Raw genomic sequence first — 72,089 nt, forward strand, 5'->3', positions numbered from 1 at the left:
TTCAAGAAAAACATTTTGTTTTCTTGGTGACTCGTTGCCCAATAGGGATGAGATTCTTAGGGTCCGGGGACCAAGGTACGGTGTGGGAAGGTGTTAGGCACCCCACACACGCCTGGTTGAACTGGCCTCTACTTCACCAATGATCTAAGAAAACTTTCATAATTTTTGGACTTAGAAATAAAACACGCACTAAACAAGCAATTGAAAGGAATAACAATTCTATCTACCCATTTTATTAACTAAGAAAAGGAGTATGTACTATCAAAATGATAACAACACTAAAGAGAATGGTCGCATGTTATTTATCGTGAATACATAAAAAAAAAGAAAAAAAAAACTAAAGAGATTGCATGATGAATATCCTATAGATCAAAACTCTAAAATAGAATTCCATAAAAAGCATGAAGATTAATCTAATAATGGAGATGTAAAATATTGACCTACCATGATGACCCAACTTCCTATTAATAGTTTCTAGTAGAATGCAATCTATTAAATGGAGATGTAAAACTAAATCAAATAGGCAAATAAGTGAATGACATGAACTAAAAAAACTGCTACGTAAACTAAGTAAAATAATGACTCCTATTATATACTAATGGGAAAAGATAGTGAATGATACTAGGATAAAGCAAACTGGAAGATACGAGAGCATAAAGTTAAATGGTTGTAAGACTAAAGACAATAAAAATATAGAAAATGACTAGTTAATGGATTGCTTATGAGACTAATAAAAAAGAAAGATTTTTAAAAGTGTATGACAGTAAAAGGTTGTGATGAATTTAATTGACTAGAGAATGCCAAATGCAATCAAGAAAAAGTTACTATGTGACATGATCAGATCCAACGATTCTAACTATTCTACCAATTATAAGGCTGAAATTAAAATCTAAATGTAAGAAGCAGTGCCAATTAAGCAAGTGAGATGAGAAATGAGATGATGCTAATAAGAGTAGAAAAAAGATGACGGCTTACTTATTTAAGACAACAAAGAAATTCTATCAATGTCTTTGATTAGGCGGAATGTCAATCCTAACTATTTGGGCAGAAACTAAGAAACATGAAAACAGCAAGCCTACAACATGAAAAGGAATAAAAAAAGGGAACATCAAACCTTATGGGTCATGAAGTAGGAGTCACCTCTCGTCAGTCTTTCTATCATCAACATGACCTTTATAGTTGCGCTTTCTATGCCTCTTCACGAGGTCTTTGAAATTCTTGTGAAACTCATTGGGTTGGAGATGAATTTCCAGTCATTTGGGAGGTCAAATACATCGGTTATGTAGCCCAAGATGTGTGGAAACATTGTTGGATCGAGTATCATTTCTGTTGCACAATTGGTACCCAAGCTCTTAGACTGAAACACTGATATGGGGAGACTCTAGGGACATAAGAGATGGTGGAGAAAGAGTGTAGGACATGGGTTAGGGAAGCTTGGGGCTGCTCGGGACGTGAAGGGGGGTATTCTCTATACTAGTGAGTATAGAATAATTGCTCTAGGCTTTCTTGTGTCTCTAGGATGTGAGAAAGGGGTGGTATTTATAGATTTTTTGAGAGGGGAATGGAGGGCTGAGATGGGAGACAAGGGAATCAATGGCTAAAGTTTAAATGGTTTTTGAAGGGAGATTGATTGAGAGAATGGGCTGTCAAGACAGCTTTGTGAGAGATTATCTCAATCAATTAAGACAATGAGTGAAAGATTTCACCAATTTACCTAAATTGAACATTCCAAGTTTAGGTAATTGGTTTGATTGATTGGAAACTATAGCTGGTCAAATCTTAGATTTTTAAGATGTTTCTAGAGGCTAAAAAGAAGTTTTGGTCATGAAATGCCCTATGTTTGAAATTATTATGAACAGGATTCTAAACGGAGGGCCCATATCGATTCTAGCTTCGAGTCTCAAGATGGAGGGGTTAACGGTGTTGGAATTGGTTTTGATGGGAAATAAGTTTTATGATCAAAATGACTCGATCGGACGATTAGAATCAGTTCCGACTTCGGGTCTTAGGATGATGGGGTAAATGGTGTCGGACTCGGGTGATATTGGTGTCATTGAGTTTGGTTTTTCGGGCTCTACGTACCTATGGTTTTGGATTTCTGATTTGGTGTGAAATAGTGTTTAGGGCCAAAATGACTCTCGATCGGAATCGGTTCTAGCTTCGGTCTAAAGATGAAAGGGTAAACAGTGTTGGATTTGGGTGATATTAGTGTCATTGGGTTTGGTTTTTCGGGCTCTACGTACCTATTGTTTTGGATCCTTGAGACCCCAACTTTTGTAAAATTCCAAAAATACCCCCAGGTCAACCACGAGGTTAAATGAAGTATGCTTGAAGCTTAAAATGCTGTAGAAAGACTAAGGAGCGCAAAAATGGGGTGTCTACAGATTGCCCCTCTTTGTTAGAGAATGATAATCCGAACAATAAAGCTTCAGGAGATAACCCATTTTTGCACAGAAATGCGATCGAATGACTATCTTATTCAAAAGAATGCTACTCGAAAATTTTTTTTTCATGACAAAAGTGTTGATGATTGAAAGAAGATAATTGTTTTTGATTGAAAATGATGCTCCTGGAATCTCCTCCTATGGTCTGCTCCCATAGCTATCTAGCACTCGTTCGGCTGTTGACAGAAGGATTGTTGTACGCAGGCCAATCCCTGAATCTTCTCGAAGGGGTTTTTGAAATGAAATCTCTCACCCACAACGTTTGTGTGGCTGTGTAGGACTACAGTCGCCCTTGCAACAGAGGAATTTTGGATTCTCTTGCTAGCCAATTCCCTGAGATTTTTCGGGATGCATGATTTGATAAATAGATGATGAAAAAGGAAAGAAGACCTTTGTCACTAAGAAAACCTTTTTTACAGAAAACCGTTAAGAGTGGGAAAGTCATACCAATGTATTTCCTTGTTAAGCATAAATGAAAGACATCCAGTAGGTTCTCACACCTGAGCCATGCATGTTTGACATGGGCAAGTCAATATACATGGCTCTTCGGGCATTTGGCTTTGAAGTCCAAAATATGCTTTGATGTAGGGAGTTGGATCAGCCACCTAATATGAAGACTAGGGGCGTATGGAACTCAAGGCTCCCATAATGGATGCAATGCAATGATAATAATGATGTTGATGTGAGGATGAAGCTTGAATTGCAACGAAAGAGATGAGGAAGTTGATGATTGTGTACTTAGTGCTTACCTGTGCTAAAATTTGATGGTTGATGTTGGTGCAAATATCCACTATCCCTCGATGAGATGACAAAGAGCACTAATGAAGAATGATTTTTTTCTTTTTTTTGTTTTTTTTTGAATGATGCATGCATGTCATGTTGAAAGCACTTTTTTTTTTAAATATGAAGGAAAAGCAACATTGGTGATTTTATGGCCTTAGATTTGTCTAAGTGGATGAATTCTTTTTCTTTTGTGATGGATGTCCTAGACTTATCATCAACGACCATCACCAAAGAATTTATTTGAAAACTTTTTGAAAACAAAATCTTTCTTTTAGAGTTTTTAAAAATTCTTTTGAAAACAACCGGCTAAACTAGGAAGACATGATTTGTGCTACTAACTTTTACCGAGTTTGATCCATCAGAGGTGTGTGAAAATGGTTGAGTTGACTTCAAGACTGGGAGGTGGAACTATGGAATTCTCTTTCGATGGTCCACTTAGATATTTCCCCTGAAATTCAGTAGAGAAGGCAGATGATTGATCTCTAGTGCTATTCTGTTGTTCTTCCAAAGTTGTGAGATACCAAGTGCTTCTAGGAACTCTCTTTTTCTTTATTTTTTCTTTATTTTTTTAACTTTTTTATCTCTTTTTTTTTGCCCTGACTTTTGCCTGAATCGCCCTTTTGGGTTTTCAATTCAGTGAGCTAAGAGAATGCCCTTCCATTAAATCAATAGCCTTGAATTCTAGTTATAGGAGATACGTAACCTCACAAAGTCCAAGAGAGCTTCTTATTAGGACGAAATGTGGCTTAGGACTTGGATAGGTGAGAAGAAAAAAAAATAGGCATATATGGACGGCTTTTTGAAAGATTGTGAGGTTGCAAGATCCAAAGGTTAAGTTTTTTTCTAAAAGCTAGGTAGGGTTCCTTAGAGTGGACCCATCTATCTCCTTTAACTCAAGGTTTTTGTTGCCTTGGGGTTAAGGGAGGACTTTTCTTAGGATGAAACATGGCTTAGGACTTGGGTGAAGAATGAACGGATAAAAGGCTCAAACTAAATGTAGCATCTAGGGGCCTATTGAGGGGTTTTGAGTGCACTATAACACCTCACTTGAGTAACTAGATAGTTGGGGACATAATGGATTGTATCTTTGACTTAACTTGTCCTAGGATTTTCTCTTCTCTTTCTTTGATTTTTTTTTTTTTTGCTTTCTTCATGGAATTTTTGTCAAAACTAAATTTTTGTTCTCATGACCATGTTGCCCCAATTTTGGATAGAGGTGGGCGAATATTCCTCAAAATGATCCTAGGGAAGCTGAAAGGGTGTAAAAAGGGAAATATTTTTGGGTTTTTCCTTTTCTTTTTTTTTAAGTTGAGGTTTTAGAAAGGAAAGACTAGGTCCAAAGTGGCTTGCAAAGGATTAAGATGTGATCATGGGTGGCTCAAGGTAAGTGTTGGGCCAAAGATGGCCTCCTCTTTTCTGGATCCCTTAGGGCTTTCGTTGCCCCTTGCATAAGATATATGAGGTTAACTCAAAGAACCCTTGTCTCACTTGAATTTTTTTCTTTTTTTTTCATGTTACTTAAAGAGATTGAGAATGTGAACTATCCACTTTAGGAAAGGGTTTAGGGGTCAGATTTCATGGTTCAAGAAAGAAGGACTTAGGTCCGTTCATGGGTCACAAGTGGTGAATGTTTGAACATTGGTGGTTTAGTGGGGTGACAATCGGCCAAATGTGGTCTCTCTTTTGGTGAACCTTAATCAGCTACTTTATCCCTAGTCTCTGAAGGGTTGGGAAGGAATGGAAATGACATCTTCCATTTTTTCTTTTTTCCTTCTTTTTTTTTCATTTTTTCTAGGCACTTTGAGCTTAGAAAGTCCATTCATACCTGAATTGATGACACGCTTGGCACTTGTTGGATATGACTATCTTGATATGTCAAGCTGAGGAGTTGCACTAAGAGTTGATAGGCTGACTTGTCACATTGAGGATCTCACAATGTTGATCTATCATTCTAATCAAATGTCTTGACATGATGCGGATCATGATGCCTTTTCAAGCAAGTGACTTGCCATGTTGTGGTCTAGACTGATGATTAATGATATACCGAGTGTTGATCAGATGATGAGTGTGCTAATGGTGATCGATGATGATACACCTTTGTTCTTGTCATGATTCCAATACTTGACCAACTTTCCATGGTAGAGAGTCATAGAATTCAACATTTCTTGGATCCATTTGATCTTGAGTATGCAAATTGGATGGCAGAACCATTCAAACCGGACGGTCGAACCGTTGATCCAAAAACTGGTAGCTAAAATGGTTCAATTTTTGAGTCATAAGAGTCATACGCTCGAATGACATAACACGTATGATACCGCTTAATGGACCTCACACACTCAACTTTTTGCCTATAATTTTTGTTGTCAGAACGGGTCATCCATTCGAAACGAACGGTCGAACCATCGACCAAAAAACCGGTGGCCAGAATGGTTCCACAATTTTTTGCTTGTAAATTTTTGTTGTTAAAATGGGTCATCCGTTCGAACCGGACGGTCGAGCTATCGACCCAAAAATCGGTGGCCAGAACAGTTCCGTTTTTGGGTCATATGAGTCACACGCTCAAATGACATTACACGTATGATACTGCTTAATGGACCTCACACACTCAATTTTTTGCATGTAATTTCTGTTGTCAGAACGGGTCGTCCTTTCGAACTGGACAATCAAACCATCAACACGAAAACTCGTGGCTAAAACGGTTCCATAATTTATTGCTTGTAATTTTTATTGTCAGAAAGGGCCATCCGTTCGAACCAGACGATCGAACTATCGACCAAAAACCAAATGGTCGACTTTTATGTTTCAATGAAGAAGCTTTTATATATATATACACTAAAGGGAAATACTGCCATTTAGCAAAAGGGGAGACCACCCCTTTCCCTTTAATATATATATATATATATATATAAGATTCCCATCCTATAATACTTCATACAATTTTGATGTATTATCAATGTTATTGTTGGACACAAAACTACTAAAATCTATGATGACCAAGAGTGTTGAGATGGAGTTTAAACTTCATGGGTATGTGATTAATTCATTACACAACTTTCACATGCCTGCATTCTTTAGTTTTGTAAAATTTGTGTTGTGCAATTTAAAAATTTGTCCATTAAAGATCATGTTTTCTCCTTTTTCTCTTTTACACTATTCCTCATGAGAAACTTACAAAACTTCCCTTAAACTTATTAATGGGACCTTGCTTTTTTAAACACGTAGAAGAATGGCTCATAATATCGATACAGGCAGATACACAGCTTGGGGCGTATCAGCCTGTACCTTTGCTTGCTTTTTTTTTTATTTTTCCTTTGAAATTGGTTCAGAGGGGTTGGTTTACCTCTTGAACTAGCCCAAACCATGAAACACCCCCTACAAGTGCATATCAGAAAGTCCCCGATACAATATGTATTGGCTGATTTGCCCTGATATGTTGTGATATATTGATCCTTGCCTATGATATATAGAACGGAGACATGCACATGTGTGCATGTTTGTACCACAATGAAATGCTTTAGAGACAAACACTTTGCTTGATTTAGATCATTCATGTTTAATTTTTTAATCTAAAAGATAAGAGTTAATTATGTGTGATCAAAGGATTTATAACCTTTTTAATTAACACTCATTAACGGGTAACTGATAAATTACAATTGTCACTTGAATTCAAAATTTTGATTATGTAAGTTGCCTTTTCTCAGAAAATTTTCAAAGTAATTCTTTAGAATCTATGAAGTGGTGCAAGTCAAAATGTTTTCATATACAGTTTTTTTCCATTTGTCTCTCTAAATCTGAATTAATATACTATCTCGTAGAAGATTTCTTTGGAGATTCATTGACTTCACTAATTGCAGTTTCTCATCGAGCATTTGTATTTTGACAACAAATTTGCTTTATGAGATCATGGTTTCTTGGAAAATCACATATATTTTGTGTGAGATTAAAAGAATGAGATCCAATTTCTAGATAAAATTCTCACATGTTCTTCAAGAGGCAAACCAATCTGCTAACCTCTCGGCTAACAGAGATACTAATTAGAAAAATTTCCTTATTTACAGCTCATGTAGAACATTCTACATGATCTAGTCAATTTGCTTAAAAAAGACTACCAGAGTCTTCTTGTTTTTTAGACAGGGTAGTGGTCTTTTGATTTTCGTTCTATTCTGGCACTTTACATTTCTTTTTGTTGGTTTTCTGACTATGTTTAGATAGTGTGGTCACTTGCTTTGTATTTGGGTTTTGGGGTCATACAAACTAAATTCTCCCTTATTTCTATCCACCTCCCTTTTTATAATGGTTAATTAATAAAATTTAAGGTGGTCATCCTTCCACCTGGAACAAACTTAGGGGCCATTTAAGAACACACTATTCTAACAAACTATATAATATAGGGTAAATTGGTGAATCCTCGCCAGAGTTTCTAGTTGTTGTTGAAACCTCCCTTGAAGTTTTGTAATTGCAATCACCTCCCCTGAATCTATTGATATAGTTGCAAGTAAATCCCCTCTAGTAGAACCTTCTAAAGAGAAGTGTGAAAATGTCCAAAATACATATCCAGTTACTTTTAACAAAAATGTTTATTTTCCAAATTTTCTCTTCATATGAATCACTATCCCAAAACCCTTTATATGAATCTCAAACCTTCTACAACTTTAAATTCTCTATGTTTTTGTTGCTTAGAAAGTTTTTATTGTTTTTTTCAAAGAAACCAGTCTCAATAGTAACTGCATGGGTATTTGGGAGATTTTCATGCCTCTTTTCAGAAGATTCTATCAGAGGGAGTCTACTTGCATCTAGATCAGAGGGAGTCTATTTAGAGAACGCAAATGCATATAGATTAGGGGTATATATATACTTCAAACAACTAAGAATTAAATTGTGTTTTCTATATATTTGGAGACATACATTTAGGGATGAGCAAACAGTTTATTCCGTCAAAAACCGAATCGAATAAACTGAAATTTTAAATGGAAAACTGAATTACTGAAAACTAGAATAACCAAAACCAAAATTTTCGGTTCAAATTTCGGTTATTTCGGTTAAAACCGAATTTCTATAATATATAAATTTTAATATATACTATAGATATTATATATGTATTATATGTTAATATAATACATATTATATAGATAATAAAGTTTGATTGATTCAGATTTTTTATTAACCAAATTTTCAATTCTGAAAACCGAAACCAAACCCAAAATTATATAAAACCAAAATAACCAAAAATCGAAAAAACTAACCCTAATTTTCAGTTCGGGTTTTGGTTTTGACCAAATAATGCTCACCCCTAGATATATTGATAAGATAGTCTATTATCACTACCATGACTTAAATATATAATTATTATAATGTATTGATTCATTAATATTAATCTAGACTAGATCGTGAACCCTAAAAATCAAATTTCTGAATCAAGACTCGATGTCCAAAAACAAAAACATTTATTCCAATTGGGTAAAAGACTTAAACATATCCTTGAGTTTTGGTTAATTAACTTAACATACCCTGAATTTTGCAAATTGACTATACATACCATATGGATTGACACCAGTAGACTTAAATATACTCTCTATTTCAAAAATGTGAGTAACAGTTAAATATGATGTTATGTGGCCTATTTATTTTTTAAAAACCCCATTTTACCCTTCTCAACCTTATTAAAAACCAGCACTTTCTACAAATTGTTCTGGGTTGGAAAACAGAGGTCGCCGCCACCTGTTCAACGAATTGTATCAATGGACCAAGTCCATAAAAATCCTCTCCAACCCACACAGCAACTCATCCCAATATGCTAGGTTGCGTTGCTTTGCCCAACATCTCCTTCTCCAAGTGCAGCATAGACAAAAGACCCCCTCCCCCTTGTGCCTAGCATCCTTCCCCTTAGGCACATCCAGCCCAAATCCTAGGCCACCCTTGCCCTGCTTACCCACCAGTAAACCCCACTGTTCGAAAAAATTCCTCAATGAGGCCAGCAACCAAATCCAGGAAATTAAAGCTGATTACCTAGGTATGTGTTTTGAATGGATTGAACGAAATGGTGCAACCATGCTGGGCCAACCCCTGCATTGCTTACCCGCACACAGAACTACTGAAGAATCAACTAATAAAATTGAAACAAAATTGGACAGCTCAAAGAAAGTTTTTCCTATATGTATTACCCAAGGCACGTTATAAAAACTCTTAATACAAAGTTCTAGAGTTCAAACATCTATAAATACCAACTTCCGTGCCTATAAAGCTTTATTATTCTTGAAATAACTCTCCTTTATGGCTATTATTTTACATTACAGAAAACCTTCCATTGGATTCAAAATTTGGTGCCAAGACACACGTTTCCTCGCTATTGTAATTTAACCTCCTTGCTTCTTCATTGGAAATCTGGTAAACATTTACCAAGACCTCTTCTGGCATGAACCAAATGGTAGAAGTCCTTCCAACAAGTGGACTTCTCACTGCATTGTCACTAGCCTTAATTGAAACCCATTCAAATCCATTGTCTCCTGCCTGTTTCACTACAACAAAGTTTTGAACCCGGGCTTCACCCCTAAGAATGTACATCACGCTGTGTGCATTTACGTTCCAATGAGGAGACATTATCGCATTCTATATATACAAATCATGCATCAAAACCAATTTAGTTAAGTTCCATAAAGCACAAAAGAAAATAATCATTCAATCAAACTATACAAAAAGATGATTATTAGAACCTAACCTTGTAGAGATGTCCTCTCTCAGCACTAAGTTCATAGAGGCCAAGAATAGGGAGGCTTTGGCTGTTAACGTTGGTCACTCGCCCCCCAAAAGGAGTGTATACATCGGAACTCGTGGCTTTCCCAATATTCTGTCTGAGCCTCGTGTTGCAAACAGTCTCCTCTAAACCACTTGCATTAGTTTCTTGTTGTCTTTCTTGCTCTTCACTCAATATTGACTTTATCACCTGAAGTCCACTTTCAACTTGGATTGTGCTTTTGTGCATAAAACAAATAAAATAATGTATGATAGTGAGTTAGCTTCCTTACTCTCACTTTCTGGTCAAGTTGGTTGAATTTGTTGCTGGTGTCAAATATAGCGAATGCAACAATTGGTGTATCACTATTGAGGAGTCGGCCAACCCTAGCGCTCATCCTCTTACCAAAAACAACTCTAGCCTTCCTACTAAAGAGAGCTCTAAATCTCTTACCAAAGAGAGCTCTAGGTCTCCTACTAAAGAAGGCTCTAGTCTTCCTGCTAAAGATGGACTAGCTACTATACAAAGGATTCTTACTAAAGAGAGATCAATCAAGGCAAAAAGAAAACTCTCCTCTTAGGAAGTTTCCCATTGAAGCTCCTTCATTACCGAAGCTTCTTTCCTTATTCTATTTTTATTATTATAATTGTTTCTAATTTATTCTTAATTATTTTTGTATATATATTCAATCTTGTATAGTCATTCAATTAATGAAATTCGACCCATTCTTTGAAGACAACCCGTCTCTTTTACTTTAACTTTGTATCAGAACCTATGGCCTACAATACCTTCATTACTTCTAAAGCAATGAGCTTGAGCTCAACCTTTTCCCAAACTGCTTCTCTACCCATGATCATCAACTCAATTCCCAACATCTCTCATTATCTGACCATCAAACTTAATGGTGATCATTTTCTTCTTTGGAAAGCTCAATTGCTTCCAATACTTCGAGCTCACAAGCTAATGGGGCTGATTGATGAATCGGCCAAGCCTCCTCTAGAAGAAATACCAGATCCCAATGACAACAGTAGGTGAATTTTGAATCCAAACTTCACTACCTAGGTGCAGTTTGATCAGCTGGTCCTTAGCTGGCTTGTTGCCTCTCTAGCTGAGGGAGTCTTGGCACAAGTTGTTGGTCTTTCTACAACTACCAAAGTTTAGAGTGATCTGGAAAGATCATTCTCCTCTCATTCTCGATCCATGGTGCTACAACTCAGGCACCAACTTTAGAATCTCAAGAAAGGAAATCTCTCCAACAACGACCATGTCCAGAAGGCCAAAACCATCGCAGATAACCTTTCTACAATTTCAAAACTAGTAGCAAAAGAGGATATGGTTCTACACGTTTTATCTAGTTTGGGAAGTGAGTATGAATCTCTTATTACAGCCATCACATATCGAACTGATGTAGATTGACTCAATATTAGTGATGTTCTTGGATTACTTTTGAGCCATGAATCTTGGCTTTTGCAACATAATTTTTCTAGTGAAAATCGTAATGTGAATGTTGCCATGAATAATAAAAATGTTACTAACAATTTTCAGACCTCACTCATACAATCAAAACAGGGATGAAAACAATTCTGGCAGAGGTAGGGCATGGAGGTCAGCCCTCAGGAAAGGAAATAGCATTATCTGTCAATTGTGTAACAAACCAAGCCATGGTGCACTGAAGTGTTACAAACAATTTGATCTGTCATATCAAGGAGAAAGCAGCTCGCATCCAATAAACCCTGCAACTTTTCACAGTGGCATACCTCTTAATGGCTCTCCGTATAGATCTGGATTTGATCCAATCTGGTATCAGAATAGTGGCACCACTCATCATATGACACTGGATGCTAACAACTTGCAAGTTCGATCCGAACACCAAGGTTCTGATCAAGTCAATATTGGTAATGGCACATGTTTGACTATAAATAATACAGGCTCGGCTTCACTAGTTTGCAATGATAATCAATTTGCCTTGAAGAATATTTTTCATGTGCCTTCTCTTACTAAGAATTTGCTCTCTGTAAGTAAATTTACCAAGGATAATAATCTTATTTTTGAATTTCATCCGGATTTCTTTGTCTTAAAGGACCATACAGAGAGAATTTTACTCAGAGGACCTAGTAGAAATGGACTCTATCAGTTTCCTGGAGCAGTTCAGCACAAGACAAAAAACTTGGAAGCTTTTGTTGGCGAGAAAACCTCCTTGGCAGAATGGCATCAATGACTTAGTCATGCCTCCTTAAGAGTTGTGAAAAACATTATTTTTTAAATTTGGTTTACCTTATTCTAGTTCTTTTAGTCATCCTTTTGTGTGTGAAGCGTGTCAGATGGGTAAAGCCCATTGTTTAAGTTTACCATCTTCAAATACATCTTTTTCTTCTCCTTTGAAATTAGTGTTTTCTGATGTATGGGGACTTGCCCCAATTTTATCCAATAAAGGGTTCTAATATTATGTTTTATTTATGGATGCATATTCAAAATTTTCATGGATTTTTCCTCTTGAGAGAAAGTTGGATGTTTTAAATATGTTTCTTAAATTCAAGAATCATGTTGAGAATCTATTTTCTACAAAAATCAAGATGTTTCAAAGTGATTGGGGTGGTGAATTTCGCTCTCTTTCTCGCTATCTTGACGATGCCGGTATCACTCACTGTCTCAGTTGCCTCCATACGCATGAGCAAAATGGTAATGTTGAACACAAACATCAGCACATTATTTGAGTCCACATTGTCTCTACTGGCGTCCTCCTCTCTCCCCCAGTCCTTCTGGGCCGATGCTGCTGAAACTGCAATCTTTCTTATCAACCGACTACTGACTTCGGGTCTTGGTAATCTCTCTCCTTATGAGAAACTATTTGGCAAACCTCCTGATTATTCTATGTTAAAGGTGTTTGGTTGCAAGTGTTATCCTCAACTTCACCCTTATAATTCTCACAAGATGGAACTTCGGTCTGCTCCTTGTATATTTATTGGCTACAACAATAGTCACAAAGGGTACCGTTGTTACAACCCCGCTACCGGCAAAGAAATCATTGCTCGCCATGTTGTGTTTGATGAACATTCCTTTCCTGGAATAGTACCTTCATCGCCACCCTCCAGCTTTGCTGCTCCCACTAGTGTAACTCTCTTCTCTGGGTCTCATTAATGCTGATGCATGTTTAGCTCCTGTTGATCCTACTGCTCCTATTGGTCCTGCTCCTGAGGTATCCCCTTCTTCCTTTCCATCTATATTTGTTACTAATGAGGAATCTGCTAATTCTTCCTTTGAACCACAACAGACAGTTTCCACCAGCACTGATGTCTTACCAGTTCGGCGCACCAAACCTATTCAAGAACTGCTCGACACCACTCCTGTTGTAGGACCTCTTGTGTGCACCCATTCCATGGCAACAAGGTCTATGACATCTAGATCAGCTCAGGGTTTACCTGTTACTCGCCATCCTCTTCCATCTGCTCTACTTCATGGTGTTGCTTCTTATGAAGAGGTGCCCTCTTCTTACGAACAAGCTGTTAAGTCCCCTCATTGGCGCTCTGCCATGGCTGCTGAATTTCATGCATTAATTCAAAATGGTACTTGGGAGTTGGTTCCTTATGATACTTCTATGAATGTAGTTGGGTCTATGGATGGGACATTCGCCAATTGGACATCTATAATGCCTTCCTTAATGGTTTTATCACTAAAACTATTTATATGCACCAACCAAAGGGTTTTGAGGATAGCAATTCTCCTCATCATGTTTGCAAGCTTCACAAGGCCCTCTATGGACTCAAACAAGCTCCCCGGGCTTGGTTCTCTCGTTTGAGTAGCCACTTATATGACCTTGGTTTTTGTGGTTCACAGTGTGACCCCTCCCTATTTATCTACAATCAGGAGCATACTATCATTTACATTCTTGTTTACATTGATGATATTATTATTACTATCTCTTCTTCTACTCATGTTTCTCAGCTTATTAGCAGTTTTATCTTAGACGTTTACACTAAAGGATTCGGGGTCGTTGCATTATTTTCTTGGTGTTGAATCTCACCATGATGCCACAAGGTTATTTATCTCTCAGCGTAAGTACATTTTGGATCTCTCAGCGTAAGCAACTCACTAGGTTGGATGTTGCTTTTGCAGTAAATAAAGTTTGTCAATTTTTACATGCTCCTACTGAAGAGCATTGGGGCGTAGTTAAGCGTATTCCGCAGTACCTCAAAGGTACCATTAACACTGGATTATTTTTCGTAGCACACACGTCCGACAACTTGACTGCGTATTCCGGTGTTGATTGGGCCGGTTGCCCAGACGACAGACGGTCTACTAGCGAATATGGCATTTTTCTTGGCTTTCACTTGATCTCGTGGAGTGCTAAGAAACAACCTATTATTGCTTGATCAAGCACAAAGGCTGAATTTCTAGCTCTAGCTAATGCCACCACAGAACTCATGTGGCTGAATTCTCTACTTTCTAATTGGGAGTCAAGATTTGGTCACCACCGGTGCTATATTGTGATAATATTGGGGCCACATACCTTGCAGCTCATCCCATTTTTTGTGCTCGCACTAAACACATTGAGGTCAATTTTCATTTTCTTCAGGATCTTATTATTAAGAAGTCTCTGGTGGTGCAGTTTCTTCCCACTCAAGACCAGGTTGTTGATATTTTCACTAAGCCGCTCTCCTCTCACCGGTTCGAGTGGCTTCAGTCCAAGCTTCGTGTGCTTCCAGCTCACTTTCACTTGAGGAGGCATATTGAGGAGTCAGCCGACCCTAGCTCTCCTCTTACCAAAAACAACTCTAGCCTTCTTACTAAAGAGAGTTCTAGATCTCTTACCAAAGAGAGTGCTAGGTCTCCTGCCAAAGAAGGCTCTAGTCTTCCTGCTAAAGATGGACCAGCTACTATACAGAGGATTCTTACTAAAGAGAGACCAATCAAGGCAAAAAGAAAACTCTCCTCTTGGGAAGTTTCCCATTGAAGCTCCTTCCTTACTGAAGCTTCTTTCCTTATTTCTCTGTTTCTATTATTATAATTGTTTCTAATTTATTCTTTATTATTTTTGTATATATATTCAATCTTGTACAGTCATTCAATTAATGAAATTCGACCCATTCTTTGAAGACAACTCTTCTCTTTTACTTTAACTATCACCATCATTGTGGACCTAGTAAGCAACTCCATTTGGCACCATAATGTTATCTCCTTCCTTGAAGAATCTCAATTGCTGGTGAAAATCCTCGTATCTTTGGCTTTTGCTATGTTGATCTCCCTCACATCTTTGGCTTCTGATGTAATTACCCTCAGATTGTTGACTTGTACTTACTTGGCTTCTGCTATATCGTTCCTTAGGTTTCTACCTTCTACTACATTCATCCTCAGACTATTGATTTTTATCATCTTGTTCTTGTGATCTTTGACCGTTATCGTCTTCATCATCCTCCAATCTTTGGCTTCTTCTACCTTCTTCCTCGAATTGATCATCTTGTTGAAATGATTGGAATGTTTTAGGGCACCTAGGGATTGATAATCCTAGAACTCCCCTGTACACATGGATTACAAGCACAAAAGTTATAACAAATGTTTGGAGTGGTATATGATAAAATATAACATATATCTAAAGTAGATGTGTAAAGAAGGATTTAGTGGGCTAGCCTTGGACAATGTAGAGGATCTTAGGCATATTATGATAGATAGGTAAGGAGAGTCCCTTGAGCTCAACGGTAACACGATAAGCTGCAACCCCAACACACTTGAACTGGCCATTGTTGTCATCCCATATTTCAAATTGGCCAACCTTAGCTTCAATTCTACGAGATGGTTCAAGGGCATCAAGATTATTGATTTGGCAGTCATTTTGTTCTCCTTGGAACTAGTGATCAGGCCGATTCTAATCTTGGTCTTGATGAAAATCGTATCGCCCAGCAGCTAGGCAACCATGAAACAAGATAAAGAGACAAAGACCAAGAGAAAGCAAGCAAGATTTAGCCATGATTTATGGAAACAGGTTAAGAGAGAATTTGCACTACCAAGCCATGGTGAATTTGCGAAGGGAGTGGTCCAGTATTTATAGAGATGCTTGGTGGATTGGGAGGTGATAGCTTTCATAAATGCTCTTCAGCTAGTCACTCTTCACATTGCATGGTCACCATGTCATTTTGAGCGAACACATACCCATTTTGTTTAGGGAACCTGTATTGATAGTTTTGTATCTCAAACAAGTGGAATAAATTTGGATTGGATTGTGTCGATATTTGAAAAGATATTTTGACGAGATGGACTAATAGTGTCTATCATCTAATAAAATAAGCTTTGCCACGATTGCCCATTCATCAATTAGAGTTAGACCAAAGTTTTAAAAACTAACCCATAATTTGAACTATTCTGGCCCTAGTTTCCAGGTTGACAGTTTGACTGCCTGGGTTAGCAAACCTGACCAAATCAACGGTTTCTTACCAAAGACCGAGTTAAGGTAAAGTAGAATCAGTTGCCTGAACAATTCTCGGGCCGAACAATCAAATCATTCACGTCAACAACAGTTCAAAAATATTGAATTAGACCATGACACAATAAGCCAACGGATTTATGAATGAATCAAGACTACACACACTCCATTCAAGAAAAATAATATCACATATATATAACCTTGCGTGCATAACCAGCAGGCCACCTGACAACCACTAGCCTTTTGATCAGAGACCATATGGTTCGACATTTTGTGATCCATAAGTCCCACTTTTTCATGCAATTTACAATAATTTGTAAATCCCTGATTTAAAAGAGTTTATAGAAATACTATTAGAGCATATGTTTTTGAACTTTTTTTATTCATATAAACAAAATTTAATTTCTATTTTATCAACACTTAATTCTAAAGTTGCACTTTCTTCTGATATTTGAACTTCTAAGTACAATATAAGTTATATTTGTATTATTGGACATTTTATTGATGAAAATTGGCTTTTACAACAAAGAATTTTAAGTTCTAATAAACATTAATGGCCACATACTGGCCCAACAATTGCTACAAGTATTTTAAATACTTTATATACTTATGAAAATGAAAATAAAGTTTTTTCTATTAGTTTTGACAGCACAAGTAATGATGGTTCAACAATAAATATTTTGAAATCTCAATTAATTACAAACTTATAAAATTAAAAATTAAAATTTTTTTCTATTAGTTTTGATTATGCTAGTAGTAATGATTCAATGGTAAATATTTTGAAATCTCAATTAAAACCATGTTTAAATTGTAAATTATTTCATATTATATGTTCATGTCACATCTTAAAAAATTTGTGTGCTTTAAATATTATTTCTCATCATATTTCTAAAATTAGAAATTGTATTATATATATTAGAAATATTGGAATAAAAAACAAGAATTCAAATATTTATGTAAAAAAAATATGGTTTAAAATATAAACAAGTTGTATTAGATGTTCAATATAGGTGAAATTTCACCTATTCTAGGTTAGAAAATTGTATTTCATACAGAAATATTCTTACTAAAAATTCCAAATTAGTACCCTATACATTGGGCTTGGTGTCACTTTGGTCTCTAAACTTGAAAACATGCCAATTCAGTACCTAAACTTTCAAAATGTGTCAATTTAGTCCCTATTGTTAACAATCCGTCAATTATCTCGTCACGTGATGACATGTTCGTATATCATTATAATTTTCAATTTTCAATTTTATTAATTGTTTTTATATTTAATTCCACTTCCAATATTCCATTGTATTTTAAAATTCAAATGAAATAAAATTTCTAAATTTTTCTTTTCAATTGGTTGTCTATTTTGTATTTTGTTAAGTATTTTTGTTAATTTTTATTTTCCCCAAATTCATATATCATATTTAAACTTTACTTAACAAAAACTGAAAAAAATAGAAACATAAAAAAATAAAAAAAAATGGCATAGCCCACTAAAGCACAGGTGGCTTGCAAAGTCGTGCCATGTTGGCCTAATACATCTCGGTTTACACCTCTACTTTGTTTTGAGTTCTGTAGTTTGTATTATTCTTTGTTTGGTCTCTTTTTTCTTTTTATCTTCGATTTTAAACCAAGTCTCACCTTTGGTCTCAATGGTAGGTTTTGCAAACTTATTTAAGGAGGGATACTAGGTTTGGGTGGAAGGATTACTAGTTCTTGAACCTATTCTCTCCTCAATGTGTGCCAAGGAACTCTTTAACTAAATCATTAAAATTCATAGTTAAGTAAAAAAAAAGTTTTAGTTTGATGCCTGCTATCAACTAATTTACATTTTCTTTGGTCATAAAGGGCAAATAATCTATTTTAACCGTCTATAACACATTTAAGTGGTAAAGAGGGATACTAACTCTACCAATATTTAACTAGTGATTCTTTTAGTCTCCTTTTTTTGGATTAAGTAGAGGATGAATTGAATACCAATGAATTTTCATATTGTGGTGAATTGTGATAAAACACATGTAAACATTATACACTTATTCTGTTTAAGAAATGGCCAATCATTAGACACTTCTTGTAAGTATTAATTGGATCCTACTTTGCTTATAGACTTATTGCAAGTACTTTAACTATTAGGAATTTAATACCAGAATAATGTCCAAATAATTTATATTAAGATTATATTTCTTTTATTTTATGAGTTTCTACTTTTTAACATTTTTTTTTGCATTTTTTGAAAGCCTTTTTTTGTGCTTAATTGGACTAGTTTCATGTTGTACACAGCTAGGGGTGGATTCAAGCTGAGCTGAGCTGAATATTTGAGTATTTGAGCTCAGCTAGGTAGAAAAATGCAAGGTTCGAGCCCGAGAATTGGAAATGTAAGCTCAAGTTCGGTTTGATTGCATAATTCATATATTCAAGCTCGTTTTGTCTTGAGCTCGATAAGTGAATAGTTCTCTCTTCTTGGGCACCAATTGAATCTATACATGAAGCAAAACACCACTCCTAACCCTCCAAAGTATAAATGCTCAATGGTGCACTCTCAAGTACCACAACTTGAATCTTTGCAAGAAACAACAAAATACTTCTAATGGGTACAAAATCCTTTAGCCATTGCCATTAGAGGTAGGCTAAAGGCTGAAATAGAAAGGGTATTTACAAATTCCAAATCTTTGTTTTTCCTACATAGTCTTACAATTTCCAAATCTTTACTAATTTTTGTATTGAATCGAGTGTTTTATCTCTGATTTCCAAATGCTCTTGTTTCCTTGGGGCGCTTTACTATCCATGAGTGAATCCAAGATGGTCCTTTAAGTCCCAATTGTAAAAAAACCCCAAATCCAAATCATCCACAGAATCATAGAAGAAAAAGTCACGTACCTTGAATCTCTATTAAACAACTTTCGTAGGTTGAATCTCTACTGAACAAGTTTTGTAGCTTGAATAAAGAAGAAAAATGAGTGTCGTCTGTTGAAAAAGTTTTGTAGCTTGAATAGAGAAGAAGAATGAGTGTTGTCTGCTGAAAAAGTTTTGTAGCTTGAATAGAGAAGAAGAATGACTGTTGGTAGTGCCCGATTTTTGCTCGATCCATTGCCTGAACCTCCAATTCATCCCAAATCCCCGATTAGATCCCTGTGATCCTTCCGAAACACCCTAAAAACCAAAAATCCCAACTTTTAGCTCCTAAAGCCCTCAAATCCACCGCTAAACCTGCTCGATACCTATCCGATAGCCACGATCGACCCCCACTCACACCTCAACCATTAGACCAGACATAACCATCAGACCCAGGACCTCCTAAAACACCTACTCTTGAAATTTTAGCTCAAGATTCCCCCGTTTACCCCCTCATCAAACGAAGATTCCATTTCAACCTTTTTCATTAGCCTAAACACTCAGAACCCAAATTACCTCAATCTTGACCCTCCAAGAATAATCAGACACCACCCTCATATCACAGACACCTCCAAACACTCATCTATAAAATTTCAGCCCAAAACACCTTTATCTACCCATCCATCACACCAAGATTCCTTTTCGAGGCCCCAAATTAACCAAATTGACCCCTTGCTAGACCTGCCCAATCTAGTCCCACTTGGCCAATCCAACCCTACCAATCAAATCAGATTGTCCAAAAACCCCAACAAAACGAATTTCAATCAAAAACACCCTCACTTACCCCTTCATCCAAATAGATTCCGTTCTAGCCAATCTCGTTGGCCCACACTCGCATGACCCTACTCCGCGGTCAAACCCATCTCAACCCTCAATATTTTAGCTTAAAAATCCCTACCATTGAACCAGAAGACCAGGTTGAACCCCTGAACCCGGTTTGACCCACTTTGTCGAAAATTATCAAAACACCCCATTTTCCCAGAAATTACAAAATTACCCCTGCCTCCCATATAAATTCAACCGAGGTTTTTCATTTCGCCCTAATGGAGAAGGGTATCGAAAGAGAGGGAGGTCTTTACTATTCATCGTCCCCTACCTTCACACTAGCAAGGTAACGACAGACCGAGACTCTCACCTCCCCACTTCTCTCCGTCCCTCAAAATCGCTCACGCCCTTTTACTGTTTCCTCTTCTCCGTCTTCTTCTTATTCTCTGGTCTTCGGGATTCCTTGGTGCTGTTCCTACTGGTAAGACCGAGATATAGTAGCAGCAGTCTTATCTCTTTTCTCGGAGAAACTGGAGCTGGGAGGTCGTGCTCATCCCGGAAGATTTTCTTAGACGAGATTCATCTCGTTGCTTTGTCTGAAGAAGACTCTTGGTCGGAACTGCCACCGGTTCGGATTCCCTCTGTACATCGTTCAAGTCCAGGCCAGGACATAATAAGTATATCCCCTATTCTTCCCATCACTAATCTCCTCTTAAATCTTTCTGTCGTCAAGTCCTTTTTATGTATGAGTTTTCCAGCATGAAATTCCAACAACATTTTTTTTTTTTAACTTTATATTTATGGCATGCTCAATAAACGCCTTTTCAGTTACTGATAAAAAACAATGTTGTTGGAACTCTCAATTTCAAAAATTAAGTAGAATGATTCAATGAATTATTGGTTTTGTTAGTTCCTTATCATTTAAAAAATGTTTCGTATTAAGAAGAACGAATGAACAACAATTAGCAAGAAGGGGGGGGGGGGGGTTCTACACTTTCACTTTGTTAAAACAGTAGTAAGCCTATCAGTAGTTAACATCAGTTGGTTTTTATTTCAAAGCCTTGATGCTATATGACTAGATTATCCTAATAGGTTTTCATGAAAACAATCAAGTCCCAATAACCAAGTGCAATAATATTACCACTTGAATGCCCATGCATTTTATCTTTTCAATCAAATGGGGACAACTCTAGCTCTTCTTATAACTCAATTGTTTCGATGTCTCTTGTTTAGCATTTATAATTGTGGTGCAACAATGGATGTTCCTTCACCAAGCCCTGGTTGGAGCAACATCGTTAAGAAACCGCCACGTCCAACACAGCAAGAAAGTGCAGTAAACCGGGTTTTTGAGAGCTGTAAATCAAGTAAAGGGATTGCTGTTGCTGTTGTTGATGCCAATGCTTTGATTCAAGGTGGAGAAAAGCTGGTCCACATTGCTGATAAGTTTGTTTCAGTGAGTGAAGTCATGGAGGAGGTGCGAGATCCAGTCTCTCGACACCAGCTCGCTTTTGTACCTTTTGCTGTGGAGACCATGGAGCCTTCGCCTGAAGCATTAAAGAAAGGTTCAGCACATGTTTTGATTTTTATTTTTAACTCCTTTTTGAATTAATTATGATAGAACACAATAATCAGTTTTGGTGCAATGTTTGGTATTAACAATGGTGTATCTTCTTGATGGTAATGTATAGAGATATGAATTTTTACAAGCCTGCTATTTGATGATATTTTGCTTCTAATGCTGAAAACATGCAGAGTAGCTAGAATTGTCATCCACTAACTCTCTTCAGTCTTATAGCCAAATTGATGATTGGATGACCTCATTACCATTGTCATCATGTTAGCATAGCATTTCAGTGGGTCATTGGAATGATGTTTACTTTCATTTTTTTTTTTTTTTGATCAATAACACTTTCATTAATTCATCAGTAGAAAATTTACAAGTGGAAGACAAACACACTTATCTTCCAAGAGTCACAAAGAACTTCAAAAAAGGAAAGAAGAAAGGAATCCCTTTCTGCCCCTTGTTTTGCTAAACCGTCAGCTAGGGAATTAGCTGATCTCTTAATCCAACATGTCTTAACTTCCATCTCCCGCACCAGCCATTTGAATTTCCTCTTCTCATTGTTATACTTCCAAAGATCATTTTGTTCTTTGGTCAGCCACCCTATCACCACCTCTGAATCTCCTTCAATTATAAGTTTCTTGATGTTCAATTCCTTAGCTTTCCGGGCTCCTTCCATAACTGCACATATCTCAGCTCTAAGGGAGTCACCCACTCCAATTGAGCCTGAGAACATAGCAGAGATGACCCCATTTTCATCTCTAAAAACACCCTCGATCCCTGATTGTCCCGGGTTTCCCCTACTGCATCCATCAAAGTTTAATTTCAAGAATCCACTAGGTGGGGGGGTCCAAGCCACACTCATTACTGACTTGGTCTGCGTGCAACTTGCAATTTCACCCCACATTGGATCTTTGGATCTTTGGATCAAGTCCACTAGGTGCAATTTCACCCAACTTGCAATTTCATTACATTGGATCTTTGGATCAAGTCCTGCTTTCACTTGTAATGGTTCATCAAGATATGCTAGGTGTTGATAGAGGAGAATACACCTAAAGACATAATAGATGCATTCATTATATTTTATCAGGCCTTGGCTTAAGAATTTTCCTTGTAATGCTATTGCATTGTGTGCCAATAAGGTTAAATATATTCCACATTTAAGTACATGTCATGAGTTTATCTCATCTGATATTACAAGTGCAGGGTTCAATATTATATTAATTAAAGGACATGCCTGGGAAAAAAATTCTGACAAAAGGAAAGAGTTATAGATTATGTGGTGTTTTCATAGTATTGTTATTTTGATTTCTGTGGAGTGAAATTTCTTTTATCCCCAACTTTTAGTTAATTTTCTTGTTTATTTTGATGTATCTGCATCCCAAAAAAGTGGTAGAGAAATGTTTTTATAGAACCTCTCGTCATAGTTTCTTATAGGACCTATACCTCTCAAAGATTAGCAAAGTAATTTTTCAAAGTTGTGGTTTAAGTGATGCAAGTGCTTGACCTTGCCTTTTTTTGCTAAATATTTTTTATGACTAAGTCATGTATTGCTTGGTAATGGAGACACTTATGCGGTTAATATGTTTTTACTTGTCAGTTATCAGCTTTGCCAGGGCAACTGGTGATCTACATACTCTTTCAGATGTTGATCTAAAACTTATTGCACTGACTTATACATTGGAAGCTCAGATCCATGGGATAAAGCATCTCAGGGATAATCCTCCACCAATCCATATGGTAAATGTAAAAAGGCTTGCTGAGAAGGAGATGCCTGGATGGGGCTCTAATGTTCCTAACTTGGAAGAATGGGAGGCTTTGGAACATGCAGTTGATACTGATGGAAACCACAATTCAAGAATTCTCCCTTTGAAAGACTTGAACTTGAATATCATCCCATACAATGCCCAGCTTAATTGTGAAGACGCTTCAACAGAAAATGGTGGTGAATCTCACTGCGATGATCAGGATGATGTTAATCATAGTTCAAAGGAACCTAGAAGATATATGCATACAAAGAAAGAGATAAAAATTGAAGGGAAGAAGATGGTAGCCAATGGAATTGATGCTTCTCAGGGACAATTTGATGATAATTCTAATAATTGGCTGCCTGCTGTGAGTCGCAGTACTCATAGAAGGTATCTCAGAAGAAAAACTAGACGTGAATTGACTGAGGCATCATTGGAAAAGGAAGATTACCCAGATGTAGAGACTGATGTGAAAAATAATGTTGAGGAAACTAGTTCTCATGGTCTAAATAACAGTTCTGAAGGAATGCAAACCATTAATGAGATTTCAGTAGAAGATGTGACTACTGAAGAGAAGTATGACGATAATGATCTTTCTTCCATCTTAAAACAAATGAGACTGGAAGCAGATCCATTGGAGATTCTGCAAGAAGATGAGGAGCATAGCTTGTTTTCTGTGGAGCAGGGCACTTGTGATCCTGTGGCAGTTGAAGCTATATCTAATAATACAAATACTGCTGCTGAGAGAAATGTTAAAATATGTAAAGAAGCATCAGAACACATGGAGATTTCAAGTCAGACCAGTGAAATTATTGATGCATCATCTGTTGATGACAACAGTAGTGAACAAAGTTGGATGTTACGGTCACTATCAGAGTCAACTGTGGCATGTTTGACAAGTGATTTTGCAATGCAGAATGTTATTCTACAGATCGGTCTACGTCTCCGTACACCTACTGGAATGCAGATTCACGAGCTGCATAGGTATATCTCTTCTGTGTGTAGATTGATTGAGTGTTTCCTGATGCTTAATTTTGGTTTCTTCAGAACATATTCTAGCTCGTGCTTTCCATTTTTTTGGTGGTGATTACATGCTTTTTAAAATACCTAGTATTCATTTAGGCATAACATCGGTCCATGACACCTATGGAGTCATGCATTCAAATTTACTTTTTATAAGAGGCCTAAACATTCAATGCTACATTAGCTGGATGTTAATAAAGGGGTAAATGTGCTTATTTTCTCAAGATATTTCTTTGTTCAGGTGGATATTAAAATGCCATGCCTGCAATAAAGTGACTGCTGAGATTGGGAGAATTTTTTGTCCAAAATGTGGTAATGGTGGGACTTTACGCAAAGTAGCAGTTACAGTTGGTGAAAATGGGGTCATTCTAGCAGGTCATCGACCACGTATAACCCTTAGGGGTACAAAAGTAAGTAGTTTCATTTTTTAGCATTTTGCAAGAATCATATTGCCTCTTTAAGTTAGCAAGTAATGGCAACAATACTTCTTAGCTCTTCCCATTCCCAGTTTTTTTGTGCCTTAGATAAACTCTGTTTTGATTTGCTTTGTTTCAGTTTTTTTTTCTTTTCTTTTCTTTTTGTCCCCTATCCCATGAAAAGGATACATATAATAAAATAAAAACCTTTGTTTTTCATGTTTTGTTGTTACAGCATTGGTATTGTTTGTTAGTGTTTCAGTCATGTACCTGATATTGCATTGGCCTAATGATTGTACCCATTTTCGGTGGATCAGTTTTGACTGAAATCTATTAAACTTCTAAATCCTCCTATGGTGTTACATTTTGGTCAGTATTATGCTGGAATCTGTTACATAAATGTTGAGATTATGTGATTGTGCTCAGTGTTTTCAAAGCACAAGGCAAAAAAAAAGGCGCAAGGGCCTAAGTGCACCTGTGTGGCAAGGCACAAGGTGAGGCACACACCTTTTTGAAGCAAAGCACATTTTTTTCGAAAATCAGAAAATTGAAGAATGTGATTGAAAACCTGAACTTCAAATTACATTAAGTGATTAACAAAAAGCCTATTAATATGTCAAATAACTACAAAAGCGGGAAATAAGAAAATCTTAAATTCTCAAGTATTTTGAAGAATCCTTTGAGAGAGGCAAAGTTAAATTCGGTAGCAAATGCAACTTTTATTGCCTTGATCCCTAAGGAGAAGGACACTCTCCAACCAAAGGATTTCAGACCCATACGTCTAGTGGGAAGCATGTATAAGGTCATTTCTAAGGTCCTAGTTCTAAGAATAAAAAAGATTATTCTCTAATGTCACCGAATCAAGGGGCCTTTGTGGAAGGGAGACAAATTTTAGACCAAATACTTATTGTTAATGAATGTGTATAGGTGAGGGGGAGGAAGAAGGAAAAGGGGCTGGTTTGCAAATTGGATCTTGAGAAGGCTTACGACATTGTGGATTGGAACTTTCTATTAGAGGTTCTCAAGTGTAGAGGATTTGGGAAAGATGGTGCAGATGGGTAGAGGGATACATTTCCTTGTATCATTTCTCAATGTTTGTAAGTGGTGTAGCTAGGGATTTCTTCTCTGCTAAAAGGGGTCTTAGACAAGGAGTTTTGTTGTCTCCCTTCCTCTTTACCCTAGTAGTTGTTGTATTGACCATGATTTTGAGGACTGATGCCAACAATTTGATAAGAGGTTGGAGGATTGGCAGGGAGGATGTGGTGGTCACACACTTACAATTTGCATATGATATCATCTTGTTTTGTGAAGGGGGAGATGCTGAACTTAAGGTGACTAGTGCTTCAATTTGGGGAAATGGATCTGGAGGCTATTGATGGAACATGACAGTTTATGGTCAAGAGTGATTGTTAGTATTCATGGATTGGCATATAACGATTGAGATGCATGACTCAACCCTAGGGCTTCTTAGTGTTCTCCTTGGAAAGCTATTCATAGTATTTTGCCTTTTATGTTCCTTATTTCAAATATGATGTCTACATAGGAAACAAAGTCTTGTTTTGGGAAGATGTTTGGGTTGTTGAAAACTCCCTTAGAGATAGATTCCCTCCTATCTACTCCTTGTCAGAAAACAAAAGAAAAGTAATCTCATATGTGTTTGTTGATAATTCTTGGGATTTGGGCTTGAGGAGAGGTCTAAGGGATTCAAAAATGGGGATGGTTGACGAATTGATTACTTATTTAGGGGCAGTCTTTTTGGATTTTTTTTAAGCAAGCGGTCTTTCTGGATTAGTCTTGTAGGGGTAGCAAAATTTGGAAACCCTTATGGTTTTTTCAATTCCTCTTCGTTCTATAATATTCTACTTTAGACCTCTAACCTTGCAAAGAACTTTCCATCAAAGGAGGTGTCGTGTAGCCCTGTACCTCCAAAAATATCAAGTTTTTTACTGGGAAGTGGTGCTCCAAAAAAATTAATACCTTGGATTTATTGCAAAAAAGAGGCCTTTTGTGTTCTTTATCTGGTCTTGGTTCTCTTCTATCTTGGGTTGCAGGTGGACTCCCCCCCTCTTTGATCCATTATTTTGCAAGCAGCCAAAGGTGCGTGGAAGGGTTATCTAGAAAGCCATAAGCGTAGTTGTGTTATAGTTAGTATGGGAAGAAAGAAACAATAGGATCTTCAAAGGTGTGTTTAGATCCAAGGAAGAGGTAGTGGAAGGAGTAACCATTAAGATCACCCATTGGTTAAAATCATGTGATTTGTTTAAGGACTTCTTAGCTGAAGAAGTTTATAGAAACTGGGGTGCTGTAGTAGCTACAACTTCATCCAAACCTGTGGTATTGGAAATTTGGTCCCCACTGACACAACAAAAGGTATTACTGAACTTTGATGGCAGTTCTATGTAATCCGGGTCCATCTGGAATAGGTGTTTTTAGAGATTATGAAGGCAAAATAATGGCTTTATATTCCAGACCAGTAGGTATTGGAGATTCCTTAAGAGTGGAAATCTTGGATCTACATTCTACATCAAGGAGTAAGATTGGCCAAACAGTTGGGACTGCAATAGATTGAGATAAAGTTTGACTCCAAATTGGTAATTAGGTGGATGCAATTAGCACATCTGGGAATTTGGCAACATGACATCTGATAAGGGAAATTTTTAGCATAACAAGGGAGGTGGGTGTTTGTTTTAAGTGGGTAAGGAGATCAGATGATGGCTGGTAAGGTCTCTTGCTGGTTGTACCAGAGACTTGGGATCGAATCCTGCCTACACCTGGGTGGATGGAGGGGTTATGGGTTGGGAATGGGCTACCCCCCTCCCGTGCGCACGTGTGTTGTGTAGCCCTTAAAAAGATATAAAAAAAGAGAGATCAAATAATGGTTAGCTGACACCTTAGCAAAACAAGGGACTTTAAGGGAAAGCTTGTACTCAACATCAAGTTTAAACCATTAATGCAATACAATCACATAGAGTCATAGACACTGAGACACAAAGTTTAAACTTGAAGCTATTAAAATCTAAGGTCACATATCCATTCTTTAGGACTCCATCAACATCTCTTCATCTTCACTTAGAAGTTCAACTTCATCTTTATTGTCATTTGACTTGTAATCATTCAAATCCTCTTCCATTTCTTCTTCGACATCATGTTCTTCCTCTTCTTCATCTTCCAATTGAAGTTGTCTTGGTCATTTGCCACTAGCTTTTATTGCTCTTTGTTGTGTGAAGTGGAAGCTCTAGATCTTGTATTCCTTAGCGACTCTTCAACTCCTAAAGCTCGAGCAATATCTTCCCATGTTACTATATTGTCATCAAACACCAAATCATTTCCTGCACCATCCTCATCACATTCCACCTCCCCCAATAGTCATTCATTACTCTCATCAACATCTTTTAATCAATGCTTTAAAACGTGGAGGTGTGATGCTAGGCGTAGTTTAGAATGTAAGAGGTATAAGCCTCCTGAACACAAGGAGGCCTTTCCTTCCCTTCCCTTTTTTTTCTTTTTTCTTTTTTTGTCTTTTTATATGAGGTGTGCATGTGGCATATGCCTCTAGCATGCCTCATGAAAAAAGCGTGTAAGGCCTACTCACAGCTCATAGTAACTTGGGACTTTTAATCCCAATCCATATTGCCTTATTGCCTCTACCATTGCTTCAAAACTTTACTAGCTTGAGGTATTCAATGAATACTAGCTTGATAAAACCATCTAGCAATGTGTATGCATACTTGCTCTCTCCCTTCTTTGTTATACGTATCAATAATAGTGGTTTGCTTTTTCTTTGCTCTCTTCTTGGATTCATGACTTCTTTTGCGCTAGGAGTAGGAAAGAATTTATCCAAATGCCTCTTTTGCTTTTTTATTGGGGGATTGTTTAGAATTTGAATGACATCTTGAACTTGAAGCGAAGCTTACATTTCCACCAACACTGGAAATATGACTACCACATGCAACTTGTCCCCCATTCCATGTTCATCTTCAATTATATTTTCTAAATCATCAAAGTCTAGACTTTTTTCCCTTGATCTCCAACCATATTCTCTTTCATTGACTTTTTTCTTTGCATGTACGCTAATATTGGTTCTTTTGCCTCTTTGGGTCATTTACTACATAGTTTTTGCATTTCTCCTTCTTCCACCACTTGAATGCTCTTTTGCTTTGAAGATCCCTCTATTTGTCTCTTTGCCACAAAATTTGCAAGTGACAGAATTTGTGCTTTTTGGATCTTGTAAATAGCAATATTTCTATCCTGGGTCTTTCCAATTGCTTTATCAAGTGTTGTCTGACTTAGTCTCCCATCTCTTTACTCTACTTGGCAAGAAGTATTATGTAATTCTTTGTAGTTTGAAGATTTATAAGAAAATAGAAAATAAATTAGTTTTTAATCTAAAATTCTAAATTAAAAAATATAAAAATATGCAATTGGTATTGGTTATTGTTATTTTTTTATCAGGAGAAAATAAATTTGTATTAATAGATTTAAAGAGGTGATTAGAGCAACATGATCATGGGAATGCTATTCCCTATTCTCAAGCTCACATTACAAAGCCCATAACAACTATTGTTTTGTTACTCCCTGTTTAGCAAGAGAATCAACAAACCCATTTGCACTCCTTTTGACCCACTTAAATCTAGAGGTGTAAATCGTGCCGTGCCGTGAGTGGCACAACATGGCCCAAATTTGGATCGACCCAACATGGCATAGCACAATGGCACACAGGCCGTGCCAGGCCCGAAACGATGGTCTAGGCCATGTTGGGCTTGGGGATCTAGGTCTATGGGCTGGCATGGCACAACACAACCTGCGGGCCCATAGCTATATAGGGTTTTTTCACAGAAATACCCCTTGATAGCTATAAACAACTATATAAGGATTTATAAAAAAAAACAGTTATATAAGGGGGGTATTTATGTATTTTGGTTTTGGGGGGGAGAGAATGACACATGCCCCCCAATAGCTATATATATAATAGCTAGTTTGGAGGGGCATTTTTAGTAAAGTGATAAATAACTTTACAATGACCAAAATACCCCTCCCAACAACTAAAAAATGGCTAGTTTTTAGGGTATTTTGGGCAGTTGAATTATTTTCAATTCCTATAAATAGCCCTATCATCCACCATTCTCATCACACCAATTCAACAATTCCTATAAATAGCCATATCCCCCACCATTTTCAATTCCTACAATGATCAAAGTCAAGAACAATAGGAGAAAATGAAGTCAATATTTTTTGTATACTCAATAGTTGTATAGCATTTTTTCAAATTATTGTAAATTTTGTTTTAATTTTATTTAATTTATTTGATATCTTTTAATTACGTAATTTTTATTTTCAATTTGTAACTATTATTGTATTTTTTATATTTTATTAATTTATTCCATTTTCCAATTTTCATATTTCATTCATCCAACCATTGTATGCTTTGTATCATTCAAATTTAAATGAAATAAAATTCCTATTTTTCTTCTAATTTGTCATTCACTTTGAGTCTTTGTCTCTTTGACTTCTTATTTGGTTAAGTATTTTTTTCATTTCTTTGTTAGATTTCTTATTTTTTCAAATAGTTCCCAAAGGAAAGTTAAGTATTTTAGTTGTCTCTTCGGAGACATCCGATAAAATTGGAATGATACAGAGAAGATTAGCATGGCCCTTGCGCAAGGATGACATGTACAAATCGAGAAAAGTTAAATATTTTAGTTTTACTTAGCAAAGAAATAAAAAAATAAAAAATGTCAAAAAAACAAAAAAAACCAGTCTAGCCCAGTTCAGCCCAACCTATGGCCCAGGCCCATGGCACGACCTGTAGCCTTCTCGGCCCAGGCTCGTGGCATGGCATGGGTGCACACAAGCTTGGGTTGCGGGCTGTGTTGGGCCGACCCCCCAAATTATCCCCAGGGAGGGCGGCACAGCCCAGGATGGCCCGCAGGCCGGCTTGGCATGGCCTGCACTTTGTGCGGGCCACAGGCATCGGCACGGCTCGTTTTACACCTCTACTTAAAATCAGGCCCCATGCCTGTTGGAATTTTCCCATGAAATAACTACTTTTGAATCCCCTTCTACCCCAACCAACCTATAGCCCGATTGTTTGGCTAATCTGAGGCCTTCCAATAGACCCATCAGTTCAGCATTCAAGGAGTTTCCCATACCATTCAGTCCTGAAAGTAATGCCAAAGGGGTGATGTTGCCCAAAATAATTGCACACCATTAATCCCTTGTTTGGCTAAACTATCGGCCAAACCATTTCCTCATCTTCCAACAAGCTGACCCCATTTTCCCTTGATAAACATCTCACCTCCTTCATGGCTTTTCTATGGGTCCAAATCGCCAAATTGTTTCTTTACATCCATTCAACCACCAGTTTGGAGTCCCATTCCAGAACTCCATAAAGGCAAATATTATGCTGACAAGAAATAGAGGAAAAGGCTGATTATGGAATGCAAATGGATTAAGCATGGGGACAAGGTTGGAAAACAGGGAAGTTATTTGAACCAATGCAGCCTCTTACACAAGCGAGATCCATGAGAAGGTCTGCAATCTTCTTGAACAAGATAGTAAGAAACCATGGCTTACAAGTGACATGGATTGAAGAAAAATATAGTGATATGAGAAGCACCAGGGACAGAGGAAGATGCAAAGAAAAATAAAAAAAGAAAACTGAGGGGAGCTAGTGAAAGGTTGAAAAGGGGATGATTTGAGCGTTTTTTTATAGGTAAAAATGAAATTTGTTGATAAGTGTGTGTCTTCCTTATGTAACTTCTTTGGTGAATTAATGAAATTGTTATTGATAAAAAAAAAGAAATTTGTTGATTAATGAATGCTACATGTAGTACCGGGCATATGCATGTCTTTGGTTAATCTAGCTTACCTAACCCCACATTATATTTATATGCCATAGTAGTTTGTTACCCTCCGGTACAACTGATCCCTATTTACCCCTTCTCTTATGAGTCAGTTAACCTGTTGGATGATATTTGAATCCAATTCCAGGCCACTACGACATCCCTAGCAAGTTGCTTGGTTTCCCTCGTAGTGTTCCTTTATTGCCATGTTCCACCACTGTCATACATTAGCCACTCACTACTGTTTTTGAATCCCCTTCAATCATTATGTTTTGCGTTTTCAGCCTCTTTCCAATCTTCAATCCTTACAGGACAGCATGTAATTCCACCCTTGTAGAGTCCCCCACATATAAGGCCTAAGTAAATAGCAACAATGAAGCCTCAACCATCTCTGAAGCTTCCTCCTATTCTCTACAGGCCTGGATTTTGAAGCCTATACCCATTAGAGTTGAGCATTACCCAATTCAATGCAGGAGGATGCCACTCGAGATACTAATTCTTGCAGTTGAAGAATTTTCTATATACCACCATACTGTTAATATTATCATTGTTACACAAAGGATCAAAAATCTATAGGGTCTGTTCACCACTTTTGGTTTTTTACTAGTAAAATCTCAATGATTGCCTCCTAGGGTCTTCTCAGATTTCTCTCCTCCCAAAGCATCTACAAGATGGTGATAGATTTTGTGCATCTCAACATAATTTTATCCCTTTTTTTATGATTGGAAAATGAAGTCTTAAAGAGACCATGTATTGGGTGCCCACCTGCAACCAAAAAAAAAGAACTTAGCGGTGATGACAAGCAAAGCAAGTACTAGGTTTCCTTTGCAATGTTTCACCAGAGTTAATCTTCAAGTGGTAAGCTTTGCCTAATTTTGTGAGGAGTAGACCCCAATAAAATGGAGAAATAGTCCAAATATGAGAATCAGGAATCAAAGTATCAAAGAAGATCCCTTCCAAAGAAGATAGCATGCTTAAGCACTAGGTGACACTCCAAATCCCTTAAACCTCCCCTTAAGCCCAAATTCCAAGAAACTTCATAAATCGAGTGAGAAACCAGCATGAAGATGGGCAGAGATCCTTCAAAGGGGGGTGGTCTTCTCAAAACCCCACCTTCTTACCTATGGAAGCTGGAAGAATCATAAATGAATTGAAGGAAACTAGGAAGTAGGAAGATAGCTTTCCAAGGAGAGGCATAAGCCACTCTAATAGCTAATTTTGTACTCCATTTGTACGTGTCCCTCCCATGAATGCTACCAATTAGATTATGCCACAGATAATCAGCGTCTAAGAGGAACCGCCAAAACCAATTACAGTAGGGGTGAGCATTGTTTGGTTAAAACCAAAAAACCAAACAAAAAATTTTGGTTTCAGTTTTTTTGGTTCAATTAGTTCGGTTTTTAGTTAATTTGGTTTTATAAAATTTCAGTTTTCGGTTTCGGGTTCTGGATTAGGAAATTTGGTTAACTGTAAAAAACTGAATTAGCTGAACTTTGTTATTTATAATATGTGCATATATTTATATATGTTAATATTACATGTTACATATCATATAGAATATCTATACTATATTATAATATATTATTTCATATGTTAGAACATAAGATATTATATATATATGTATATATATTATAATTTATATAATAATATATTAATGTACATTAATATATTAAATAAATTCGGTTTTAACCAAAAAAACCGAAAATGAACTGAAAATTTCGGTTTCAGTTCAGTTTTACATTTCAAATTTTGGTTTTAAAAAATTTGGTTTATTCGGTTTGGTTTTTAACCGAATAAACTGATTGCTCACCCCTACCAACCAGAGCTGATTTTTTGTTTTTTACAGTAAGCTGAACTGTTTTTTTTTGAGTAAGCAGAGCTGCTTTTTTTTTTTTTTAAGTAAGCAGAGCTGTACTTTTAAAAGCCAAAATTCCAATTTCCAAAGTCCTAACCCATCATCCCTCTATTGTTCTAGAGTAGAGCTTGATTAACATGGGGATGAGGTTCTTTTGTTGATAGAAAATTGGTTCTGAAGAGCCTTCTTGGTCCTGTACAATGCAGATGGATGTGTCTTGCAGTTCTACTTTGTTGGTGGATGCGATTAGACATTGGAGATCTCGGGGGTTTTCATTTTATATAGGAACTTTTTCATAGGATGTTTTGCTTGTTTGATCTGCTGGGTAGCCCTTTCAGTTTGTCACGTGCTTGTGGGCTTTTTAACCCCTTTGCTATTGTCTAGAATCTCTAGATCATTGGCACTCCACTTGTATATCTTTTCTTTTTTAAATGCAGACTCTTAGCTAGTCATTCTGTCAATGGGTTCTGCAATCAATTATTTAGACAGGAGACCTTGTCGTGACAGGAAAATGAAACCTGGATTAGTGGCAATGTGTGCTTGAATTGAACATTGGATTCAGCTTAATAAGGAGCTTTTGGTATTTGATGATGCGGGGTATTCTCCATCCCTTCTTATCCCCACTCTCCAGCATTTTAGTTAGGGATTCAAGAAGAGAAAAGACTGAGAAAAACCAGAACCTCCCATGTGGGCTTACCAACTGTCCTACAGGAGCTTCTAAATTAATGCAAAAATGCTAAATGGCCAATGTTAGATGCACACCCATGGACGCATGAACTTGGTGGGATTGGAATAAGATGCTGAGTTTTCTAGAATTTTACTCTTTCATAAAAATCTGTTGCTTTTGAATTGCATTTCTATGGTTGGTTGAGTAGGGAGTGTTTCTTGTATCCATTAAAATTACATACAAATTATCTGTTAGCACAATGACGGGTATTGGCGTGATCTTGAGCAGAGTGTTTCAATTTTGAATTTTGTACCTTTCTCTCTTCTATTAAGGTCTGGGGTCGGTGCTCTCTCTTCTCTGTAAGAAGCCTAGCAGAACCTGGCACAGAGAGAGATGCATCTGGGTTGAACTTAGAAGCACTTGAAAGGTATGGTTTTTAAAATATTATGATCACATAACGTCACATGCTAATGTTTTATCAATAGAGGGTACAATTAAGTACAATTGGGCCCAGCCCACAAGGAAAACTTAAGTCCATTTTAAAAACTCAAGGTATATTTAAGTCAACTTGTGAAACCCTATGGTATGTTTAAGTGTGTTATTGATTCTTCATGTGTGTACCTATACTGATACGTAGCTGTTTACAGTTTTCACTGCCTTTACCTCAAGGTGGAAGAGATGCAATCACCAAAAACCTCATTTTACGTGAAGATCAGTTACCACATAAAGTCCTGTACCCCAAGATAAAGAAAAAATCAAATAAACAGGTTGAGTTTCTCTTGATGAGTACCACAGTTTCTTCTATATATATTTTTTTCATTCATATTGGTTTTACATGATTTTTCTGTTTATGTGGCATGTCATTAATATTACATCATAACATAGGTTGGTTTACTTTACTGTAGGGAGAGGACATTTTAACTTCTGACAATATCTTTGGCCCTGTTTCTGGCAAGAAAGCTCCTTTGAAACCTCCAATCAGACAAGCATTAGCAGTTTTCAGTGGAAAGAGGAATCCTAATGATAATCATTATTCTCGTTCTAAGCGCTAGTTGCATTAGGCAGCTCAAATGGTGGCTTCATCGCCTTTGTTTTCATTTCTTTAGTATTAATATTCAGAATGAGCATAGAAAATGTACATCACACAGGATCTACTGGGTTTATGACCAAATCTGCCCCTTTCCTTTTTTATTTTTTTTACAACTTTTATTTTGAATGGAAAGATGGGCATGGGTCTGGAGCCTTCTCGGACATGTCTATGGTTTTATTCTAGCTTCTGTTACTGCACTTTCCCTTTGGCTCAGTTTGTTTGCCGTGCTAGTTTCATCTTCAATGGTGTAAATACATGATTGCAAATAGGTTGGGTTGAGGTCAACCCTTATCCAACCCTAAGTTCTAAACCCCCAACCCTAACCCTAACTAAATTCCTTCAACCGTAACCCAACCCAACCTTCTTCCCATCCCTTAAAATCTCATAGAATTTTTCGATTTTATATCTGAACTCAACTTTCAGTACATATATTAATCCTATGTTTCATTAGTACTTGTTTGTTGACGCTTTTTTTTTTTTTGTTCTTTGGGTACAAATTTCAGAAAAGCAAGTGTTATGACTTACGATAGATCTTTTTTGGGCGGCAAACACAGAGGAGATGAATAAAATTTTCAAAAAAATATAAATTAATGTTATTAAGGTTTAGTCAAGGTTCAAAATATCGATACGCCCGATACGCTAGTATGGGCGTATTGGGCAAATCAATATAGTGTTTCAAGCCTTTTTTTATTTATTTTTTTGCAACTAGTTCAAGGGGGCCGGTTTAGGTCTCCTCTACCCCTTGAATTGGTCAGACCTTCGATACACCCACTGTAGGGGCATATCGAAGGAGTCCCGGAACGATACATATCAGTCGATATGGGTCGATACGTGTCGATACTTTGAACCTTGGGTTTAGTCTTTTTTATTAGGATTAAGTGAAGGTGATTACTTTAAAAGAAATACATGATACTATGTGGTGGGGGCTATACAAATATCATGCATCTAAACAAATCAATATATGTTATATATTACATATAACATATATTTATATATGGCATGCACTATAGAGTCGGGAAGTTGGGTTCATGAATTTCAACCCTAACCCTAACCCGAACATCAATACGACCCAACCCAACCCAACCCAACATTTTCGGGTTGGATTCGGGCCAACTCGGCCCAAGTTGCAGCCTTAATAAAAATGAAGTAATCTCCACTTTATATATTATACGAAGCCAGTTGATGTGTTCTCTCATCTCTGGTTTACATGAGAAAGAATTGAGGTAGGAAGGTGGTGCGAATTTTGCATTAGGCTCAGTTTGGAAGCAGTACAAATGCAAATATGTACAGCATAAATACATACAAAATATAAGGTTTTGCACTCTACATTTTTGCATTTGCACTCCTTTCAAACTCGGCCTTAGTTTTTGAAATACAAAATTTGTGCTGCCTAAAGTGCAAATGAGACAATGTACAAATTTTATATTAGGTAGGAGTGCAAATCATAATTACAATTTACAAAGAATAGGTGTAAAACTGAACCAGGTGGTATTTCCAAAAACAAAACTGAACCAGGTGCATGTTTTGTTTCCGATTAAACAGAGCCCTTGGTACAAAGGATAACAGAACACTAAACAAAATGGGGGGTAGTGCAGCACTGCAGCCCCAACAATTCTCCTAGAATTCTTTCTAGTCCAGTCTCAGATCAGGTGATCCTCAAATATACCTCTTCTACATGTCCCAACTCCCAAGTTTGCTAAATAATCTGCTACTTTGTTTGCCTCTTCTACATGTCCCAACAATTCAGTCTTGCTCTTCTCCATCTTATTTCAAATGTCATTGATGATGGTCCAACCATCATTAATGATCATATAATGGATGGTTCACTCTTCACTGCTCTCCTTGGGGTTTTATTATCGTATATACTGATTGTCTAACCTGATCTGTAGATAGAGTTCGTATGAGATTCTGATGGTTCAACCACCTAGGATTGGGATATATGAAGAAATCTCCTACAAAAGAGTTAAAAGCAATAGATCCAAGCATAACTCAAATCCGGTGGCCCAGAGGCCCTAAACTCTGAGACTCTGAATTCACATTGCGATTCTGTTTGTCCCATTTAATTTCTGAACTTTCTTTATGATCTATTCCTGTCCTGTCAACTGTAAAGGGTCCTCTCTAAAGACGTTAAAGATGTTACTAATTTTTAATTCTAAAGGACGAAAGAAAGAAGAAAAGATGAACTTTTATTCCCTTAACTTTTAAGCAACCTTGGCTCAGAATACTTAGAACAAGTTAGAAAGATGCATGGTCCCTTGCCATCCACATCCAGACCCACATTCTGGAGAGAAGTTCAGACAAAAGGAAGAAAAAGAGAAGAAAATTAAAAAAAGCATTGATTACCGTTAGAATGTTAGAATACTACGGTTTGTTATAACTAACCGACAACTATAATCAGCCACGTGGGCTAAGTCGGTGACTCGTCACCGCTATATATATAAACTGAATATATGAGTAAGAAGTTCTTGCTCTGTTTTTCTGTCTCGGTACCATTCTTACATGTTATCAGAGCTGCGATCCGTGTCTCTTTGCTTCCTCTGCGTTTCTCGTTTCTCGTTTCTCGTTTCTCTTCTGCAAATTTTGATTTGTTCCGAGTTCGGTGGACCTTGATCAAGCTGTGCTTCCTCTGCCCAGCGATTCTTGATCCAACCGTTCACTGACATTTCTCGTTTCCTCTCTGCAAATCTTGATCAGGCTGCAACTCCTGGCTCAACCGTGATCGGTGCTTGCTCAACGGTTCTTGATCCAGCTGTGCTCCCTCTACTCAACATTTCTTGATCTGGTCGTCTCCCTGCAACTCGTGACTCAGCCACGATCGTGCTTTCTTGATTGAGCTATTTCTCTGCAACTGTTCTTTCCATTTTCATGGAGACTGAACACAACTCTCCTTATTTTCTTTCTTCTTCGGACAGTCCAGGAATGATGCTTGTGTCCTGTCTTCTCACCGGCGACAATTATCCCATGCGGCAAAGAGCAATAATCAGTGCTCTAAAAGCAAAGAACAAATTAGTCTTTGTTGATGGATCTATGCCAAAACCGGCAGCTGGTACTCCAGAATTCAGTGCTTGGACCAAATGCAATGTGATGGTCATTGCGTGGATCTTCAACTCCTTAGCAAATGAAGTCTACAACAGCGTAGCATTCGTTGATACAGCAACAGAAATCTGGAAAGAGCTCCAATGTCGTTTTTCACAAGGTAACATCCCTCGGATATATGAATTGAAACAAGACTTGGCACTGCTACGTCAAGACGACCTCACTGTCAGTGCATACTTTACAAAACTTAAAACACTTTGGGACAAACTAAATTCTCTCGTGGTGTACCCTAAATGCACTTGTGGAGCTGCCAAGATTTTCTCGATGGAGCGTGACAGAGACAGCTTCATCAATTTTTAATGGGTCTCAACGAATCGTTTAATACGGTTCGATCAAACATTCTTGGATTTGAGCCTTTGCCTACCTTAAACAAGGCCTATGCCCTCATAATACAAGAGGAGCGTCACCAACAGATGATGGTTCCCACTCTTTGCAGCATGAAGCTGAGCACTCACAGCAAAGGACAAAGGTACTGGGATGTCACGACCAAAACTCCGGTATGACCATTGCAAAAAGAACGGCCACACCAAGGATTGATGTTATGCTCTCTTTGGATATCCCCAAACTGGAAACGGCGTCGAAATGACAAAACGCCAACTGATGATTCTGCTAAAAACACCCGAACTGCTGCTCTCACAGTTACAAATAATACAAACCAACCAAATACATTAATGAATCAGAACTCACCGGTGGTTGGCCTAACTTTGAACCAATACACTCAATTGATCTCTCTCCTGAATAGAGAATCAACTGGCTTTGCAGCCTCAGTCTCAGCTGGTAAGAACACTGCTCCTGCCATTGAATGGATTATTGACAGTGGTGCTTCGGACCACATGGTGTCAAACGACACCTGGTTTGATGCCTCTGTTACTGTCACACCCACAAGCATCCGTCTTCTAGATGGATCACTGACCTGCACAAATTTGCGTGGATCCATCACCATTGGGTCACATATCCTTTAAGATGTTATGCATGTTCCCACATTTCATTGCAATCTTTCGTTGGTAAGCAAGATCACACAACAGCTAAATTGTACTGCCATTTTTTTCCACATTATTGTATTCTTCAGGACCCACTCTCCAAGACTGTGATTGGGACGGGTGAGCTCTGCAATGGGTTATACAATTTCAGATTCCATCACTCCACCATTATTGGTCATTCAATTAGGGCTCATCAGCCCACCACTGTTAGTTCTTCAATTTGGCATATGCGTTTGGGGAATGCCTCTCGATCTCGTTTAGCTCTCATTCATGGGATCTCCATTTCTGATCTGACACCATGTTGTGATACATGCCATCGGGCCAAACAAGCTTGTTTGCCATTCCCGATCAGCAACACTCACAGCAAAGAACCATTTTCTTTGGTATATTGTGATATATGGGGAGGTTACAAAACCCCCTCTCATTGTGGTGCTAGATATTTTCTTACCTTGGTAGATGATAACACAAGATGTACTTGGGTATACCTATTAAAGCACAAGTCAGAGGCTGGTCAGTACTTGATTTCTTTTTGTGCAATGGTCACTAGAGAGTTTAATGCTTCTGTTAAACAAATTCGTTGTGATAATGGGTCTGAATTCATGTTTGAGCTGGTTCAACATTACCTTGCTTCACAAGGGATGTTACATCAAACCTCATGTGTGGACAAACCCAAACAAAATGGGGTGGCAGAAAGAAAACACCGTCATCTATTGGAGGTGGCACGGGCATTAATGTTTCAAGCCTCCCTTTCCATTGTTTTTTGGGGAGAATGTCTACTCATTGTAGCCTATATCATAAACTTACTACCCACCCCACTACTATCCAATGTCTCTCCATGTGAAGCCTTGTTTCACAAATCCTCATTCTACCATCACCTATGGATTTTTTATTGCCTCTATTATGCCCAATTACGACCATGTCCACATGACAAATTTGCCCCTCGAGCCCATCCTTGTGTCTTTGTTGGCTACCCACATGGTCAATGTGGTTACAAAGTTTACAACCTAGAAACTCATAAAATCTTCCCCATAGTAGATGTCATTTTTTATGAGAATCATTTCTCATTCAAGAATGAGCCATTACTTACTCAACTCAACACATTAGTCATTCCTCTGCCACCCCTAGACGATTTTGTCTTTTACTTTACCTTTTTGAAATTCACAAGACTTTGTTTGTTTGCAGTGTAAACTGAACTGGATACAAATTTTGCACTTCATCTTAGTTTTGTATTCATTTATTTGTAACTATGATTTGTACAAAATATGTACTTTTATCTTATTTGCAATCTTTGGTAGTGCAAATTTGCATTTTTGAAACTGATGCAAAATTTGCACCACCTTTTTCCTACTTCAATTCTCTCACATGTAAAGCGAGAAGCACACCATCTTGCTTTTCTGCCTCACTCCTAAAAAAATAACCTACGTCCATTCTCTTTCATATAATGTGAGGACTACATTTTATACCCTACTTACAAGCAAACAAGGCAAGGTCAAATTTGAAGCAAAACCAAACCAGAATTTACACAGCCTCTTTGCACTCCCTTGCATTTTCGTTAGTGCAAATGATATTCATGCTGCAAATAAAATGAGCCTAAGTCACTTGAAAAGTAGACAGAATGGACACCTCAATTGCTTAACGGCTTAACGCTACCCATCTATTTTCTGAAATGGTTCCATCCTTTTATATTTCCAGCTGTCTCTCAATATGGTTGCCACATGGCTATATGTCATACTTTGGTTCCATACTTTTTTATTCCCAGAGGCCCTAACTATGATTTGCACTTTGTCTTAAAAAAGAAAAGGAAAAAAAAGAGAAAAAACTATAATTTGCATTCATACTTGATACAAAATTTGCAACACCTTATACAGTTATACCTCAATTTTCTCATATCAAATGGGAACCAAAGTATCTTGCTTCCTATCTCACTTTCAAACAAATAATTCTCTTACCTTCATTCTATTTCATCATGGAATGTGGCACTGCAAACAACGGAACCTTAGAAATTTGAAATATTCTTATATTCCAAAGTTTGACGTGGAGTGGAATAAACCAGTATATTGTGGTGTATGAAGTTGACGTGGATCACTATTGATGTAGACCAATATAATCTGGATGGTCTGGATTGGCCACCTCATCCAATCCTTTGCTAAAATGGGGGAAATGTGACAAAAGGATCAGGACATAAAGATTCCCCCTTTTTGGATGAAGTTGTATATGAGGAGCGGGAGGTTATTTATTTTGATCCCACAGTGCATAGAAAATTGTCAATGACTGCCTCATGGAAAGGTGTGAACCTGCACTGCCCAAACTTTTGGAGGCTTTTCGGTTGAGCTTGTATGGAGTTCGCTATCATTTTTCTAAAAAGTATGAATATTCACAATTTAATGAACAAGATCAATTTTCATGACCACCGAAATATGTAAATACTATGGGAGCGTTCTTTTTTAGATTTTGAGAGGGGGAAAAGTTGGTCAATGGGATTTTGATTACTATTGACTAAGAAATCCATGTTCTTTCTTCAGATTTATGTGGGGATCAGAGAAAGTTTATTTTTCTGAGTATCACTGACCTGAGTAAGCGATACCCATCTCTTAGGTGAGTAAATAACTTACCGGGAGAAAAGTTTTCAACACTTGAATAGGACAAAAATGCCCCTTTTTAAAAATGGATTTTTATGGTTAAAATGGTCATTTTATTTTTTTATTTGGAAAATAAAAGAACATGGGTGAACACACTTACTTGGATAAGTATTTGAAAAAACCTACCCAAGTAATTGCATTTAGCCGGGCAAGTGACTTACCAAAAAACGAACAGGGCCTAAGAGTTAGGGATAGTAGAAGGGACGATTGATCGGTGTTAAAGAAAATGCCCATGTTACATTCAGTTTCTTAATTGAATTCGGTAGTGAGTGAGCTTAAATAGTTCCATATTTAATTTTTTTTAATTTAAAAATACAAAAATTCTAAAAAGCAATATGAAGAATCTCATATGGACAACTCACAACTATATTTTAGAATATAGTATAGATTAACAATTTTCTCTATTAATATCCATCCTAGCAAACATATTTTTAAATCATAAATTAAAAAATTAAAAAAAAAGAGTATCAAGTTATCCACACCCATGACATTAATTTTTTTTGGTATTGTGCATGTCCATATTTGAACCTTGTCATGAGTTTTCAGAAGACAAGGCTCTTTTTTTATTTGTTCAGCCCAATATTTTGCAGAAAGATACATTAGGAGGGGTTCTGATGTTTAAACATATAGAAATGACGAGGCACTTGATTTTATTCAATGACGCCAACTGCATAGAGGAACCTCACAAGATTAGATTGATTAGAAGCAAGTTTTCAAATTTTGAAAATTTCAGCCATTCAAATTAAGAGAGCTGAAACGAAACTTTTAAAATTCCAAAATTTTGAAAGAAAACCTTTTAATTAATTTTAATTATTTTATTTTATATTTAATACTAGTCTGTTATGATTTATGATTATGTTCTTAAATTTAATAATAAATCCAATTTTTCATATAAAAAATAAGTGGTCAATTAGCTAAACTTTCAAGTTTTCAAAAATTTTGTAAACATACACCAAAAAATTTCTCTTTTTTTCAACCTTCTACATATCTCTTGAAGGGGTAATCTCCACAAAGATCACAAGAAATTTAAACAGGGACCGCAAATTGGATTCCCATTAACATATACTATGCATATGCGCAACTAAGAATTAACCATATATTATATTTGGATTTCACTTTTATGATATGCATAAATCCAACGCAAGTATCCACTTTGGGTCAGTTTTTTTTTTTTTTGAGAAGGAAAAAGTTAGTCAATGAGATTTTAATTATCATTGATGAAGAAATTTATGTTCTTTTTTCAGATCTATATAGGATCTACGAAAAAGTTATTTTTTCAAATGAATAATTAACTTGTATGAGATAAAATTATCCTTCTAATAATGATTTTTATGATTAAAACAATCATTATCTTATATATTTAAAAAATAAAAAACATGAACTTACCAAAAAATCACGAGACACTGAAATTTGAAAATAGGTAAGAAATAAGAAGACCACCGAAAGGACAAGTAGGTACTAACATTGTAATAAGACAGGCAAAGGAAAATTTAATAAAACGAAAAATAGAGTAAGCAACGGATATGCTTCTATTTTTGGCTTAAAAACTATATATGCTTCTACTTTGGTCAAAGGTCAAATCATTAGCGTAGATATTAAGTCGGTCATGCTCATTCTATGCTAAATAGACGAATCAAGAATATGACCGAAAAAAAAAAAAACTATATGCAAGGCTCCAGAAGAAATAGCGCAAAAGTTCGATTAAAGTCACCAACATGCCCCTTTGAACTCATGTGATATGAGAACTTGGGAACCTCAACTTGGACTGTATTCCAAATTTTCAGAACACTTGAAAAGGGAACACAAATTTGAGCAACGGCATTCCTGTCTTCCTTGATCTACATTCTTGACCTGAGCCAGAAAAGCCCACAACTTTCGGGTTCAGTTAAATTAGAGTTTTGACGAGTTGGACTGGCTAACAATCCGGGTAATTGGTAAAACAAGGACCCGTGAGGATTAATTTTTGAGGGCGTTCTTTTTTTAGATTTTGAAAGGGAGGAAAATTGGTTAATGGGATTTTGATTTCAATTGACTAAGAATCTTGTGTTCTTTTCTTAGATTTATGTAGGGAACAGGGAAAATTTATTTTCCTGGGTATTACCCATTTCCTAGGTGGATAAATAACTTTCCCACCTTGGAGAAAGTTGCCAATACTTGAATGGGACAAAAATACTCTTGTAATAATGGATTTTTATGGCTAAAATTGTCATTGTATTGTTTGCATGGAAAATAAAAGAACATGGGTAAATGCACTTACCCGGATAAATCTTTCCTGAAAAACACTTACCTGAATAAGTGCATTTACTAGGATAAATAACTTACCAAAAATCGAACAACGCCTTAGTTTTTAATCCGGTCCAAGCCCAACAACATTGCCCAAGACAAGTGTTCTGAACTTGTGGTCAGACCGGTCCATCCATCATCTGGTTATAATTCTAGGTGCTCTACTGCCATGTTACATGTATGCAACAACCAGTTGGTTCAATTAATGATCCGATAATTCAATCAGTTAAACCATTCAACTGTTTGATCCAATCAAAGGCCATGCATGAAGAAACGATTCTGTTTCTTTTTTTTTTTCATAAAAGATTGATTAAAATTGGTTGGATATCAAAGGCTTAATCCAAGCCGGGCTGGGCCGCCATGTCACAAACATTGAGCCTAGGGAATAGACCAGAATACCAGACCACAGAACAAAAGCGATCGATAATGGAGAAATCAGAAAAGAGAAGAGTGGCCTTTCTGTAAATTTATGAAAATGGATTAGGACAGTTTGCACTTTGCACCATATCATCCATCCAAAATCCCAATTGAACAAAAGTAGATAAACTAATAAATATTACTCCAAAAGCATAATCAGTTAAGCTGATAATTAAGAACCATTGAACGTGCTCTCAACCCCATACGCAACCCAACCCCAACAGCATTACCCCCATCATTCTTATCTTATTATAAATCACTCTCCATCTAAGCTCTCCCTCCTGTAATTGCTTTCCTTCCTTCATCCACACTATCTTCATTCGTCTCTGTCTCTGTCTCTGTCTCTGTGTAATTAAAGCCTGCGATCGATCTCTTAGGATTCAAGGAGAAACTAATTGTTAATGTCTTGCTTGAATCTTGGGAAGAAGCTTTCACCCGCTGGAAAGGCATGGAAGGGCTTCACCTTCACACTGCAGAGAAAACTGCACAAACTGAAAAGGTCCAAAGCCTTCAAGATAACCACAAAACGCCTCAACACTACCTTGACAGCGGTCTTAGGCCGCTCCCCACCACCCTTCACCGCTCGTCCTCAACATAAGACGACCAAGGGATTCACCCAAACACCCACTGTTCTTCGTGTCCGTAATCACCACAAGCGTCGCCGAATTCGACAGAGATTTGCACCTGTTTATGTGGACGAGCTCTTTGTGGAGCCCTTCTCAGTGCAGGTCAAATGCCTCGGGTCACCACCTACACCTACACCTACACCTACCGGGACAACCAAGGTGATCGACAAGTGCGCAACGAGTGCTGCTAGGAACCACGACCCAGCAGAATCCTCCTCATCTAGAGCAGTACTGACCATGCAGATTAAGCGCTTCGATATGCTAGCTTCGCCAGAAACAATAATAACCGAGAAGGTTCCAGTTTCACACATTGCCACCGAGTCATCGTCTGAACCGGCAGTGCCACAGCTGAAAGGGGTGGACGAGAGAGCAGAGGAATTCATTGCCAAGTTCCGGGCAGAGATGATGCTTCAGAGGCAAAGATCCTTCAGCGAGTACCAGGAGATGTTGAAGCGTGGCTGCTAGCGATACTTTCTGATTATATCATGTGAGAGAATGAATTGAATTTATGTAAAATCAGTATAAAGATGTACAGTAGTTAGTATAGATATTGGGCGCTTTATGGTGGTCCTATTGTTTAATTACTATTTACTGTTGTGGTTGCTCTTTTATTTATTTAATATTTTTTCCTCCCTCTTTTCTCTTTTCTTCATGGATGTTAGAACTTAGAAGGCAGCTCTAGACTCCTCAGTGGAGCAACAAATAGATCAAAATTGTCAAATTTTGAATTCATTAATTGATTCAAATTGAATTAATTGCCACCATCCCTATCCAACCCTGGAAGGCGAGATTTAATTAATCATATCCCAGCTCAACCAGCCAAGAATTCACCAGCAACAGCAAGCTAGCTACCTATCTTCACTTTTCTCTCCCGATCTATCTTTGTTGCTCGATCATTTATTCATTTTGCCCGACCTTTTCCTTACAAATCCTTACCCCATCATCATCTCATTCATTTTTTATTTTCCTCCTTAATTTGTTCAATTTCATCAAATTCCTACCATTATAGTCGTATAGATTAGAGTAAATGGATTGGTTTACTCTGTTTGACAATGATCTTTTATTAAAATAAAAAAGATAATTATTCGCTTTCATTTAATATCCATTGTTTCACAAGAAAAAACAATTGAGTGTTTCAACAGGCATAGTAATATTAGAAAAACTAGTGAAGAAATACTTCATTGGATCGTGGTGGGTTTTCTTCATCCTATATGCCTTTATATCCTCAGGAGTAACATGAAAAAAATGGAAAAAAAAAACCCATAAATTTATACTATACTACTATTATTAAAAGTGTGAATGAATACTAGATTCTGGATTCTTTTGACTAAAATGCCCCTACTCTTTGAACTTGGTTTCTCTATATTTTTATTAATGATAGAAATATAATTAAAAACTAAACTAATTTAAAAAAAAAATTGTTTTTGCATCTAATTAATGGCCAATGGTCCATAGGTTGGCAAATTAGGTGGGCTTAACTTGAGTTCAAGTTGGCGTAGTTCATAATTTTAGACAAACTAGCTTCGATTTTCAGTACTCAACTTGGGTCTATGCCAAGTTTCAAAAGTTTGGGCTTTTTTACTTTTTAGGTCGGGCGGGCCCAAGCCTATCCCTTAGGTAGCTAGAGTCAAGCCCAACATAGACTATCATAAATACATATATAGCACATATTTGCATACATGCATGTATATACAATTATGCACATACATTTTATGTCAAATTAAGGAAAATCGTTTTATTCTCATTTGGTTTTAAATTTTGTATTCCATTTTTGTCATTAATAAAAGTGTTGAGTTATTAGGTCGATGTTAAGTTATTAGGCCCAGTTTTGTTTTATTTTTATTTAGTTAGGAAGTTATTGGGCCTTAGGCCCATTAGTTTAAGTTAAGTTAAGTTATGTCTTTTCAGCTACTTACTAGTAGTCGGCCTACTAAGGGTATTATTGTATTTGTGCATTCTTTTTTATGAAGTATATAAATCAAAGGAAGGGGTGGCCAGAACTGATTTCTTTTGGCTTCCTCTCATTCTCTTCTACCTTCTCTTCTCTTCCTTTCTAGGTGAAACCTTTCAGCACTTTCTTCTTTTCTTCACAAAGTTTATATTAAAAAACAACAGCTTTCCTACTTGGTATCAGAGCGGCCTATGGCATAGATTCCTTATTTATCATAGTTATTATTGTTTAATATGTTGAATATATGATGTTAAAAATGTTCCCAATATTTTTCTTAGTTTTTATATTTTTTACATTTTATCTATTTTTGAATTTTTTTTTTATTTAATTGTGGCAACATGGATTAGTCCATTTGACCCAAAATGATTTAATTTCTTATCACCACTTAGATGAAAACACTATTTTTTTGGGTATATTTTAAAATTATCATCTTTTATGTTACTAAAATTATTAATTTATTATATATGGATTTAATTAGTGAAATTTAATGATGAGGAGAAACAAAAGCCTTAAATATATGATTCAATGAGGGTGAATGGAATTTTATACCTTAAATGTTGGATTTAATGAGATAAAATTGAATGCACTTAATAATAGTATTCAAATTACAAATTTTACCCTCACAATAAAGAGGGATCATATTTCAAAAAAGTGGTATTTTAGTCAAGAAAAATTTCAAAAATTTTAGAAGCTATTCGTACTTTTTATAGTAGTATAGGCATAGATTTTACAATTTGTATAAACAATGAAACAATGGCTTTAACGTGATACAACATAAGAGTTTGCTTTCAAATTTACCAATCGGATAATTATCTTCTAAATTATCTCTAATTCCTATATATCTTCTAAATTATCTTTAATTCCTACTTATCTCCAAAATTATCTCTAATTTAGTAGAGAGTTTCTCTCCTAAATTATCTCTAATTCCTATTTATCCTCTCCCATACTTTTCATCTCTATTTATCCAAAGAAAGTGTGGATTAAAAAATTTAAGAATTATTTAAATATTCTAAAAAAATTATATAATAACTTTAAAATATTTATTAAAAACACAAAAAATAATTTGATATTTTTACAAAATATATCACGAAATTATGTACTAACAATTTAAATTATGTTTTTTCCGGATTATCAATTTAATGTTTTTCAAATATTTAATAATATGTGATAGCTTTAAATAAAGAAAATTTAAATAACAAAAAATTTTAAATATTTTATTGATTACTTAAATATTTATCATAACTAGATTTTAAATAGTTAAAATAACAAAATTATGTAATAAATTTAAAAAATTTCTTCAAAGTAGAAAAATAATTATAACATAATATTGGAATTAATAATAATTTAATATATTACAAAATTAATAATAGAATTATGTAAGAATAGTATAAATTATGATTTTATGGATAATTAAATTCAATAAATAATTAATATTTTAAAATTTAAATATTTTGCATATTATTTAATATTTAAATAACAAAATATTTAACATAACTAGATTTTAAATAGTTAAAAAAAATTATGTAATAAATTTAAAAAAAAATATGAAAAGTAGAAAAATAATTATAACATAATATTGAAATTAATAATAATTTGATAATTTTACATAATATTTTAAAACTAATTTCACATATATCAAGTAATAATTCAAGAAAATAACTTTCAAAAAAATTAATATTTATTAATAATAATTTTAAACTCTTAATATGTATTTATTATATAATTATAAATACTAAAATTAATATTTACTGTATTTGAGCAATTATTTATTGTTTTTTGTGATAAATGTATTTTCAATGATTATGTATAAATTTATTTTGTTTTGTTTTTTAACAAAAAACTTTCAACAATTATTGGTGATTAAACTACTATTATTGAACTTTTTAAATTTAGTTTATTGTAATTATTGCATTTTTGTTTTAACTTATTGATTAATATTTATTAGAGATTAAACTATTATTTGAGATTATACTATTTATTGACTAAGTTAATAATATATTTTTAGTACTTATTGTATTCATTATCAATATATTTTCAATAGTTGTGTATTTTCGCTATAAATTTTCAATAATTGTTGGAGATTAAACTATTGTTATTTATTAGAGATGAGACTATTAGTTTAGCTGAAATTATGAGTGTTCATGAGTTGGTTCGGTTCGGTCGTAGGCTATTTGGTCAACAAAATTGACTTGGTCAAGTTGGGGAGTTGGTCAACAGAAACCGATTGACCTTTTGTAAAAATCGGCCCACTCAAGTTGTATCGGTTTGGGTCAATTTGTTGGTTAATTTGGTCAGTCAGTTCAAAAGATTTAAACTTTAAAATTTAATTTAATTTTAAAAATTACTACGCAATTATTAAAAAATAAATTGAAAAATTAGATTTATGATATAAAATATTTTAGAATAAGAAATATGGGAAATTTTCCACTTTTCCATATTAAAAATTATATTTAAAATATAAAATATTAATATATATCCATGGTTAGGTCATTCGATTTTGGTCGGTTAATGGCTAAAGTGAAACTGATCCAACTTAGCCAAATTGGAAAGTTTTTTAACCAAAGTCGACCTAAAATACTAGAAAGCCAACCAACTCAGTCGAGTTGAGCAGGTTGGCTGGTTTCATCAACTTGATGAATAAACCTAATTGGAATTAATTATTGTTACTTTTGTATTATAAAAAATATACTAAAAGTAGTATATAAAATATGAATAATTATTAATTATTTAAAAAATTGAAAATATAAAACAATTGTATACTCTTATGTGTTTATATTAGGGTCATTTACTACAACACGTCTTATGGTTTTACGTATTTACTTAAACCTACCTTATAGTTTTCATTTTACTAAAACATCCCATATATTTCACAACTTATTTACTTAATCAACATTTCATTAAGGAGTGTTTGTTTTGCCAGTAGGCCCATGATTTTTTATTCCAAAAATGCCTTAACACTTTTTTTTGTATAAAAACAAAATTCACCAAAAATTAGCCAATAGAGTGGTTGCCCGTGTCTTACTAAGGGCAAAATTAGTATTTTTATTTTATTTTCTTTTGATTAAATTTATTTAAATGAACATTGGGGTCAATAATGTCATTTTCCACTGTCATCTAATGGAAGATTGATTAAATCCATTGCAAATTATAAGTTATGTTTTAGTAAAAGGCTAATTATAAGATAGATTTTAGTAAATCCATGAAACTATAAGGGGTATTTTAGTAACTTAAGAAATCCCATGCACACACGGGTCCCCGCTAGTATCTATCTATCTATCTATCTATCTATCTATCTATCTCTCTCTCTCTCTCTCTCTCTCTCTCTCTGTATATATATATATAAGTGGTCAAGAAATTTTCTCATTTTTTTTTGAATTTTTTATTTTTCTAATTCCTATTTATCTCCAAAATTATCTCTAATTTAGTAAGGAATTTCTCTCCTAAATTATCTCTAATTCCTATTTATCGTCTCCCCTACTTTTTATTTATATCTATCAAAAGAAATTTTGGATTAAAAAATTTAAGAATTATTTAAATATCCTAACAAAATTATATAATAACTTTAAAATATTTATTAAAAGCACAAAAAATAATTTTATAATTTTACAAAATATATCACAAAATTATGTACTAACAATTAAATTATGTTTTTCTGGATTACCAAATTAATTTTTTCAAATATTTAATAATATATAATAGCTTTAAATAAATAAAATTAAAAAATAAAAAATTTTAAATATTTCATAGATTATTTAAATATTTAAATAACTAAATATTTATCATAACTAGATTTTAAATAGTTAAAATAACGAAATTATGTAATAAATTTAAAAAATTTCTTCAAAGTAGAAAACAATAATAACATATTATCGAAATTAGTAATAATTTAATATATTACAAAAATAATAATGAAACTATATAATAATAGTATAAATTATGATTTCATGGATAATTAAATTCAATATATTTTAAAATTTAAATATTATACATATTATTTAAGTATTTAAATAACTATATGTTTTAAATAACAAAATATTTAACATAACTAGATTTTAAATAGTTAAAATAAAGAAATTATATAATAAATTTATAAAAATTCTGAAAAGTAGAAAAATAATTATAACATAATATCGAAATTAATAATAATTTAATTTTTTACATAAAATTGTAAATAACTAATTTCACTCTTATCAAGTAATAACTCAAGAAAATAACTTTCAAAAAAATTAATATTTATTATTACTAATTTTAATCTCTTAATTTTTATTTATTATATAATTATATATACAAAAAATTAATATTTATTGTATTTCAATAATTATTTATTGTTTTTTTTGTGATAAATGTATTTTCAATGATTATATATAAATTTATTTTGTTTTTTTATTTGATAGAAAACTTTTAATAATTATCAAAGATTACACTACTATTATTGAAAATTTTAAATTTAATTCATTGTACTTATTGTATTTATTGTGTTTCTGTTATAACTTATTGATTAATATTTATTAGAGATTAAACTATTTATTGACTAATTTAATATATTTTTAGTACTTATTTTATTTTTTTAATTATTGTATTTTTTTCATTATCAATATATTTTCAATAATTGTGTATTTTTACTATAAATTTTCAACAATTATTGGAAATTAAAATATTGTTATATATTAGAGATGAGAATATTAATTTAGCTAAAATTATGAGCATTCATGAGTTGTTTTGATTCGGTCGTAGGCTATTTGGCCAACCAAATTGACCTGGTTAGGTTGGGGAGTTGGTCAGTTGAAATCGATTAACCTTTCGTGAAAATCGACCCACTCAAGTTGTATCGGTTTGGGTTGATTTTTTGATTTGGTTAGTTGGTTCAAAAGATTTGAACTTAAAAATTAAATTAAAATTTAAAAATTATAGTACAATTATTAAAAAATAAATTTAAAAATTAGATTTATGATATAAAACAGTTTAGACTAAAAAATATGGGAAATTTCCCACTTTCCAATGTTAAAAACTATATTTAAAATATAAAATATTAATATATATCCATGGATAGGTCATTCAATTTTGGTCGGTTTACAAATGGCCAAAGTGAAACTGATCCAACTTGGTTGAATTGGGAAATTTTTGAATTAAAGCTAACCTAAACTACCAAAAAACTGACCAACTCGGGTCGAGTTGATCGGGTTGGTCAGCCTCATCAGTTTGATGAATAAACTTAACTGAAATTAACTATTGTTATTTTTATATTATAAAAATTTATTAAAATTAGTATATAAAATATTAATAATTATTAATTATTTTAAAATTGAAACTATAAAATAATATGCGTTTCTATTAGAGTCATTTACTAGAACACACCTTATAGTTTTCCATATTTACTTAAACCTCCTTATAGTTTTCATTTTACTAAAACATCTCATATATTTTACAACTTATTTACTTAATCAACCTTTCATTAAGGAGTGTTTGTTTTGCCATTAGGCCCATGATTTTTTATTCCGAAAATAACCTTAACAATTTTTTGTACATAACAAAATTGACCAATTATATCCAATAGAGTGGTTGCTCGTGTCTTATTAAGGGCAAAAATGGTATTTTTATTTTTATTTTCTTTTGATTAAATTTATTTAAATGAGCATTAGGGTCAGCACTGTCATCTAATGAAAGATTGATTAAATCCATTGTAAATTATAAGTGGTGTTTTAGTAAAATGCTAACTATAGAGTAGATATTAGTAAATCCATGAAACTATAAGGGGTATTTTAGTAAATGACCATTTCTATTATTTAGCTTTCCCTTAATAAATCCCGTGCATTGCATGGGTCCCAGCTAGTATATATATAAACAAGGCAATGAATAAATTTTCTCCTTTTTTTGAATTTTTTATTTTTTATTCCATATTTTTGAAACAACCAATGACATGCACATTCCCAATAACCTAAATAATCTCTTCTCCTAAATTACCTCCCCCACTTTCTCCTAAATTATCTGTAATTTCTATTTATCTTCTAAATTATCTCTAATCCCTATTTATCCTCTCCCCTACTTTTTATCTATATCTATCTAAAGATAGTTTGGATTAAAAAACTTAAGAATTATTTAAATATTTTAACAAAATTATATAATAATTTTAAAATATTTATTAAAAACACAAAAAAAAATATTTGGTAATATCTAATAGCTTTAAATAAATAAAATTCAAATAACAAAAAACTTTAAATATTTTACACATTATTTAAATATTTAAATAACTAAATATTTAACATAACTAGATTTTAAATAGTTAAAATAACGAAAATATATGATAAATTTAAAACATTTCTTAGAAGTAGAAAAATAATTATAACATAATATTGAAATTAATAATAATTTAATATCTTACAAAATTAATAATGAATTTATGTATTAATAGTACAAATTATAATTTTATGGATTATTAAATTCAGTAAATAAAAAAAAATAAATATTTTACATATTATTTAAATAATTGAATAACTAAATATTTATCATAACTAGATTTTAAATAGTTAAAATAACGAAATTATGTAATAAATTAAAAAAAATTCTTAAATGTAGAAAAATAATTTTAACATAATATTAAAATTTAAATATTTTACATATTATTTAAGTATTTAAATAACTAAATATTTTAAATAACAAAATGTTTAACATAACTAGATTTTAAATTATTTAAAATAAAGAAGTTATGTAACAAATTTAAAAAATATGAAAAGTAGACAAATAATTATAACATAAAATTGAAATTAATAATAATTTAATATTTTACGAAATTGATAATGAAATAACTTTAATAATAATTTAATATTTTTACATAATATTGTAAATAACCAATTTCACTTATATCAATTAATAATTCGAGAAAATAACTTTCATAAAAATTAATATTTATTAATAATAATTTTAATATCTTAATATATATTTATTATATAATTATATATACTAATATTAATATTTATTGTATTTCAGTAATTATTTATTGTTTTTTGTGATAAATGTATTTTCAATTATTATGTATAAATTTATTTTTGTTTTGTTATTTAATAGAAAACTTTCAATAATTATTGGAAATTAAACTATTATTATTGAAAATTTTAAATTTTGTTTATTGTACTTATTGTATTTATTGAATTTTTATTTTAACTTATTGATTAATATTTATTAGAGATTAAATTATTATTTGAGATTATATTGTTTATTGACTAAACTTTCAATAATTATTGGAGATTAAACTACTGTTATTTATCAGATACGAGACTATTAATTTAGCTGAAATTATGAGTGTTCATGAGTTGGTTCAATTCGGTGGTAGGTTGTTTGGCCAACCAAATTGACCTACTAAGGTTGGGGAGTTGGTCAATTGAAACCGACTAACCATTTGTGAAATTTGACCCACTTAAGTTGTATTGGTTTGTGTCAATTTTTTGGTTTGGTCAGTCGGTTCAAAAGATTTAAAATTAAAAATTAAATTTAAATTTACAAAATTATAATGCAATTGTTAAAAAATAAATTTATGATATAAAATATTTTAGACTAAGAAATATCGGAAATTTCCCACTTTTCCATATTAAAAATTATATTTAAAATATAAAATATTGATATATATCATTGGTCAAGTCATCCGATTTTGGTCAGTTTACAAATGGCCAAAGCAAAACTGATCCAACTTGGTCGAGTTGGAAAATTTTTGAACCAAAGCCGACCTAAAATACTAGAAAACCGACCAACCCAGGTCGAGTTGATTGGGTGGGTTGGTTTCATCCATTTGATGAATAAACCTAACAAAAGTTAATTATTGTTAATTTTTGTATTATAAAAAATTTATTAAAATTAGTATATAAAATATGAATAATTATTAATTATTTAAAAAGTTGAAAATATAAAACAAGTGTTATACTCTTATGTGTTTCTATTAGGGTCATTTACTAGAACACACCTTATAGTTTTACATATTTACTTAAACCTACCTTATAGTTTTCACTTTACTAAAATATCACATATATTTTAGAACTTATTTACTTAATCAACCTTTCATTAAGGAGTGTTTGTTTTGCCATTAGGCACATGGTTTTTTATTCCAAAAATACCTTAACATTTTTTTTTGTACAGAAAACAAAATTGACCAAATATAGCCAATAGAGTGGTTGCCCATGTCTTATTATGGACAAAAATGGTATTTTGTTTTTAATTTCTTTTGATTAAATTTATTTAAATGAACATTAGGGTCGACATTGTCATTTCCACTGTCATCTAATGGAAGATTGATTAAATCCTTTGCAAATTATAAGTGGTGTTTTAGTAAAATACAAAATGTATGATAGATTTTAGTAAATCCATGAAACTATAAGGGGTGTTTTAGTAAATGACCCTTTCTATTATTTAGCTTTCCCTTATATATATATATATATTTAAATTGGTTTGTCCACATCACCATACCTCTTCTTGCTTCAAACCCCCTTCCTAATTTTCTGTTTTTTTTTTAATTTTTAATTTTTTTTAATTCCACATAATTACCCATTAAACCAATAAGGAAATCACATATGTTTAACTATTTCTAACAACCATAAAGAAAGAGAGATTTGCTTTTCTAATGTTTAGCCAAGTGGCACCACTTTCCCCCACTTCCCCCCTAAATTCTCTAATTCCTATTTATCTCCTAAATTATCTCTAACTCCTATTTATCTCTTAAATTATCTCTAATTTAGTAGAGAGATTCTCTCCTAAACTATCTCTAATTCCTATTTATCCTCTCCCCCACTTTTTATCTATATCTATTTAAAGAAAGTTTGAATTAAAAAAAAATTAGAACTATTTAAATATTATAAGAAATTATATGCTAAATTTAAAATATTTATTGAAAACACAAAAAAATTAATAGATTTAATAATATTCATATTATTAATAATTCAATATTTTTACAAAATTCATCATGAAATTATGTAGTAACAATATAAATTATAATTTTACAAATTATTCAATTTAAATGTTAGTCAAATAATAAAAATTTAACATTAAAAAGTAAAACAAAATTTAAATATTTCAATAACTAAAAATCTCAAAATAAAAACATTAAAAATAGTTAAAGAATATAACAAAATATTTAATATTACATAATAACATTAAAGTAAATAAAATTCAAATAATGAAAATTTTTAAATATTTTACATATTATTTAAATAACAAAATATTTAACATGACAAAATTTTAAATAGTTAAAATAACGAAATTATGTAATAAATTAAAAAACTTAAAAGTAGAAAAATAATTATAATAGAATTCATAATATTCATATTAATAATAATTTAACATTTTACAAAATTAATAACAAATTATATAATAATAGTACAATTGTAATTTTATGGATTATTAAATTCAATAAATAATTAATATTTTAAGAATTTAAATAACAATATTATTTCAATAACTAAATAATATTGTAAATAACTAATTTCATTTATATCAATTAATAATTATAGAAAATAACTATCAACAAAATTATATTTATTAGTAATAATTTTACAATAATAGTGTATATTCATTATATATTTATATATACTATAATTAATATTTATTTTACTTTCAGTAATTATTTATTGTTTTTTATAAATATACTTTCAATAATTAGTTATAAATCTATTATTATTTTTTATTTAATAGAAAATTATCAATAATTATTGGAGATTGAACAATAACTATTATTTAACTTTTGAAATTTAATTTATCGTATTTATTATATTTTTCTTGTAAAGTTAGTTTTAGTAATTATATTTTTTTTATAATTTATAGATTAATACTTATTAGAGATTAAACTATTATTTGAGATTACACTATTTATTGACTAATTTAGTATATTTTTAGTATTTATTATATTTTTGTAATTATTGTATTTTTATTATATATCTATTATATTTTCCTTATAAACTTATTTTCAATGATCGTGCACGTTTGCCATAAATTTTCAATAATTATTGGAGATTAAACTATTGTTATTTATTAGAGATTAGACTATAAATTTAGTTGAAATTAGGAGTGTTCAATGATTGGTTCAGTTCAGTTGCAGGCTGTTTCACTAACCAAATCGATCTAGTCAAGTCCGTAGTTTGCCACTTGAAACCGATTTACCATTAGTGAAAACTCACCAACTCGGGTTGTATCGATTTGGGTCTATTTTCGGTTTAGTTTGTTTGTTCAAAAGATTTAAACTTAAGAATTAATTTTAAATTTCATAAATTACAATGATATTATTAAAAAATAAATTACAAAAATTAAATCTATGATATAAAATATTTTAGACTAAGAAATATGAGAATTTTCCTACTTTCCTATATTAAAAATTAAATTTAAAATAATATTACATATATATATATATATATATATATATATATTAAACCAAAGCCGATCTGAAATGCTAGAAAACCGACCAACTTGGGTTGAGTTTGATTGGATTGTTTATTATAAAGTTAAAATATAAAACAATTATATACTCTTATGTATTTCTATTGTTTAACTTTCACTTAACAAAGCCCATGCATGGCACGGGTCCCCGTCACCATGCCTCTCCTTGCTCCATTATCCCTACCCTACATTCTCTTTGACTTTCTCTCATCTCCCCTTCCCACTACTCCCATTAAGCCATGTCACCCAACTACCTAAAAATATTCCTATAATCTCTCTCTTAAGGTATTTCATTTAAACCAATAGGAAAGTATCATGTTGCCCCACTTCCTAATTTAAAATATTCCACTCTCCCACATTTAAAATATTCATATTAATTAATAAATAGTTAAATATGGTTAATATTTAATCCCACCCATATTCAATGAGTATTAAATAGTGTTATTACCAAAAGTTAATAAATACGGTTAGTAAATTACCAAAAATTAAATATTCTTATTAGTATGATTAGTAATTACCAAAAACTAATAAATATTGTTATTAATTAACTCATTAACAACATTTTATAGAAATTGAAAACTCTTTATCTAATTTCTATAAAATTGAGAATTATATTTAACAATTATCAAAAAGTATAAAATTTTAATTATTGTTATTATAATTAATAACCAAATACAAATGGGGGAACGAAATATTATAATGTTAGAAAATAAAATTATTAATTAATTTATATTGAAAAATAAAAGATAAATTAGTGTAATTTTGTTAGTAAATTACCAAATAAAAATATATATTTAATAACAATTTAAAAAAAATTGTAATAAAATTTTCAAAAATTTTCATAAAACTACATTTTCGTAAAATAATATTTTTGAAATTAAAATATATAAAGTATTTGAAAGTTTATTTAACATGCATTAAATAATTATTGAAAATTATTAGAATATTTTGGAAATCTTAGAAAAATTTATTACATTTGATAGATTTTGGAAAACCATTGAAAAATTATATAATTTTCATTGCAAATTATTAAAGATAAATGACTATGGGAAATGGAAAACTATAATTTGAACAAATAATTACACAACTTATTAAGATAAATTAGTATAATATTGGAAAAGAAAATTATTGGTTAGTTTATATTAGAAATTATAAGATAAATTAGTATAATTCTACAAGTAAACCATTTAAAAATAAAATAAATTATTTAATAAAAATTTAAATAAATTATCAAAATTACACAAGTACAATAAATTTTCCAAAATCTTCATAAAAATAAATTTTTTGAATATTAAAGACAATTTAGTGTACTTTTAGAAATTTACCATGTGGTTGATACTCAATATATCCTTTTGATCATTTCTATTATCAAATTGAATATTGGGTTGACGGGGATAGTGTTTTCAAAAGTGGATCAAACCAAATGGTTAGATTGGAAAAATTGGGAACCGGATACCGTTTCACCTCAAAACCGCTTTTTGTCCAAAAACTGTTTATTTGGTTAGCAAACCGTTGACCTGGGCGGTCGAACCGTTAACCCGAACAACAATTTTTGGCCTTTTTTTGTTTTTCTAATTTTTTATTTTTTTTGTCAGAGAGGGTTATCCGTTTGGACCGAACAGTCGGACCGTTCGACTTCAGAACGGTTCCCTATCCGGTCCAATTTTAAAAACCTTGGACGGGGAGTAGGTGCCTTGCCTTGAGCTTAACTTGGTGTACGGCATGGCCTAGCCTATGGACCAGCTTGACCCACGGGCCTGTGCGGGCTCGGGCCGTGGGCCATGCCAAACCAACCCCCCAAATTATCCTAGAGGAGGGAGGCATAGCCCGGGACGCCTCCTAGACCAGCATGGCAGGACTCACACTTTGTACAGGCCACATGCGGGTTGTGTCATGCCGACCCAGCACGACCCAATTTACACATCTACTTGAACCCGCCCAATACTGGGGATGGGGCAAGAAAATTCGAGGATTCTCCATCCTTGATGAGAAGTGGGGTGCCTTACCCTTGAACTTGCCCGACCTTGAGGAGTTGTTACCTTTCCCTGAACCCACGTGATACTGGGGACGGGGCAGGGATGAGGTAGTGTCCTGACTATGGAGCAGGGAAAGGGGTAGGGTGCCCTACCCTGAACCCACCCCGTTGTCATTCCTATATAATTGTTAATTATTAATGAAACTAATAAAAATATTAGCTTTTATAATTATTTTTATTTATTTAAAATTAATCAAAAATTTATTTAAAAATAATAAAAAGAATAAAATTTATTAAATTACTACAAATTATTAATAAAACTAAATTTATTAAAAAATATTTATTCATATTCAATTAACAATAATTATTTTTTTATAAATCAACATTAAATAAAAAATAAAATTATTAAATCTTTCAGATTTTTAAACTAAATTTATTAAAAAATATTTATTCATATTCAATTAACAATAATTATTTTTTATAAATCAACATTAAATAAAAAATAAAATTATTAAATCTTTCAGATTTTTCCGTGCATCACATGGATCCCTACTAATTATATAATAAAACATGAAAGCGTATATTAATGAATTCAACTTCAGCTTGGGAGGGTTGAGCTTGTGAGTTGAAGTTCAGTTCAACTAGTTCACTTGCTATGAAACCTTAGGGATAGACCTGTTCACGGGTCAGGCCAGGCCGGGCTTTCACATGTTATCACATAATTTATTCAGGCCCGAGCCCTAAGCCCGGCCCTCATAAAAGCCCAAGGCTTGAAACCTGACACAGTAACATTACAATTGCAGAAGGGTCGGCCACATGGAGAGAGAGAGACCTGAATACCTGATGGAGAGCCCACCAGTCGCTTGGGCTTGGAGAATAGGGAGGCCACCTTTGGTAAGTCACTTACCCATCTTCTGTTTTTTTTCATGTAAATAAGACAATGACCATCTTAGTCATAAAAATTCCATTATTAAAAGAGGCATTTTTGTCCCATTCAAGTATTGACAACTTTCCCCTAAATGGAAAAGTTAATTTACCCACCTAGGAGATGGGTATCACTTACCCGGGCATTTTTCTGGGTAAGTGATAACCCAGAAAAATAAACTCACTGTTCCCCACATAAATCTGAAAAATAAACCTTCAAAATCCCATTGACCAACAATCCCCCTCTCAAAATCCATAAAAAGAACACTCCCTTAAAGAAACATTTGACTCCTATTCCCACCATTTATTTGAAAAATAAACTTGCGGTGATGGGAAAATCAGATCAAGGACCAACACAACCAAGTTAAAGGGTGAAGTACTCTCTCTCTCTCTCTCTCACAGAGAGGAGCGATAGCCTCTCAATTACTTCTTTCACCTTTTATTGGCCTGGCACTATGTAATTGGCCTAGAATTGTATCTTTGCCAAATGAAACATTTAAGGCTGTGTTTGATTTGAAAGAAAAAGTAGGTAAAGGAAGGGAAAGATAGGAAAACCTTTACAAATTTTGTACAGGTTTCCTTACCTTTCCCTACCTTTTCTTTCAAACCAAATATAGCGTTAGGCTTAGTTTGGAAGCAGTACAAATACGAATATGTAGAGTGCAAAACCTTGTATTATTTTGTATGTATTTGTACTCTTTTTCAAACTGAGCCTTAAGGATTCAGAATCTCTCTGATGATGACTGTAATGGTTTTTAGGGTTCCTACTTCATGGAACCACTCCAGAGCATGGGAATCACTCACCATTGGTTGCATAAGCTGTAGGAACTCAAATAAACTCCACTGGTCCTTCGTGTAGAAGTAGAACATCTGTAGATATTTACAGACTACTGTGGGAATTCAAATAAACTTCATTGATCCTTTGAGTACAACATCTATACATATTTACAGGCTGCTGTAGGAACACAAATAAACTTCATTGATCCTAGTGTATATACATATTTACAGACTGTAATCACTTAAAAGTAAAAACTTCAACTATAGATGATTACCAAAAGGAATTACCACTGTCCAAAAATTACGAAAAAAATACAGAAAAATTCAGACAGTTCCAATTTTGACTCTTCATCTCTTTCATCAGTTAGATATCTTGAGATCAGATGTGGCTTCAGCAGCCTCAGTTCCAGCTGCACCTGTGCAGTAAGTGTTCCGTATCATTTGTTTGCAACACTTGTAACCCCATTGATGGTCTTTCCACCATGAACCCCAAACACTTGTATGCTTGTTAATGCAAACATCTTCTTCGTACTTGCTTCTTGGTAGAGAAGACTCCTGCAAATACCACTATATATGTTAAGATAGCTGTCTTTCAAGGCACTGAAACTTGAAAAGTATCAAAGTACTGCATTCACTATGTTGCCCATTGTTCTGAATGAGCATAGTCCTTCAAACTGTTACATAGTTTAACGACCAACTAAATGTAATATCATATAGACAAAAGAAAATTAGAGAACTTGGAGAAATGAATTTTCACCCTTCTAATTTACACAATTACTTGCATAGTGATGATAGACCCAACTCTTAACAAAATAAAGAGAACAAGTGTCAAATCAACCAACAAAATAGAGATAAATCCCCCAAGCTCCCCTTGTCACAACTAAAGAATATAGCATAAATCACATCACATTGAATATAATATTTAATTATAAAAATATTATTAATATAATAAATACAAATTAAATAGAAATAACTGAAACTGGGCAGGACCTTGGATATAGTGGCATACCATAAGGAAGGAAAAAAGATTGGCTGGATAACCACTGGCGACTTTTAATTGGATTCAAAGATCAGCCAATAGTTTGGCTGGTAACCAGGCATGACAAGGAGTGACTAGGGGTATATTGAGGGTAGCTTCCAAAGAGGAAAGCATGTATTCTATAAGTTTAAATTGTAAATAGGGGCGGATAGCTGATGCTGACACAATCATGACTATACATCATCCATTCTTTTATAGATATCTATACAACTTGCCCTTTTGTTTGAAATTTAGTAGAAACCTTTTAATCCAAGTTTCCCATAAAGAACTATTTCTCCTATTATAAATTATAGGTACTTAGACTTTTTCAAGGTGGATGTTAAAGCCACATCATCCAACATTTGAACTTTTTCAAAAACACAGGGAGGCATGGCTTTGTCAACTCACCATACAATTAAGCTACCTAAAATTTTACAGGAGCAAAACTTTTTCGGTTTCCCAGGTAACAGCTTCCTTGACAAGCCAAAACACTTAAGCATCACCATGATGCCTTTACCATGTCCATAACAAACATGTTTGAGCATCCAAATACCACTTTTCAACACCTATCTTCCAAATCACTCTCACAAACTAAACCCAATCTACCCTTCAAATGACATATTTTCAAATTCAAGCTTAATAGTCAATCACTTTGTAATCACACTATATATATGGCTACATCCCAGGCTACCAACCCCTTCCCCCTTTATCCATCCTCAACAAATTCATATACCCCTTCCCCATCCTTCATTGGTCATTGTCCATACTTCTATAGCCGCAATAGCAATATTAACCCTGGTTAGAATAAGGGTCGCTTCTAGTTACTATCTTGGGTTTAGGAGCCCATAATACTTGTAGATTCAACTCAAAAGCTTAACTCAATTTAGTTCTTTATTATCAGCTTGTTGGAGGTTGTACATAACCTGCATACTATCACGCATTTTGCATAATTTCCAAACCATAAAGGGTTTTCTAACGAGGACCAAAACTATGGTTCTGTACATCAATTAGCCTTCACTCCTTCAGAAAGACTGATTTCCTTAAAGTAAGTTGGACCTAGGATAGATCAGATTATTCGACACTTGTTTATTTATTTTGGAGGGGGGGGGGGGTGTACAATAAAATAAATTCCCTCTGAAAAAAGGACATCTTCTTAACCATGCAACAACATAAGCGAAAGAAGATGAGAAGAAGCATTAGGAAGTAATGCATATCTTACCTGACCCTTTATGATTCCACCAGCACGGTCATACTCAGCCTGTTGCTCACTTTGACCCAACAGAAGCTCCCTTGGAAGTTCTTCAGAAGCTGCATTGCCATACTTCTCCATAATGGTTTCCTTTGTTTTGGACTTCAACTTCTCCTTAATAACCTTATAATTTTTGAAGAGTAATTCAGCTTGAGAGGGGGCTGCCTGCATGTGGATGTCCTGCCCTTTCTCAAAGGCTTCCCAAGCATGGATGCTAAGCTGCCTAAATTCTAATGCCTGTCCACTCATTCTATATTGATTGTCACCCTGTAGAGTGGGAAAAAAAGGAATAACATATCAGACATATATACAGATTGTATTATATGTCTTACCAACAAGGCCCACAAATAAATCTAATGGAATGAATAATTGTTCCAAGATACTCACTCCATGGAACTTCTCTTTTGGGTCACGATCTGGAAGAGGATCCTCACGCATAGACCGGGTTTTTGGATCATAATGAGCAGAATTGACATCAAGATTCAAGAGATATTTTGCTGTGTCCTCTCGAATTCGTAAGTTCCTAGAAATAAACGCTTACTTCAGTCATATAATTATATACAAGATCAAATGAAAAGATGCAAAAGAAACTCCCTCTATAATCAGAGAAAACCAGTGAGAATCAATAGATGGATTATATTTTAAAGAAGCCAAGTGAATTCACATTTAAATTTACAATAACCAGAAAAGCAAACCATTATATAAATAGTAATTATATGCCATACCTGACTGTTCCTGTGCTCCCACCACCTGTGGTACGCACTCGCTTCCTAACCTTTGCGAAGTCCATCTGTTTGCTCTCGTCCACCTTAGCTTCATCTAGCTTGAGAACATCTTCATCTTCATCCTCATCACTACCCTCACTCCCACTATTGTTTTTATTGTTCTCCTCTAATTTTTTAAGTTGTTGCTGTTTTATATGTTGCCTTCTAGCCTCATCCCTTGCTTCATATCTCTCGACAACACGAGCATAGGTTGATGCATCATACCCATTCCAGCGGTCACGTTTGCCATCATAGTCCAATTCAAAAGTCTCTATCTTCTCATCAGGTGCGATGTGTTTGTTTGTCCATCTTGCCCCCAATTTCCGAGGTCTTTCCATGCATGACTTTGCATCATGTGTCATGGCCCCACAGCTGTAAAAAAAAGTATCAACTTAGTTCAACATTCTATTATTTCTTATTCAATAAGACACCATGCATCCAAAATTATTTCAACATAAAATGGTTGCATTTTCTTATTTTATTGGAGAATCATGCAATATTTATAAATTGTGGAATAAAAAAAGTAATGTACATATAAAATTAGTACAATATTTACATTGTGAGAATATTAAAAAAAAAAAAAGTAAAGAGGAGGAGAAATAGAGAAAGCTTCATGCTTTACAAGAATGCAAACTTTCAAGAGGAGGAGAAATAGTGTTGCTTCCAATTGCAAGACTTGACATTCAAAAAATAATAGGTTTTTTGTTTCCACACCAAATAAAGGAAGAAATAATAAGTAAAGAAACAAAAAAAAAAGCATGTTAATACAAGATCCACTTACTTCTCACATGCCCCACTTCTATATTTATCAGCCTGATAAACCTTTGCACCTCTATCATACCATGTCTTGGTGTAATTTGGACCAGACTTCCATTTTCTTTGATGTTTTAAACTCTGATTAACAATAGAACAAGATTATTAAAAACAACCTAAAAACCTAAACAAGTAAAGAGCATAGTGTGGGGAGATGACATGTACTGTGGAATATGAGGATTGATTTCTCTTCCATCTTCATCAACCTCAGCTGGTGCAAACCCAGCTTTACGTGCTTCCTCCAATTCTATCTGCTTCCGGTGATCCTCCCAGGATTTAAAAGCCACTGCAATCCCCACCAAAATAGTAAGATCGAGTCACAGGAATAACAATAAGCATATAAGCAACAAAAAATGTGAGGTGGCTAAAATTAATTTCTCCCTATTCCAGTATATGAACTGCATTTTCTAATAAGTGGCAGAAGCTCTTCTCAACAAACAAGTATGGGTAGAATGTAAAAGTGTAGAAGTAAGAACAAACCAGGGAATGTAGTACTTCACTTACAATCAACAATCTGTTTTGATAAATGTCAAAGAAATAACTTAGATTGAGATTTTGCATCCAAAATTAGGGATGTCAACGGGTCGGATTCGGTAGGGTTGTGCTCAATACAAACCCAACATGAAGCCACTCCAACCCAAACCCAACTACATAAAACATGATGCCAAACTCGCCCAGCCCTGTCCCACGAGTAGTACCTTATAGTGAGTGAAGGCTATAATTACAAATGTTTCAGTGCTACTTTGTCAATGGGCTCCCTTCGATATATTTTGGCCTCAACTCAAATCTGACCCAAAACCTAATTAAGGCTGATCCAATAGGGTCGTGTCAAGGTGGGTTTACCACTTAATGCAATCCGCTTACATTCTTATCCACAATTGATGCATTCACTTGTCTCACAACTGAACTTTCAATTTCTCTACAAAAAGATGCTATCCATTTCTAGCAAATTAAGAGAAAAGAAACTAACCCAGTACCAAGAATAGACAAGGGGTGGATAAAAGAATGCAAGGAAATAAACACAAAAACTCTAGTATTGAATTGAAACACAATAGCAATGACAGAGATAACCCTTTAATCTGTTTTCTTCAATTAAGAGAAACAAAACGAAAGCGTCGAATAAAGATTTATTCCACTTTAACAAACAAAAATGAAAATTTTGATATGAAGGAAATAGCTGAAGCATAAGTTTACACAACCACCGAAGAAAAGTCGAAACAAAAAATAAAAAAGAAGATAATCTGTACCTGAAGCGGTCGCCATGTTCGGCCTTTAGATCAGAAACTCAAACTATAAGTTGCAAAGAAATCCAAGATACAGTGACGAGAAGCAGATACAATGACAAATAGAAGAAAGTGAGAAATTTGAAGCTATATTTGATCTATTTCGTATGTCTGTCACTTTGTGTTTATATAGGAGACGATGTTTGGGCAGACGCTAAAAACGCGCGAAACGCTGAAAGGCGGTGTTTCCAACCGCCGTTGATCCGGACAGTTGAATTGTTCGACTCATCACCCGGATGAGAAACCGGGTCCAGTTAAGTTAACCCCAAAACCATTTTAAACACTTAAATCTCAACAAACCGTTGATTGGTTATTGGTTAATAACCACCGACCCGGATGGTCAAACCGTGGATCATTCGATTCATTCACTGATCGACGGTTCAATTGTTACAACTCCTTCGTTTGAAAGCAATAAAAGACGTGGACGAATGATATTTTACATGTTAAACGTGAAGATATACACTTCCTTTAAAATGAACCAATAAAAAGTAAGACGGCTTCAATGTGATTCGTTGACATCTAAATTTAACTGTAATTGGGATTTGCTCCTCAGCCGTTCATTGACGGTAGATGTTTTCAATGCACGGCTGATATGTTTTGTAAGGTTAGTGTTAGGAGCATTCAGTGAATAATAAATTCAATATTTAGAAAAGAGAGGACGGAGAGAGAAAGGTCAAGAAGGAAAGGAATTCACCAAACCACATTTACTATATTATCGTAGCCTTGCATTGAAATAAGGAAATCAAGTCGTTTGATGTCTTGTTGGGTGCAAATGTATCGGATCATGATCCGATTAGATCCGATCCTATTTGTTCGAATTCAGATCAAGGTCTGTTCCGATCTTTGGATCGGATCTGATAATAGGATCCATTCAGAAATTGGGTCGGATTCGGATTACCTCTCTATTCGGTAATATTTATTATATTTTTATAAATTTGTTGTATTATTTATTTTTTAGAAAAAACATGTATATATATGACAAAAATACTTATATCTTTTTGTTTTTATTTTATTTTTCTTTTAATAATTTATTAATTTTTAAAGAACACAAGTCGAATCGAATCAAATCCAAAGATCTGACTTACTGATAGGATTCGAATTCAAATCAAGTCCTATCAAATCCAATTGGATCTTTGAATCAGATTGGATCCAACGTGAACAATGTTAAATCGAATTCAAATATACCCTAATTCAAATCTGATCCTATCCGTTTACATCCCTAATGTCATGTTATGGCCCCTTCTTGAATTATATGAAAGTGATGTCTTGATGGGGCTACTGCAATACATCAAAGGCCTTGATTCTCTATTTTAATCATGCCCATTGATATTATGGTAGCAATAATGATCTTGCAATTCACATCATAAGCCAGCGATGGGAGAATCAACTGAGGGCTGGTTTGTTAGTAAGTTAGTTGGTTCATTCTAGTATTAACATGGAATCAATTCCTATAACCATCACCAATTTGGGGAAAGGGGCTTATTAATGGTGTGTGGCACCAAATACCAAAAAAAAAGGGGGTAAACTTCTTAAAGTACCCCTAAAGTTTAGGAAATTAACTAACTTTGCCCTTATTGTACATATTATCTTAAAATACTCCCTAAAGTTCACAAGCCAAGCTTCAGGCTTGACTTACACTGTGTCGGGCTCGGAATTCGGGCTGGGCCTCATTTAAATTTTGGCAAAAGCCAATCCCGAGCTTGACCCATGAACAAGTCTATTTGCAACCTATTTACTTAATTGACCTTTCACTAAGAAGTGTTTTTTTGCCATATGAAAATAGCAACATGATCACCTAAACTAAGTGAAAAATGTTCAAGGGCATAGAATCATGATTGTTTATTCCAAAAATACCCCTAACACTTCTTCATACAAAAAACAAAATTGGTGAAATAGAGCTAAATAGAGTGGTTGGTCATGTCTTATTAGGGGCAAAATGGTATTTTCATTTTTTATTTCTTTTGATTATAAATTTATTCAAATGGATGTTAAGGTCACAATTGTCATTTTCTATTGTTACCAAATAAAAGGTCGATTAAGTAAATCAATTGAAAACTATAGGGAGTGTTTTAAGTAAAAGACAAACTATATAGTAGGTTTTAGTAAATCCGTGAAAGTATAGGGGTGTTTTAGTAAATGACCCATAGATTTTTTTACTTGGTGGCCAACATCTCTTTCAAATACTACCTTCCCATTATTAACAACAAGAACCCAACAATTTTCGGAGAGTTTTCTTCCTAATTTCAATTGGAAGGATTTTCCCATCGCAAAAGAGCTCACTAGCAGAAGATGATTCTTGTTGGAAGCTTTCGTTAAGGCATAAATTGAAATCCGAGAGAGAAGAATCCAAGTGGTAGTTGTGTTGTTCGATCGACACAATGTTTGCATGGTGAAGGTCATGAGAAAACAAGAATTTGGGGCTCATTCCCAAACTAGAGCTCTCCGAGTAGCTCCAAAGCCTTCGAACATAAGAGGTCTTGGTCCAAGCTTCAATGAGCCCAAACCAAAAAGGTTATTCTTCGAATTTTTGGAAAATATATCAGTCACGTGATGTTACATGTGAATGGTGTGTGATGGAAAGCTAATGGTAGAGAAAGTTTGACAACTGTCAAAAAACTTAGGAGTACTTTAAAACTATACGTAAGGAATAAGGGCAAAGTTAGTCAATTTCCTATATCTTAGGGGAACTTTAAGAAATTTGCCCAAAAAATGTGACAATGGGAGGGGCAGTAGATAGTAGCTGCACCCCTTCGGCTATTCTTCGGTGGTTTTTGTTTGCACTAATTCTACCATTTTATCTATGAAGGGTAAATTTTATTTCAGATGTACGACTATTTGATAATTTCTTGTTTATCTCTAAAAATGACCATTGACCATTGAATTTGGTCGTGGTTAATAGGTTTTAAATATATTTTTTTTTTTGTCAAAAATCCCTCGGTTAAGTTTAAAAAACTATTTAGTTGCTTTTTAAATGTTTAAGTAATTTATTCATTAATTAATATTAACTACAACAAAAATATTCTTTATTTAATATAACAAATGTAATTAACTATTAATAGATAAGTCATTAGGCTGCATTTGGATGCGATGTAAATCAAGACCCGATGTAAACTTTATATCGGTTCGGTTTTGTATGTGTTCTGAAAGAGGGTGTAATTATTATTGACGTAAAACTACACTCCTGTTCAATTTTGTGTGTGTTTGGATGGAACGTAGTTTTACGTCGATAATTGATGTAAAACCTCATCAACTCTAAAGTTTTACATCAATAATTGATGTAAAAACTACATCGATTTTATCGATGTAAAAATTTACACTCTTCCACCCATCAGTGTAAAAATACACCGATGACGTTTTATTGATTCCAATCACACCCTTAGTAATTAGTAATACATCAATAAATAATTACTTAAATAACAAACTATTAAATTATTGACAATTATTCATTTTTCAATATTAAATAAGAACTATTTAATGATACTTTAAATAATAATTATTAATAGTTCCTAGATCATTATTAATAATTAATTATTAACTAGTAATTGAAATGTCATGAATTGTTTAGATTTTAGTTACTAAGTAATAAATATTAATGAATAGTTTTTAATAATTGCCAATACTTATTAATAACTATCACTTTGTAATAAATTAATAACCGGTTATTAATTATAATAATGATCATGCATAATGTTTTTGAAAACATCCGTCCAAATGCCAAAAAAAACTAATATCCATATGTTCTTTTTTTAATTTTTATATTCTTAGCCATTTTTTCACTAATAACACTAATTCCTTGCATTGTTTTTATTTGATGCAACAAATATATAATACTATAAACATGATAAAATTTTCTAATTCTTTCTAATTTTCTTGAATTGTTGAATCACTTGCCTTATCGCCCAAAGGAAAAGACAGTTGTATGTTCAGGTTGGCTTTTTGAAACACTAGTTAGACTTGGACCAAATAGAGAACCTTTTTGGTGACTTGGTCACAAGTTTAATGGATTAACCATTTGATTAATTCAATAAAAAATTAAATAGAAAGGATTCTGAATTATCTTTTAAATGTATTTCACATCCAAATCACCTTGTGAGAATAAATATTAGAAGGTATGACACATTTTAAGACATGTAAAATCAAGTATACGGAGTAAATATTTCTAAGAAATGGCAACTAAAATGTTTTGGCTATTGATTCTTGATTTTGTTAGTTTTGTTGTTGGTCCTGCCTATTTTTGACAATATTGAGTGAAGATCCTTTTGGTGAATTAAATATAGTTAGGGGTGCAAGTCAAGCGGGTTAATCTGGGTTTAAACTCAACCTAAGCCCAACCTTAAGAATTGGGTTTAAGGCTTGAGCCTGGACCATGCTTAAGGTCAAATTTAAATTGTCCAACCTAGATTGATGTATATGCATGCATTTTGTTAGATCAAGCTTGGGTTGGGATAAGGCCAGGGCGGGTTTGGGATACATAAGGCTAGCCCTGAGCCCAATCTAAAAAATAAAAAATAAAAAAAAAACAAACTTTTGGGTCTAGGCCCATCTTGAGGACTAAAAGAAATTCAAGCCTAACTTGCATAAAACTGTAGGATGGGTCGGTCTAGGCTTAGGTTAGACTAGGGATGGCAATGGGGTGGGTTTTGTAAATTCTAGACCCTATCCATCTCCCTAAGCCTCCCTACCCATACCCGCCCCAAAACCCTTAGCGGGTTGGATTTTTGAGAATCCAAAACTTCCCCATACATGAAAATGCAAACTAGGGTTGCAAGTCGGGCCGAGTTAGGTCGGGTTGACGCCAACTCTAGCCCAACCCTAAGTTCTAAACCCCTAACCCTAACTAAATTCCTTCAACTCTAACCCAACCCAAAGTCAACTTCGGGTTGGGCCCAACCCTACCTTCTTCCCATCCCTTAAAATCTTGTAGAACTTCTTAATCTTAGATCTTAACTCAACTTTCATTGCATATATTAATCCTATATTTTATTAGTATTTGTTTGTTGATGTTTTTATTGGTTCTTTAAGTACAAAATTCAGAAAAAGAAGAGTGTTTGAAATGGCTATAGTTTATTATGATGACTTATAATAGATCTTTTATGGGTAGAAAGCTATGGGTGGCAAACAACAAAGAGGAGATAAAGAATAAAATATTCAGAAAACATAAAATATGTTATCAAGGTTTTAGTATTTCCAATTATGATTAAGTGAAGTGATTATCTTAAATGAAATAAATGATAGTATTTGGTAGCGGCTATACAACTATCATGCATCTAAATAAATCAATGTATGATCATATATGTAACATATATTTATATATGATATATTATAGAGTCGGGTTCGGGTTGGGTCGGCTTGCCTAAGGGGTCAACCCTAACCCTAACCCGAGCATCAACCCGACCCAATCCAACCCGGCTTTTTCGGGTTGGGCTCATGCTAACTCGGCCCAAGTTGCAGCCTTATGCAAAACCCTCCTTGACCCTACAATCCCCACATTCAAGGGTAGGGCAGGTTGGTTTTAGAACCTACATTTCATATTATTCTTTGTTATGTAAAATTAATGAATACAAACAAACAACAAAATTTTCAATCACTTTATTAAAATATGTAAACGATACATAAACTATTAATTGTCCTTCACATAAAATTCAAAATATTATTAAAT

General features: G+C 34.0%; 3 protein-coding genes and 1 non-coding gene across 4 annotated transcripts; 3 read left to right on the plus strand and 1 right to left on the minus strand.

The window, feature by feature from the left end:
- The first annotated feature begins 20,299 nt into the window (after positions 1-20,299).
- Positions 20,300-35,455, plus strand: LOC104610013 (RNA-binding NOB1-like protein). Its single transcript, XM_010276465.3, has 6 exons — positions 20,300-20,700; positions 21,257-21,585; positions 23,185-24,316; positions 24,597-24,765; positions 34,783-34,902; positions 35,041-35,455. Exons 2-6 carry the CDS (start codon positions 21,279-21,281, stop codon positions 35,185-35,187), a joined length of 1,875 nt encoding a protein of 624 aa, XP_010274767.1. The 5' UTR covers positions 20,300-20,700; positions 21,257-21,278; the 3' UTR covers positions 35,188-35,455.
- On the plus strand, positions 30,368-30,470 carry LOC148804065 (U6 spliceosomal RNA). Its single transcript, XR_016081714.1, has one exon. It is a non-coding gene; the product is annotated as a U6 spliceosomal RNA (small nuclear RNA).
- Positions 35,456-38,144: 2,689 nt separating the features above from the next.
- On the plus strand, positions 38,145-38,621 carry LOC109115649 (uncharacterized). The gene has a single exon (XM_019199869.1). It carries the CDS (start codon positions 38,145-38,147, stop codon positions 38,619-38,621), a length of 477 nt encoding a protein of 158 aa, XP_019055414.1.
- Positions 38,622-61,425: 22,804 nt separating this feature from the next.
- Positions 61,426-66,410, minus strand: LOC104610014 (pre-mRNA-splicing factor SLU7-like). The gene is made up of 7 exons (XM_088899171.1): positions 66,395-66,410; positions 65,354-65,433; positions 65,116-65,228; positions 64,296-64,706; positions 63,958-64,093; positions 63,541-63,837; positions 61,426-61,858 (listed from the first exon to the last, which is right to left on the minus strand). The coding sequence occupies exons 1-7, from the start codon at positions 66,408-66,410 to the stop codon at positions 61,664-61,666; spliced, it is 1,248 nt and encodes a 415-aa protein (XP_088755297.1). The 3' UTR covers positions 61,426-61,663.
- Between the last annotated feature and the right edge of the window lie 5,679 nt (positions 66,411-72,089).

This window comes from Nelumbo nucifera, chromosome 1 (assembly GCF_055504915.1).
Source record: "Nelumbo nucifera cultivar China Antique chromosome 1, China Antique-T2T, whole genome shotgun sequence".
NCBI lineage: Eukaryota > Viridiplantae > Streptophyta > Magnoliopsida > Proteales > Nelumbonaceae > Nelumbo > Nelumbo nucifera.

What these genes read in the sequence shown, in the direction of transcription:
- LOC104610014 (XM_088899171.1), bottom strand. An exon ending in CAAAAGAGAAGTTCCATGGA is followed by an intron (nt 63,838 to 63,957) that starts GTGAGTATCTTG and finishes CCCACTCTACAG; the next exon opens with GGTGACAATCAATATAGAAT. An exon ending in GTGGAATCATAAAGGGTCAG is followed by an intron (nt 61,859 to 63,540) that starts GTAAGATATGCA and finishes TGGTATTTGCAG; the next exon opens with GAGTCTTCTCTACCAAGAAG.
- LOC109115649 (XM_019199869.1), top strand. Translation starts at nt 38,145, where the DNA reads ATGATGCTTGTGTCCTGTCTTCTCACCGGCGACAATTATCCCATGCGG.
- LOC104610013 (XM_010276465.3), top strand. Translation starts at nt 21,279, where the DNA reads ATGGATGTTCCTTCACCAAGCCCTGGTTGGAGCAACATCGTTAAGAAA. An exon ending in TAACCCTTAGGGGTACAAAA is followed by an intron (nt 24,766 to 34,782) that starts GTAAGTAGTTTC and finishes AGCTGTTTACAG; the next exon opens with TTTTCACTGCCTTTACCTCA. An exon ending in AGAAAAAATCAAATAAACAG is followed by an intron (nt 34,903 to 35,040) that starts GTTGAGTTTCTC and finishes ACTTTACTGTAG; the next exon opens with GGAGAGGACATTTTAACTTC.